The sequence below is a fragment of the Podarcis erhardii genome, assembly GCF_964252035.2.
Source record: "Podarcis erhardii genome assembly, chromosome: 5".
In the NCBI taxonomy this organism is placed as follows: domain Eukaryota; kingdom Metazoa; phylum Chordata; class Lepidosauria; order Squamata; family Lacertidae; genus Podarcis; species Podarcis erhardii.
This window is the reverse complement of record NC_138509.1, coordinates 18,719,542-18,787,714: the sequence shown is the minus strand read 5'-3', so window position 1 is coordinate 18,787,714 and position 68,173 is coordinate 18,719,542. Positions and strand designations below refer to the sequence as shown.

The 68,173-nt window shown below is 43.2% G+C and overlaps 2 long non-coding RNA genes across 2 annotated transcripts; both read left to right on the top strand.

The window, feature by feature from the left end:
- The first annotated feature begins 37,612 nt into the window (after positions 1 to 37,612).
- On the top strand, positions 37,613 to 39,739 carry LOC309342872. Its single transcript, XR_014157029.1, has 2 exons — positions 37,613 to 38,018; positions 38,902 to 39,739. It is a non-coding gene; the product is annotated as an uncharacterized lncRNA (long non-coding RNA).
- Positions 39,740 to 54,065: 14,326 nt separating this feature from the next.
- LOC309342035 lies at positions 54,066 to 57,991 on the top strand. The gene is made up of 2 exons (XR_014156681.1): positions 54,066 to 54,851; positions 57,755 to 57,991. It is a non-coding gene; the product is annotated as an uncharacterized lncRNA (long non-coding RNA).
- The last annotated feature ends 10,182 nt before the right edge of the window (positions 57,992 to 68,173 follow it).

The window sequence follows — 68,173 nt, the reverse complement described above, 5'->3', positions numbered from 1 at the left end:
AATGTGCCTCCCAGTAAAATGAGCCAGATCTTCTTTCTAAGGTTGAAAGGCCAGGAGCAAATGGAAGGAAAAACATTTAGCTAGAAAGAAAGAGAGCATTTTTGGGGAAGTCTCTTCTAAAGCTGTTTCTTAAACTGAGAGAGTTAAAAAAGGTTAAAATGTGTTAAATGTTGGAAAGGCAACTGGCTTGGCAGAAGAAGCAGCTTCTTCCTATTTTATTTTGAGGCTGGAGAGGAGGGGGAAAGGGGGAGGTGCAAACTTAAGAGGCTTCTTTTAAAAGCTGTGTTTTATTGAGTTCCTTCCTTTTCACTTTGAGAAGCTTTATTCTTTTAAGAGGCTACCTATGATAAATGTATGAAATATATTAGCTTAAATATATTGGCTTAAATGTAATTATGCAAAGGATTTAAGGAATGCTAGATTCTTATTTCATATGGTTGTAAGAGTTGTATTTATCCTGAAATTAAGTCAGCCACCAGCCCCCCCCTTGCCAGACAGAAGACGCCATCCGGGCAGTCTTGATATATAGTTGTCAGGCATTTTGTTTAGAAACATTAAATGAAGGAAATCTTTCAATGTTTATGTGAAACTCAAGATCCTTGACATCTGTTGAACATAAAATGTAAGATTAAACCATTTGTTTTAGAAGGCAATAGGGCAAGAAGGGCAAGAGGTGAGCTGGTAATTAAGATTCCATGTAAGATATATTATTACTTATTTGTCATTTATATATAGCTCTTTGTCTCCCATATAAGGGCAAGGAAGTGGGTGTATCTTTTGTGGGTGTATCTTTTGTGATTGGCTCTAGCAAACAGCCAATAGGAATTTCAACCAGGCTGATTGGACAGAGGCAGCCACAGGAGGAGCAAAGGGGGCTGGATTAAGGGAATATAAGTGCTGGCCAGAATGGCAGGAGGCCAGGCCAGAGCTTGGTAACCATGTACCACTGTGCCTCTTATTTATTTGTCTGACAAATAAATTACTATTTTAATTTCTCTATTGCTGCGTTGAATATTTCATTCCAGCTAAGCGTTAACCACAAGCAGGGTGCTACATCACCAGCAACACAAACCAAATCTGCTTCGAGATGTTGTCTGCTGAATGTTTTAACACCTGAACAATTATAGTGTTCATTAACATTCCATACCAAAACATCTCAGAAACTTGATGAATCTCTCTCGGGGGGGGGGGGAGAAGGGGCTTATTTCAATAAAGAGCCCTTGCTGCCAATAACTAGGCAGAATTCAAAAACTGTGTTTTGCAGTCCTCCTTCCCTGCTCCCTCTATTTTGTTCTGATTGCACAACGGCAAATCCACTCCTTCCCCCTGAAACCATCTACATACATATTCAGCGTTTTAATTTGATAGTTCATTAATTTCTCCTATGGCCAGGGTGAACGCCATATCATCTCACCGAAAGGTGGCTTTTATTTTGCTGTTTATTTATTATAACCGATAAAAAACAAAGAAAACTCGATTGTTGTCATGACTGTTGCCGTCGAATGAGGAGGGCCGCATTGAGTCGAAGGCAGACAGCTGGCTAGAAATGTGAATGAAAGGAAACAGCCTGCAGGAATGAGTGGGCTCAGTTGAGAGGCACGAGGACATCAACAGATCCCAAGGGCATCCTTCTCGACTCCCACTCCTCAGAGCACTGCAGGAGGAGGGGACAAACTTCTCCATTACACTCTCCCAACAGGTGCAGATCCTTTGCTAGCCCAAACTGTCTTTTCAGTGCATACAAGGACATGAAGGATTCTCTCGTCCTCTCCTGACTCCAGGCTTTCTTGGGAAACTGTCAACAAACTCCCTCATGGGGCTGTTTGCTTCTGACATTTTGCAGCGCAGTCTGGAGAGGAACAGAGGAGGCAGGCTGAGGACACAGTCTCCTTTTTTTGTCTCCCACTTCCTTGAATTCTTCGTTGAAGAGCTGAGTCACTGAGTGGCCCCCCAAATATGTGTGTGTGTGTATTCAATTGAAAACAGAAGTGATTAGCTGAGAGGATCATTCCAGAAAGGGATTTTCTCTCTCTTTTTCTAGCTGTTTTAGGAATGTGCCTAGACAAGCGACGATAATCTCTTTCAGATGCTCTTTAGTCACACTCTTCTCTTGTGTACATACTGCCGAGCTACGTGCTGCAGTGGATAAATTAGGTAGCCTTTTCCGAACACTTTAAAATGGAGTTGTTGGGAGGAGCAGAGCAGATAAACACATAGACACATTTAGGGATGGAAAGATCTGTTGGTTTTGGTTCTCTTCGTTTCTCATTTTCCCAATCTTAAACCCGGGTCTCCACATTTTGCAGCAATTTGTTGGGATATGAGGGGGGAATCCTTCGGAAAATTCATCAGCATTTTAGTGCAAACTTCTCATAATAAAAGTGCATTTTGTATGCAGTTCTGATGAATGTACACATTTCTGCAAGCATTTTCTCCTAATACAATGCATTTTAGTATGTTATATTCATTAGTATACTCCTTGTATGCACATTTCCTTCTAATATATGAATTTTTGCAAATGTTGTTAGGTTGGAGAACGGCATTGTACAATTCAGAGAAGTGCAAATTTCAAAGGATGCCTGCATTTTAGAACATCCAAACCTGGTGGATTCGGCTTTAAACGTGAACCGAATCAAATTTCTCCTCCATCCCCACACATGATATAAACCTAGTTCTCTCACAGTGGTGTGGCTGGAATACCTAGCTATTAAGGGAGCAATCTTACAGCAAGAGGCATTGAGGTGTGTGGGGTTAGGATGCAGGAAGTCTCCAGCTGAGAAAGGAAGAAAGAGAGAAGCAGAGAGAGACAGATCCAGAAAGGTAGAGTGCTGTTGGGAAATCGTGTCCTCCCTAAAAGAGGGCATGTGTTGCGGTGAGACCTGGAGACCCACCTCCTGTGTTGTGGGTGGGTAAGATTGGATAGCCACAACACCCGATTGGTAGGTCCCTCGATGTTGGGTTTAATCTGGCCAATGGGCCGCAGTCCAAACAGATCGAGGGACCTATATATACCCATATATATATATGTGTGTGACCCAGAGCTTCCTCTTTTGGCTCGTGCATTCAGAACACCCGCCCACCTCTCCCTATTTTTAGGGCAATTTTTGCGATTCACCTTACTATGCCATTGTGTGTTGTCTGTTGTTGGGACAGGGGCACGGCAGGAATTTTCCCCACTTGGCTGATGCCATTTGAGTTTCGCCTGCTGTGTAGCAAATTGTCACAACTTGTAAGGTTGCAGATAGGCTCTGGTTCAGGTGATAGGGATGGGAGAATGGTCTCATCATCTCTATGTGGAGGGTATTCTGTTAAAGGAATCCAGGGACTCAACTGGTTTGGTCAACCCCCAAGAGGGGGTTGTGCCTGTGCCTGAGTCCAGGGGAGCATCGGGGGGGTGTGTGAACATAGTCTGTTCCCGGCTTTTCGCCTACCCAGGTGTTCACCCTAGGTTGACCTCTGCTGGTGCCCTAGGTCAGCGCTGCCTGCAAGGTTGCAGGGAGCTAGTTGAACCAGAGCCCATACAGCCACTCACTTTCTGTAATCAATAAAGTTGTGGCCTAAATTCTGCCAAAAACCAAAACTAAAATTTGAGTCAAATGTGTCGTTATTTGGGGGGGGGTGTCTGGGTCTGAACACAAAAGAGCTTTTAGAAGTGGTAAGGACAGGTGGAAATGGGGGAAAGCTGGCAGCTCTTCTGTGGATTAGATTTTCTTTTGTCAAATTCAGGGGCTTCTGAACCTTGCCTCTCATGTGCGGTGATCTTTTAAGAGTTTGTATCTGAGCCTCTCTCAAAAGAACTTCACTAGCATAGGCCTGGACGAAAACAGACACCCCAAATTCATCGCCTCACTCACGGGTGGTGAATTAGGGGGTAACCACATTTGTCAGGGGACTTAAATGGTGGGAGGCTTCTGTGAAATAGTTGCTGTCAGCAAACAAGGGCTGTCAGCAAAAAAGGGCAAACAAATACCAAGATGAGGAGCAAAATATACCAAAAGCACAATGTACAGCAGGCAGGAAGAGCCTCCAGCAACATATAATTGGATGTGTGTGTAAAGCAGTGCACCTTGAAGGGTTAATGGGGGATGTTCTAGGTACATGAGGGTGTCCTTGTTTGCATCTGTGAAATGTTGGAAGGTCTTTGTTTACTGATGTGATTGATGACTCATGAAGGCCACTTTCAGATTCATAAAATGGCTGCAGTCTGCTTAAAAACACACACCTCTGGTAGATACCTTGGTCAGTTAAATAATTTTATAATATAATAATTTTGAAATGCTGAGAGACTGGGAAGAGTCCAGTGGCACTTTAACTACAAACAACTGTATTGTGGCATTAGCCTTTGTGTGCTAGAGAGCACTTTGTCAGAGGCAAGGAGAGTCTGGACTATTCAGAGCTAAGCTGCTTTCAAATTCCAGTGCTTACATATGGAAAATTACTTACAATGCTCAAATAGCTCTACTTGGAATATTATTTCTAACCTGCTGTCCCTGACATATCACCTTTCAAAATGCAGCTTTCTTGGCTACTGAAATTTCACACATGCCTAAACACACACCAAGATTCTGAACTGACTTCTCTCCCCAACCTCAAAAATACTCAGTTAAGATTGCAAACGAAAGTAAACGCAAATCATAATATGCATTTTCCAATTTAAAAATTAAAATAATAGAATATAAATGAAATGAAATCAAGGCTACGATTCTATACACAGTTTTCTTGCAGTAGCTCCCACTTTGGGAGATGACAACTAATGACATAGACTCCCCATCACCACACCCCTGAATACGCCTGTCGATCCCTTCCAATCATAAAAATATCCAGGCTGGAGGTGTGAAACATTTAGATCTCTCACTTCACTTAAAACCATGATTTGCTGGGGAACAAAGATGAAGGCACAGATTGTAGTTTGCTTATACAATATCCATTATAGGGCTGATTGAACAAAGCCTAGAGCAATGACAGGCTTTGCTTATACTCTTGATCAACAAATGAAATTAGTCAAAACTTTTTATAAAAAAACAACAACCCCACAGCCTTTGGTTTATTAGGGGCACTGCAAAACCTATAAAGCACAGATGCCGTAACAACAAGCATGTGGAGGCAGATCTCACCCCATATGCCTGAGCTTCCTCCAATTTGCACATTACCTTGTTTGTTTGGTGTCAGAATCAGCTAGCCATGTGAAGAAAATTATTGCAGGACTGATTATTGAACCACAATGTTGCACACAATCCTATGCCTAATTTTCTGGGAGGAAGTCCTATTGATATCAGTGGAACTGAAGCTGCTACTCTAACCCCACTTACCTAAGAGTACTTACTTCTGAGTGGGCATGGTTAGTGTTGCAACCTTTGTTCTGTGTAATAGCATCTAGGCTCCTTTCCTTACTGAGAGAAGTTTAACTATGAGCAAATGTCCTTTCAAACAATAAATCCCAGTCCGTGGTGAAATCTGTTGGGATCAGGTTGCCCTTGGGAAAGAACATCAGAGCTAGACTTGTACGCTACAGAGCAGAGAAGCAGTGGGAAAAGCTTACACTTTGTGTAGCTTCTGCTCAGGCTCTGAGCATCAGCAATTATCTTTTGGGAAGTTCATATCTTGCTTTTACTGAACATGGAGGGAACAAGTTGTGGAGGAGTTAGAGATGCCCGCACAAGGTCATCTAAGCCCAGCCTGGTGGAACTCAGGGTTCTCTAGAGAACAAATTGTCCTAGTCTGAACATGCTTGGGAGGGGGGAATCTGCAAACAGCTTGCTGGAGGAGTAACATCAGGCCAGCTGAATTTAGCAACACTACTCAGAGCCCAGCAGGTGCCAATGCATTATGAAACAAAAAACTTTCGCTGTACTGATGGCTTCTCCTGTCCCCGTTATATCTGTCAACCCGGGTCATCTTAGCATCAACATTATCCTCGGCCATTGCACGACAGTCCTGACCTCCTTTTAGTTTCTTCAGCCAAAGAAGAATACTAAAATATGAAGCTTAACTTATTCATGAGAAGCAACATTTGCACAGTTCACAAAGTAGAGGGCTGTGACACGAATTCCATCCATTTATTTGGACATAAGAAAAGAGGCCAAAGTTGGTGAAGTCTAACAAGCCATTGTTAGAGGGATGGGAAACATTTGGTGGTGGATGTTGCAGTGCAAAGGTAAAAAGGTAAAGGACCCACGAATGGTTAAGTCCGGTCAAAGGCGACTATGGGGTTGTGGCGCTCATTTCACTTTCAGGCTGAGGGAGCCAGCATTTGTCCACAGACAGCTTGCTGGGTCATGTGGCCAGCATGACTAAGCCACTTCTGGTGCAACGGAACACCATGATGGAAACCAGAGCGCATGGAAACACCGTTTCCTCCCTGCCAGAGCGGTACCTATTTTTCTACTTGCACCAGCGTGATTTCAAACTGCTAGGTTGGCAGGAGCTGGGACAGAGAAGTGGGAGCTCATCCCATTGTGGGGATTTGAACTGCCGACCTTCCGATCAGCAAGCCCAAGAAGCTCAGTGGTTTAGACCACAGCGCCACCCACTCCCATATGTATGTTGCAACCCTATACCTGTTGACTAAGAAGGAAGTTCCGCTGACTTCAAAGGGGATCTCTCTCAGGTGGGTGTCTAGGGTTGCAGCCTCAATGCACCGATTCAATATTAATTTAAAAGTGTCCATAGGCCACATCAAAAATGACATGTCTGCGCTTCTGCTCTTCATACTGCCCACACATTCCCTGTCTGATAGGCACCAATGAAATGGAGCAGAAATTTCTGCCCCTCTAACCATTTCAGGAATCATCTTCACACACCCTCCAACATTTCTTAGAGGAAAATAGTGTCTTCCTCTCCAACATTTCTCCAGTGAAAATTGGGATGTCCTTAGGAAAAGTGGTGCATTCTAGGATGAATTCAGGGGCATCCACTTCTGGGAGGCTCTGTCCTGCAAATATCTCTCAGAGACCCCACACTATTTAACACGACTGATAGAGAAGGTGCAGGATTGAAAAAGGGCCCATGCAAGAGGTGCCAAGGGCCTAGATGGCAACTGGGAGGGGGCTTAGGTAACCCAGTCAGATCTGTTAACAATATCTGGCATTGCCATGTGCTATAGCTCAGTTGTAGAGAATCTGCAGAAGGTCGCAGCTTCCATCCTCAGCATCTCTAGGTAGGGCTGGGGGCAACCTCTGTCTGAAACCTTGCAAGCGCCTCTGCCTGTCAATGTAGAAACACTGTTGAGATAGATGGAGCACTAAAAAGCAGCTTCTTTTGTTCCTGTGCTTCTAAGCATGATGCAAGCCTTCACAGGGATTTAGCTCAGAATCACAAAATTATGACGGAGAATGTTTCTCCACAGAGCACCAAAGAAGAGCTTTAGCCCCAGTTATTAGAATGGTGGAAAATAGGAATTTCTTTTGTCAGTCTCTCTTCCTTGCTCATCTGAACCGCAGGCCCAAGTTATTCCCCCCAGAATGCAGCAAAATCTTTCAAATAAAATATTTAAAGTGTCAATCTGGTGACTTCAATATCGTGAGTTATGAAACCTTTATCAGAGTCCCACCTTTTATTAAACTTCAGGGCTTCCCTTGCCGCCTCTAACGACATTATGCAGCATCAAAATAAGGCATCCTTATTTACGCAGGGTGGGGAAGCAGCCGCTCCTCCTCGTGACTCGGTAATGCCTCCCATTTTGGTTCCAGAGTCCTTTTCGACTGCCTCGATTAAACCTCTGAAGACTACAGCAAAATTTCCGCATGACTGCTGGTAAAGAAGCAAGCTAGCACAGTGCGCACCAGAGAGATCCCTTGAAGAATTGCACGTTGGAAAAGTTGCCGCATTTATGAATAAAGTAGGGCATTATCATTTTTAATAGGAATTAAAACAGCTAGAGGGAGAAGTCGGGCAGTGCTGCGATCAGTGCAAAAGAAAACATGCTAACCATTTTAATTAACTGTATTTTAATAGCTTTGGTTATAATTGAATAATTTAAATACCAAGGGGAAACACTTAAATCTCCTAAAAGCTTTCTTTTTATTTACATTTTAAATACCGGTCTTGGAGAAAGAATGATAGAGGAAGGGCTGGGAAGAAGATTGAGGGGGTGGGTGAGAGGAGAGGGCGCCTTATTCCTGCAGCTGCCAGGCTAACAGAAAGTATTTATGGGGTCTTAGTCACTGCTCTGCAGCAGCTCAAGACCAAGGCCTAATGAGTTCCCTCCCCCTCTTCCCATACAGGAAATATTACACAATCTCTTGGTGCTATTACCCTTGACTTGTAGTGTCATAAAAAGTGTAAAGGGGGGGGGGGAGAGGAAGGGACCAGGGAAAAGAAGGATAATCTACCATCCAGTTTCTCACTTATGCACCAAAAGTAGCCAGGCTGCACGAAATCAACACAGGAAATGAACGTATGGAATCGGTGCACATGGAATTCACTGAGCTTGGTAAAGCAAATCTGCAAAATCGCTGTGCTTCTCTCGCTCTGTTCCTAACATGTATTTCAACCCAGGCCAGATGTGTTTGAAAAGAGGTTTGCTCCATTCCCGTGGGCCGTGATACGAAGGACAAGCATAATGTGTCATTAAGCCGCATCACCAAAACCACACCTACAAGTAATTTAATCCAGAACAGTTTCTGAGGTTCTTGGTTCTTTCCCCTCTTGACAAACTTCCCTCCGTTCTAGACAGCCCATGGCTATTGCTGCTCATTCTTCATGTCTTATATTTCATTTTTAACCCCAGATTCCTACCCATCCCAATTATCTTCATAACTATGGTGGGTTCTATTTCTCGTGTGCTTTTTTTCTTGGGACAGGAACACATTTTCTGCCCCCCTTTGGTTCGTACCCTCAGGCTGTGTAGTGTTTATATTGTGTCAGTAGGTGCTGCTAGTACCACAGCTAGTACAAGTGACATAGCACAAGCGTTAGCCTTCATAAAAGAAAGGTGTGCAGAACGGGGAGTGGTAGAACACATGCTTTCCATGTGGAATTTCCCAATTTATCTTCCAAAAGAAAGGATGGGGCTGGGAATTCTGCTTGAATTCTTGGAGAGCAGCTGCTGCCCAAATAAACAGTAAATAGCCCAATGGACTCGCCCAGAAGGCAATTGCTGGATTTCAAAGTCAGCTTCCAAAAGAAGCAGTCCTTCTGTCATTCTTCACGAGAGGATATAATCAACTATTCTAGGTCTCTAGGAGCAGAACCAATGTATGTTCCCCAAGGGAAAATGATTTTTTTCTCCCCCCCCCCAGAGGAAAATGTGGGAGTCAAGTAAGATAATTTAAATAGCTCCTCCAAACTGTGGTAGAGAAGAAAAGGTTTCACTCCCATGTCTGTCTTGAAAAAGAAAGTCTTATGTGAGATTCAGATAATGAAAGTCTGGAACAAATGAGTCTCTGGGGCATGTTTGAAGGCCTGTAATAAAGGGGCCTTTCATAGTTCCATCAGAACTTCCATAAGAAAGGAGCTCCACAATGGTGTGGCCACCACTGAGAAGTGCCTGCCAACCTAAATGATTGTACTTGTGGCCACTTGAGTTGGGCCTCTGTAGTCAGGACCATATGGATAAAGGATAGGGTTGCCACCCGTCTTGTATAATGCACAGTTTGCTCTGTGTTTCTGCTCTCTCTCTCTCTCTCTCCCTCCCCCCCCCCGCCCAAGTTAGGGATCCTCTTCAAATGCCCACCCCCACTCCTACAGGAAAGGCATTGGTGGCTTGGCTGGAGAAACCGCCTGTCGCTTCTTTTCTTTTTCCTTCTCACTTCCTCCCCTCATCCTGTCCCCAAGAAGGAGCAAACCAGGGCAAGACTTTCATGTTGTCCCTTCCAGTTCTCTGAAGAAGAAGAAGAAGAAGAAGAAGAAGAAGGAGGAGGAGGAGGGGAGGAGGAGTTTGGATTTGATATCCCGCCTTTCACTCCCTTTAAGGAGTCTCAAAGCAGCTAACATTTTCCTTTCCCTTCCTCCCCCACAACAAACACTCTGTGGGGTGAGTGGGGCTGAGAGACTTCAAAGAAGTGTGACGAGCCCAAGGTCACCCAGCAGCTGCATGTGGAGGAGCGGAGACGCGAACCCGGTTCCCCAGATTACGAGGCTACCGCTCTTAACCACTACACCACACTGCAGAGCAGCACCCTGGAAGCAATGGGCCCTGTCCCTTAGAGAGCAACCGGTTCCGAGGCTCTAGAAACAAGTGATTTTGTGTCAGTGTCGTCCAGAAGCCCCAGTTCTGAACATAGTTATTGGCATGATATGTGAGAGAAGAGGGTGGGGAATAAGTAGCTCCCCACAAGGCTAATCCCCACCCCACCCCCAAATATTTTCTTTTTTTATATATATAATATTTATTAAAGTTTTTTAAACAATAAACAAAAAACAAAAAACATACATAATAACATAGTCTTTTCAAATTTCCACATTTCATTCTCCTCTTTGGACTTCCTCACATCTCTTGTTCCTGCATTCTGAACTCACAAATTTTGCTAGCAAATTATTTACTTGTTTCCATTGATATCATATAATTATCCAATACTAAATCTCAAATTTTAGAATTTAAATCAGACTTTTAAGATCTTAATTTGAAATATTGTTTATCCAAAATTTGTCTTTTCTTTCAATTACATTCAAATTTATTTCCTTATTACTAATTTGTTGGAGCCGTGTTATTACAAATCTTACATCTTTCTTAGCATTCATACAGTTTACAATGTTTTTGTAGATAATCCTTAAATTTCTTCCAGTCCTCCTCCACCAGTTCCTCTCCCAGGTCTCGGATTCTGCCAGTCATCTCAGCCAGTTCCATATAATCCATCAGTTGCATCTGCCATTCTTCCAGCGTGGGCAAATCTTGAGTTTTCCAGCATTTAGCAATGAGTATCCTTGCTGCTGTTGTAGCATACATAAAAAAAGTTCGATCCTTCTTTTGCACACTCTGGCCGACAATGCCTAAAAGAAAGGCCTCTGGTTTCTTAGGGAAGGTATACTTAAATACCTTTTTCAGCTCATTGTATATCATTTCCCAGAAAGCCTTCACTCTAGGGCAAGTCCACCAGAGGTGAAAGAATGTTCGTTCAGCTTCTTTACACTTCCAACATTTATTGTCAGACACCCCCAAATATTTTCTCTTTCTTTCAGAAATTTAATATGTGGAACAAAGCTTGTCCCCTTATCACAATATGCCCCTCTGTTTCTTTATTTTTTGCTCTACCCTGCATGTATTGCTGGGAAGTACTACATGTGTGTGAAAGCTCATGTATTTAAGCTCTGGGTAGGCACAGACAGTTACAAATGTTTGTGTGTGAGAAAGAGAGAGTGACAAATTTCTGAGGGGCCATCCTGATAGGCTGCAATGGATTGTAATGGATTGCTTTGAAGTCATTTCAAAACCAGGTGGAAAAAAATCCCCCTTCTGTCCTGTATTTTGCCAGAACAAAGGCTGCAACCCTAGTAAAGTAAGTCCTTTAGCATGCAAGAAACAAATATAATATTGATAATCAGGTCACCCAAACTGGCAGATCTGGTGGGGAAGGAAGAAGACATCCAGGCAAAGGTCTTGCAAAACCACAGAACTTCAAATATTGTGAGGTTTCAGCCTTTCCATGGCATAACATCTTTTAAAAATATATAAATACTCATTTTTAGTTCTCTGTAAAATCCAATGCATGAGAACCCCCATTTTGACTCCCATTTCAGCTCCTAAAGGAAACTCCTCCTACTCCCGCAAGCCATAGTTACAAGCTATTCCACTATTTCCTTCCTTCAAATAAGATAAAAAATACCTAGAGGAAACAAAAGCTACTAGCATTCATAAAATTGTATAAATCTGATAAAATTCCCATGCAGCTAGATGCATGTGATAATTGAAGTTAAAACTGTGTCTATCCAGGTACTCTCTCTCTCATGCACTGAGCATGTGAGGCAATCTATTTCTTTTCAATGAGTGACAGCGGGAATTAAACAATAGTAGTCAGAAACTGGCATAGCCTCCAATGACACAGCTGGTAGGTGTGGGTGGCATTCATTAGACGATGCCTTCTAACAAATGATATGCCAAAGCCCTGACAAAATAAACGCTTCAGTTCATTATCCATCATTTACTCTCTGCCAGTTGAAACTCATGTCCTCCAAGGAGTGCCTTCAATCCTGTTCTGACATCTGAATGAGAACGATGCCAGGTTCTGGATGGTGATGTGGAAAGTAGGCAGGAAAGTGGCAAAACAGGAACAACAATGAACCTCCTGGTGGAAACTACATTGTGATGCTTCCAAAGCAGCATTGTTGTTCCAATCAATTCCGTTTCACTCTTGTCTCGAACAAAACTAGGGAAAAACACAGGAACCATGCCGTATACTAAGTCAGACCAATTCAAAGTGTTGGTGCTGACCTTTAAAGCCCTAAACAGCCTTGGCCCAGTAGACCTGAAGGAGCATCTACATCTCCATCGTTCAGCCCAAACACTGAGGTCCAGCGCCGAGGGCCTTCTGGCAGTTTCCTCCCTGCGAGAAGTGAGGTTACAGGGAACCAGGCAGAGGGCCTTCTCGGTAGTGGCACCCGCCCTGTGGAACGCCCTCCCATCAGATGTCAAGGAAATAAACAACTATCTGACTTTTAGAAGACATCTGAAGGCAGCCCTGTTTAGGGAATTTTTTAATGTTTGATGTTTTATCGTGTTTTTAATATTCTGTTGAGAGCTGCCCAGAGTGGCTGGGGAAACCCAGCCAGATGGGCGGGGTATGAATAATAATAATAATAATAATAATAATAATCAGACCAGTGGTCCATGTAACTCAGTATTGACTACACTGCTTTCAGACAGGTGGTGTCAGGAGCTGGAGTCAGGGCAGGTCAGCAATAAAACACCTGGTGTCCGTGAAGATAACTCTTTATTCAAAGAAGCCAACACAGTGCAGGCCTAGTGATCCCAGCAACTGTTCCCAGTAGGTCTTCCCCCAATGAGGTAGTTATGAGGACTGAAGGGCCTCGCCTTCCCACCTCTCTCTACGGCTTCTCCACGGCTTCTCCTTCATCTTGTCTCTCTTTGCTCAGCCCTCGTCATTCCTCTCTGTGTTCTGGGAGACCGGGGGGGGGGGGGGGGGGATAGGAGCTGGTCACAGCAGGAGGTGGAGACACCCCATGACAGCCATTTTGTGCTATGCCACAGACCCTGGATGGCAGCCATTTTGTGACTGGTGCCCCCAGCACTCTCTCAAAATCCAAAATGGGCCCACTAGTCCACTTGCAGAAAGACATGAAGCAATACCAACAGAGCTGCCTTATCAGAATGTCTGTGAGTTAAGAACGCATGTGTTGATTTCTTAAGACTGTTTTGGCTCTTTTGTCATACTGGCAGTAGGTATTTTAAAATTAGTAGTAGTAGCAGTAGTAGTAGTAGTAACTTGCCATAATGGTAGGTTATCTTTTACCTTTCCTAAGTCTCTGAAAAGGGCATTTAGAGTGAGGTCTCAGTAATTTTTACATGCATTTATATAAATTTAATTAGTTAAACTGTGGATTACTGAAAAAAAATTGGGGAGCCACACCATATGTTTAAAGCACATCTAATGCACATTTAAAGAACACAATTATTGCCCCCCCCCGAGCTCCACTGGGGATTGTAGCTCTTTGAAAGGGAAACTGCAACTCCCAGGATTTGGGTGGAGAAGCATATGCTTTAAATGTGCATTGAATGTGGTTTAAATGTATGGTGTGAATCTGCCCAAAGTCAGACCTATTTCTCAGCCAAGGAGTGTCTAGCTTCGTTTAGCTTTGCCACCGACTTACTAGAAAGCCTCAAAATGATTCTAGATTTGTTCTTTGTAAAACATATCACGGTGGATACATGCATAACTATAAGCAGTTTTTGCATGAAGAATTAGGCTTGTTGCAGTAAGTTTATGATTCTTTTTGACATGAGCTATGAGGAATGAAAGGATGTTTACAGCATGGCTCCCTTTCTTCATCAGAAACGGGGGCGGGATGTGGATCTGATTTAAGATATATGACAGATGTCAAAGAAATTGATAGGCTGGAAGACGTTTTTAACAATGTGCTTGCAGCAGTTTGAAACAAGTTGGATTAATCGCCACCTCCCCTGCCCTGGATCAGCTACAGGAAGCGGGGAAACCTACAGGATACATTGAGACCATTGTTCAGTTCATTATACTCTTGACTAACCTTGTACTCTTGACTATAGCCATCACATAGCCAATCTGATTGGTCACACAACATCCATCATCTCACGCACTGTATTTACCTGTGATTGCACAGGTCAATCTGTGGGACTAAGAAGGAATCAGCCGTCAGACAAAATGATGCCAAAGCAGCAACAGCCTGGGGAAAACTCCCTGCAAGGGTGGGGTCTGATAAAATCCAAGCAGGGAGAAGTTTATTTATAATCTAAACCAGTGGATGGTCTGTTACATCCCTTGGAGGCCTCCTGTAACAGATACTGAGGTCCAGCGCCGAGGGCCTTCTGGCGGTCCCCTTGCTGCAAGAAGCCAAGTTACAGGGAACCAGGCAGAGGGCCTAGTTGGTAGTGGCACCTGCCCTGTGGAACGCCCTCCCACCAGATGTCAAAGAGAAAAATAACTACCAAACTTTTAGAAGACATCTGAAGGCAGCCCTGTTTAGGGAAGCTTTTAATGTTTAATAGGTAATTGCATTTTAGTGTTTTGTTGGAAGACGCCCAGAGTGGCTGGGGAAACCCAGCCAGATGGGTGGGGTATAAATAAATTATTATTATTATTATTATTATTATTATTATTATTATTATTATCACCATCATCATCATTATTATCATTATTATCATTATTATCATTATTATTAGTGAGGCGGTTTGAGGGTTTGAGGAGAACAGCACCCATTTCCACAATGGCTTAGATCCCATGTTATGACAGGACCCACTGAAGCAGCCAATGAACCAATGAGCCTGGGATTGATTCCAGCTTATGAAGACTGTGGACGAGTTGCTTGGAGCAGTTTGGCCAAATATTTGTCCTCTTGATCCCTCCCTGTCGTGGCTTGTTCAGACAAGCTAGCCGGGAACAGCAGACTTGGTGGGTCCAAGTTGTGGTTAAGTGCCTTATTGTATGAGTGGGTGATGTCTGTCACCTTAAAAGAGGTGATAGAGGAACCCACATTAATAAATGTCATGCCATTTGTCACAAAAGGGGCCTGAACCATGAAGAAGTATCATCCTCTCTAGTTGGGTGCTGAGTAAAGCGCACTGATTGACCCAGATTGTTCACATAGTTTAGGAACATTTGGGATATCATTAAAAAAAAGAAAGAAAGAAAAGAATGGAGTTGCCAGCTTAATTAAGGCAGCAGAAGATATTTGAGATAATTTTTCACAATGACCACAAGGCAGAGCTTGAAGACAATGTAACGGACTTCATTAAATAATTTAAGATGACAGGAGGTTATTATTAGGAGGTAACTACAGCCTGAAGTCTGCGCGAAACATACGAAAAAGCCAAGTGCTGTTTTGATCCTTCAGGACATGGTTATTTTACACACATATATGTAAGTTTCTAATGGCCTCGGAAAGAAAGCAACATTTTCCATTGTGGAGGAATAAAAGGTTGGGAGAAGAGAAGGTTTGGTTTCTTAGGGGTGGGGGGAGAAGTGGGACATTCAGCAAAATTTTGTGCTGCATCCATAGCCCTTAAGAGGGTTCCAACTCCTTGTCCATGTTGAGGTTATTATAGATTGTAAGGCACTCAAGCAGACCATGTCATGCTTTCCATCTCAGGGTGTGTGTTTTTTTCTAATTGACACTCGTCATTCTGTGCTTCCTGAGCATGCTCACTCCTCATTGGTCTGTCTTTCCCTCTCACACGCCTTTTTAATTTTCATACTTCCACATGCCTGCAGGGCTCACCTGACCATGCTGACACCTCCCCTCTTGTTTCTCAGAGGATCTGTTTTGAGTCCAATCCTTTTGGCACTGAACCACCTGAGTTCATTATTAGAATGAGTGATAGGAAACTGGCAGCATAACCTGCTGAATTGTTCTGGCTGATTCTTATATTGCACCACTCATTAGTACAATCAGACAGGCCACTATCTTACATATGTATGAAACCAAAATAGTGGCGGCGGCCCTTGTGTACGTATTATGTAGCCATTCCATCCCAACATTTAATCTATCAGAATACTTTTTCCTTGAACAAAAGCGTTAGATTCTCATATTTTGATGGCAAATTCCAATTTCAAAACCTGATTGCCCAGCAACAAAGCTGCCGCTGCCACTCTTTCATCCATGATTCAGATGCTGGGGTCACAGAAGGAATTTCAACACCAAAATCCAACACTCCAATTTCATGGGCTATCTACAGCAAACCCTGTGGGGGAGAGGGCAACTTATGAACTTAGCCTCTGAGGGCCTTCTGGCAGATCCCTCACTGCAAGAAGTGAGATTACAAGGAACCAGGCAGAGGGCCTTCTCGGTAGTGGCATCTGCCTTGTGGAACAGCTTCCCATCAGATGTCAAGGAGATAAACAACTAACTTGTTTTAGAAAGCATCTGAAGAGTTTTTAATGTTATACTGTGTTTTAATTTGTTGGAAGCCGCCCAGTGTCTGGGGCAACCGAGTCAGATGGGAATAACAACAACAACAACAACAACAACAACAACAACAACAACAACAACAACAACAACAACAACTAGATGTGAGGAGGGGAAAACAGCATGCTGTTATCATTTTAATTTCAATGTTGCTGAATGCCAAAATAGGCTTCCCGCAAACATAAGCATGATGTAAACAGTGTCAGCCTGAGAAGCCAAGAGATGTATTGGAACCCGACAAACGTTTATGAGCCTCTAGTATCTTTCCCATCTATGAAATGGTAAACTGGGGCAGGCTAAATATCAAGCCCAGACAGCCTCCTTTTACCCGTTTTCGTTCTGCCTGCAACAGAAGGTTAGTCCCCTTTACTAATGGGGTTGCATTTTTTCTGGCGCATAATCTCATGAAAAGAAAATGGGATGGAAATTCCCTTATGATTATCATACTTGCCAGGAGGCCAAGCCGAGTGCCTCTCCAGTAATGCCACCAATTGTGCTCTGTTAAGGAAGAGAGTGGGGCCTCTGCGGCTTTGCTCTCAGCCATTTGCATGGCGATCGACAAAATGAAAGTGAGATCCGCAGAGGGTGGTTCAACAAACTGCATTAAGAAATTGCTCTCGACAATGGCACGTCTTAAGCCTCAGCTGCAGACAGATTGTGGTATATTTCACCGGGGGAGGTCAACAGCAGAATTGGATTTATATCCTTGTGTTTCCTGAGCCATACACCGGCTAATAACGTAGGAGGCTGGGTCTTGAATGGCATTAAAGGCTGTGAGTATTTGATGTTAATCAATGGCTGGCTGTCACAGTGGGAGTTTGCCCATCTCTGCCTTAACAGAGTTAAATTGTTACATCCAGCTGCGCTGGACCGGATTGAAACAAGCAGTCGATACTCTCTCCCCAGAATCAATATATAAAAATAACTCAGTGATGCAAGCAACCTGAGGAAAGTGGCAGGAGGAGGATGCTACAGGGAAATGCTCTGGTCAGCCACATGTGCAGAATGCTGGAGAGAAAAAACATAGTTTTGGCAAATAAAATAATTGTGCACCCACATTCATAGGGCATGTGAGAAACTTGCTCCCCATTTAGCATGTTCTTCTATGCATGTTCAGCCTGCCACCAGTGACTTGTATTAAAGGCCTACAGGTGAACTCATTGCCTATGATGCATGGGGAGAAAACTGTCCCCAAGGAGAAAATGGCATGAATAACATGTGAACAAAACATCACTTTCTTCAGGGAATGCCAACGTGGTGGTTTTTAAAACCAACTTCCTCATAAGCAGCTGGACACATGTGCAGACAACCTGGACTGTATACACATCATAAATTTAAAGCAAACACACACACTAAGAATCCTGGGAAATGTAGTTTACCTATCACAGGACTGTAATTTCCAGCAGTCCTAAGACAGTACAGTTGCCAGGATTTTTTTGGGGGGGGGTGCTTCTTGAGATGTAGATACAAGACATTGGCTGAACATTCCTGCTGACTGGCTTCAAAAATTTGTGGCAACCTTGTCAAACTGAAGGAAAAAGCAGAGGTGGAAAACTGCATTGGGTCCACTGGGTCAGATCCTGCTCTCTGGTATCTTCTATTATTAATTAATTAACATTTGTTTGTTGCTTACTAAACACACACACACACACACACAACAAACACAAAAGCTCAAAGTGACTCACTTGCTGGTACTTGCAAATATTCTGCTTCTGAAGATAGAAGTTCTATTTATTTGTCATGATAACTACCTAGATAAAGCCTTCTAAGCCAGTGCCTCTCTTGTAATAATGAGTTAATCATGCATAATACTTCTGCAATACCACCTTTGCAATACCTGAATTGATTCTTACTTAGTTGGTTTGTTTATTTTGCAGAGTGGTTTCCACTCTGTTTTTTCCATTGATGCAGGGCACACTGGTCCCATCTCATTTTCTTTTTTCCCTTTCTTTCCCTTTCTTTCTTTCTTTTTTTTTAAAAGAAATTATTTATACTTTTCAGGTTTATAAATTTCACCGATTTTACAATCATTTCGATATTTTGAAACCTGACTTCCTTCCCCCTTTTCTGCGGTTCCTTAAATTTATTTTTAATACCTTCTGCATATCCAGATTAACTGAATTTGCTCATTTATTCATTTTAAAAAAATATATACTCTTATGAAATTGCAGGTTATTGCAATAATCCTGCCAATGTTCTTATCTGTTTACAATTCATCTGTAAATATTCAATAAACCATTTCCATTCTTTTATAAAAAAAAGTTTGCTATCTTGAACTCTCATTTTTCTGCTTCTATAGATGTGGAAACTTTTTTGTGTTATCCTACCAACGAAAGTGGCTGTCCAATGAAGCCTTACAAATAGCGGGGGAGAGAAGGCAAGCAAAATGCAAGGGAGACAGTGAAAGATACAGGAAATTGAATGCAGATTTCCAAAGAATAGCAAGGAGAAACAAGAAGGCCTTCTTAAACAAGCAATGCAAAGAAATAGAGGAAAACAACAGAATGGGAAGAACCAGAGATTTGTTCAAGAAAATTGGAAATATGAAAGGAACATTTCATACAAAGATTACCATAATAAAGGACAAAAGTGGTAAGGACCTAACAGAAGCAGAAGACATCAAGAAGAGGTGGCAAGAATACACAGAATACACAGAGGAATTATACCAGAAAGATATGGATGTCTCGCAAACCCCAGGTAGTGGGGTTGCTGACCTTGAGCCAGACATACTGGAGAGTGAAGTCAAATGGACCTTAGAAAGCACTGCTAATAACAAGGCCAGTGGAAGTGATGATATTCCAGCTGAGCTATTTAAAATTTTAAACGATGATGCTGTTAAGGTGCTACACTCAATATGCCAGCAAATTTGGAAAACTCAGCAGTGGCCAGAGGATTGGAGAGGATCAGTCTACATCCCAATCCCAAAGAAGGAGAGTGCCAAACAATGCTCCCAACTACCGCACAATTTCACTCATTTCACACGCTAGCAAGGTTATGCTTAAAATTCTACAAGGCAGGCTTAAGCAGTACGTGGACCGAGAACTTCCAGAAGTGCAAGCTGGATTTCGAAGGGGCAGAGGAACCAGAGACCAAATTGCAAACATGCGCTGGATTATGGAGAAAGCTAGAGAGTTCCAGAAAGACATCTACTTCTGCTTCATTGACTATGCAAAAGCCTCTGACTGTGTCGACCACAGCAAACTATGGCAAGTTCTTAAAGAAATGGGAGTGCCTGATCATCTCATCTGTCTCCTGAGAAATCTCTATGTGGGACAAGAAGCTACAGTTAGAACTGGATATGGAACAACTGATTGGTTCAAAATTGGGAAAGGAGTACGGCAAGGCTGTATATTGTCTCCCTGCTTATTTAACTTATATGCAGAGTTCATCATGCGAAAGGCTGGGCTGGATGAATCCCAAGCTGGAATTAAGATCGCCGGAAGAAATATCAACAACCTCAGATACGCAGATGACACAACCTTGATGGCGGAAAGTGAGGAGGAATTAAAGAACCTTTTAATGAGGGTGAAAGAGGAGAGCGCAAAATATGGTCTGAAGCTCAACATCAAAAAAATGAAGATCATGGCCACTGGTCCCATCACCTCCTGGCAAATAGAAGGGGAAGAATTGGAGGCAGTGAGAGATTTTACTTTCTTGGGCTCCTTGATCTCTGCAGATGGTGACAGCAGTCACGAAATTAAAAGACGCCTGCTCCTTGGGAGAAAGGCGATGGCAAACCTAGACAGCATCTTAAAAAGCAGAGACATCACCTTGCCAACAAAGGTCCATATAGTTAAAGCCATGGTTTTCCCAGTAGTAATGTATGGAAGTGAGAGCTGGACCATAAAGAAGTCTGATCGCCGAAGAATTGATGCTTTTGAATTATGGTGCTGGAGTAGACTCTTGAGAGTCCCATGGACTGCAAGTAGATCAAACCTCTCCATTCTGAAGGAAATCAGTCCTGAGTGCTCACTGGAAGGACAGATCGTGAAGCTGAGGCTCCAATACTTTGGCCACCTCATGAGAAGAGAAGACTCCCTGGAAAAGACCCTGATGTTGGGAAAGATTGAGGGCACAAGGAGAAGGGGATGACAGAGGACGAGATGGTTGGACAGTGTTCTTGAAGCGACAAACATGAGTCTGACCAAGCTGCGGGAGGCAGGGGAAGACAGGGGTGCCTGGTGTGCTCTGGTCCATGGGGTCACGAAGAGTCGGACACGACTAAACGACTAAACAACAACAACCAAAAAAACCCAGCCATTTCATTTTATGTCATGCTCCCATGGAAGCCATTTTTTGACTGGAGCCCATGGCACTTTCTAAAAATTCCAAATGTGCCCACCAACTCTAAAAGGTTGATGACCCCTGATTCGGAGAAGTCTTCAAACTCCATGCCACAGCCCCTTGGCTTGGAACCACAATATGGTGTTCCTACCCCCTCTCTTTGGTGTGAAGGCCATCTCATGACCTACTGCCCCAACTTGAAATGAAATAAGTTATGAACAACATCGCCCCCACAATATATTTCTCATTTGGCTCTCTGTACTGAACAAGTTGCCTTGCTTTGATCCAGCTTGAATCCTTTTTCAAAGACCTGATTAAGTAAAATGGCATGGCTGTATGAGAAACAAATTTTATTGTCTGGGAGGGAGGGGTGTCTATAATTGATATTACTTACCCTGCGGGGCACTTTATTACAGACCAAAATGTAATCAGCTGCAGGGCAAAGAAAAATCATGACAGAAGTTTCTTTAACATACTAGTGCTGCTGAAGGAACATAACCTGCAAGGTCCCACTGGCCATTAAAAACTGTTCTTACTTCTGCTAGGTCATGTTAGGTCAATGTAGCTGCATACATTACTGATTTTCGACATTAAAGTAAGCATTAGCTTAATGTTGGGACAGCCGTTAGCCTGCAGGAGAGAAGCCCTACAGAATGAAAATGCCATGATTTGCAGTAAAGATCCGGCGACGGAAGGAAATCGTGGAAACAGATCACTCACGGGGTTGACAAGCTGGCATTCAAAAATGCTGCAAAGTGACCCGAACATGGAAGCACAAAGGTTTTGCTGGACAGGTTTGGTGGACAGGTGCCTGAGCAGGTTTGGAGGCAGAAAATAGAAAAGGGCTCCAGTATGATATTTATGAAGGCTGGCATCCTCATTGTTGGGATTAGAGACGGGGCAGTGAGGGGGATCTGGGTCGCTTTGCATTTTAATGTGAATCTACCTAATTTGCACACCCTGAATCGCAATGCAAACTCAAACTGCTACCCACCCTTTGAAAGTTGCACTTGTCTGAATTTTGCAAAGCGACCCAACCCGAAATGTGCGCAAAAAATCATGTGTTGGGGAAAGTGTGCATACAAATGAAAATAGTAGTGGAAATAATATTTAAAAATGCACTGGGAAATGATATACAATGGAATGAAAAGGATGTTTCAAATAACCTTTGTAAAAAAACCCCAGAAGCCTTTCTCTTGGGAATTATAGGAACAGAACTACCTAAATTGTATAGAAACTTATTCATGCATGTGACTACAGTGGCAAGTATGCTACTTACCCAAAAATGGAAAGAAATTCAATGAACGATTGTATAATAATGCAAATTCTTGTTTCATATGTGTGTTTTCCCCCTCTTTCTTTTCTTGTCTTAATCCTTTCTTTTTTATCTTTATGTGTATATATATATTTGTATTTTAATTCAATGAAGACGATTTTAAAAATGGAACGAAGAAGTCTTAGCAAAGGAAGAATGGATACAAAAACTTATGGAATATGAAGAAATGGCGAAACTTACCGGGAGAATAAGAAATCAAGATAACAAACTTTTTATAAAAGAATGGAAATGGTTTGTTGAATATTTACAGATAAATCATAAACAGATAAAAACACTGGCAGGATTATTGTAATAACCTGCCGTTATATAAGAGTATATATTTAAAGAAGATAAATAAATGAGTGTTAATTTGGATATGGAGAAGATATTAAAAATAAATTTAAGGAACCGCAGAAAGCGGGGGAAGGAAGTCAAGTTTTAAAATGTCAAAATGATTGTAGAACCTGTGAAATGTATCTATCTGTAACGTGTGTGTGTGTGTGTGTGTGTGTGTGTATTGCACTGCATTGGAGGGAATTGCTTGCAGGAATGTGTATATTAGGCAAAATACTAGGGGAGGGACAAAAGCTCAGGGTTAGAGCATCTGCTTTCCTCATGGAAGATTCCAGGGTCAATCCCTATCAACTCCTGGTAGGGCTAGGAGAGAAAGTGTTAATAAAACACTTGACTATTTCCCAAATAATTCTTATAAAACATTGTTTGTCATAAAATATTTGCTATAAAATATCGGTTTGACACCCAGTGACATTTTATTCTCTCTCCTGGATATCTGACGACTGATCTTTTGCAGTGTTCAATAGTTGGCATGCTATATTTGTACTGAAGACTGATATTCAGTGGTACAGCGCAGTAATTTCCCAACTTCCTCTACTCAGTGAAGACATTTCATCTTGATGTCTGCAAAATAAGTTTTGCATATCTGCCCCAAGGCTGCTGTGTACCAAAGGAGAGGCCAGAAATAGGGTGTGTGTTGGGGTATGTTGAGGAAACTGTGGATTCTCAGGACCCTATGCCCCTTGTTCCCAGTAATTGAACTTGAAATGTACAGTTATGTTGTGAATGTGCGCACCAATTTCCATTCTGCTACAAGGCAGATTCCCAGCTAAACTGATTTAAATGAGAGAATTAAGCTTTTTTAAAAAAGCTCTCCCATCGAACTCAATTGGACTAGAAACTGCTTAACTTTAGACGATAATAATAATAATAATAATAATAATAATAATAATAATAATAATAAATTTTATTTATATCCCGCCCTCCCCAGCCGAAGCCGGGCTCAGGGCGGCTAACAACACTAAAACAGTACAACATTATAAAAACATTATAAAAATTAATTAAAATCAAAATTCCAAAATTGATCCTAAATCAATACCTAAGGCATTTTTCAGCTTCTCATCCTGCACCTGAATGATGCCCTTGAGGCCTCTCAGTTCTTCCTCAATTTACTTCTACAAATAATCTAGTTAAACAAACTTTATAACATCCATGTACAAAGCTGCAGAGAGTCAGTTGGGCTCACCTCTAAATCTGATAGAGGATGGAGGTGAATTTGGAGTCTTCTGAGACAGAACATCTGTAGGAATTTGAAGAGCATGCAAAACAATTTTGATGTGATTTGCCAAATTTCTCAGGGGGCTTCTTTGAGTAAGGATGCCCCTGGATGCCAGATTTAAAAGTCACGATTCCATGTGTTCGCTAAAAAAAGGTACATAGCACTATGCTGGGCACAAAATTCAGGTTCTTGGTAATTTCAGTATTCATCATTTAAAATAAGTTTCTATGTACGGGCAATATCTGCTGAAATCTCAGAACTTCCCGTAGATTTCCCATAGCTGTGGCAGGGCTTAAGTGACTCTCCTAATGCCTAGCAAAACTAGCATTAATTATGCAAAACAACAAGCATAGCAACTTTTGGGAAATGCATAATAAGCAGAATTTTGCAAGTTTCTCAACTGCACACCATCTATATACATCCCAGAATTCTGTTTCCTTGATACATAGGTGTTTTGTTGCTTTAGGCACAAACAACAATCTATTATTATTATTATTATTATTATTAGCCATAACACAAGCATTTAAGTCTTTGGAGTGAATCTGCATTTCTTTAACGTTTTAAAAGCATCCCTAAATATGACAGTTTAGGTAAATGCAAAGAGGACCATAGGTGGGTGTAATGGTTCTAGGGGTTGCTCGTGTGTAAATCGGCGCCACGCTTGGCTGAGTTACCTGGGTGAACCCTTTCTGTCCAGACAGCCACTCACCCGTGGCTGTCTCAATCGCTGGCAGTGTCCGGACAGCCACTCACCCGTGGCTGTCTCAATCACTGGCAGAATCCGTCAGTGGGCATTTCTTGAACTTCTTCCAGCAAAGAAGCTCTTTGACGCCTAGTCTCTGCCTACTCTCCCTGCGCGGAAGCCTTCTGCGCAGGGAGGGTGTGGGCAGCGGAGGACCCGTGCTCTCCCCGCTGGTCTCCAGCGAGGAGTCATGGAGCCACCTCGCCGATTCCCCCATCTGCCCCCCTTCTCCACTAGTGTTACGCTGATTTCCTTCCCCAGAAGATGGGCTGCTTCTCTCCCTCCCGGTACGCTCTCCGGAATCCCTCTGGAGCCCTCCCTCTCCCTCTGGATCCGATGGCAGTTCCCTGACATCCACCTCCCCCCCAGGACCCCCTCCACCCCCACTCCACTGGAACAACGACTGGTCAGACGACTGGGCCAATAACCGATGTCAGGATCGCCCTTGAGCCAGTGTCACCAACTGGACTCATGCACTTCAACCCCGACTGGGATAGGCGAGCTGGGTAGCACTTCCAGAGACCACCAGGTCAAAGTGCTGTGGACTCACAGCTTAGAGTTGTGAGCACCGGATTCACTTCCACAATACGGTCATCGCACAGCAGAGTATAGCAGAGTCTGGCAGTGTATAAACAACTCGGAAAGCAGCTCTGTAGAATATCTCCTTTTATTCTATAACTACAACTATAATACAAAACTATATACAGAGCTAAATAGGTCTAAGCATAAATGAATGCTGCACTGAGTGTCTGCAGCTGCTCTTAGCAGCAACCTTATCTCTACACACGATCTCTAACACTCAGTCTCTCTCTCTCTCCGACACACTGACTGACTGACTGACTTGGTGCTGGAGCTGAATAAGTAGAAAGCAGAACACTGCTCCTCCTCTCTGGAGAATCAGCAGACTTGTCAGGAGATTCTTGGATATGGGAGGGGTGAAATCTCCTCACCCTCTCCCTCTGGCTCCGATGGCAGTTCCCTCACAGTGGGTCATGTATGAGGAACTGATACACACAAACATTCTTCAGTTTCTAGGTCACTGGTTCAAATTCCTCACTATTTAGTCAGGGAGGTTTTCAGATGCTTACCACTACCATTTGATCTGCATCTATTCCCTGTCATTTATCAGCAGGCACAGCCACTGATGAACTAGCAGTGAGACCCCCAAACTGCAAAATGCTGTGTTCTGCACATGGAGACAGCTCTATGCTCAGAATGAAAATGTAGCAAAGAGAGGTCATCCTCACAGCCTGGCCCATGTTATTCCCCTCGCCTTTTGTTTTTGGAAGGCTGTTTTGAACACACCCTGAGAACCAGAAAACTTATTTACAGTCACTGGGTTGTTTACCTTGTAAGGCCTTGAACCATTTCTCTTTCTAGAGCATGTGATCAAAGCAGACCCTCCAGGTGTCCCTATTTTCCAGTCCCAGATTTACAGAAGCTGTCCTGGCTTCTGATTTCATCTCGGAATTTCCCTCTTTTCCTTAGGACGAAATGTTGGAGGGTATGGAGTTATGTGGCCCCTGAGCCAAGGAGACAAGTAACTATACAACCTTTAGAAGACATCTCACGGCAGCCTTGTATAGGGAAGTTTTGTGATGTTTAATGCTTAATGTTTTATTATGTTTTTATGTAAGTTGGAAGCTGCAATTTATAAATGATAAAATGATGATGATGATGACGACGATGATGATAGAATGGGATGTCCCTATTTTTATCAGAGAAATGTTGAAGGGTATGGAGTTATGTGACTCCCCAACCCAAAGAAATAAGTAACTATACAACCTTTAAAAGACACCTAAATACTTGCCAATCAGAAGGTTGGCAGTTCAAATCCCTGCAACGGGGTGAGCTCCCATTGCTCGGTCCCTGCTCCTGCTAACCTAGCAGTTTGAAAGCATGTCAAAGTGCAAGTAGATAAATAGCTCCCGCTCTGGCGGGAAGCTAAATGGTGTTTCCATGCCATAGCTGTCAACTTACAGATTTGAAAATAAGGGACCAGCAGCCTTGAAAATAAGGGACCAGCAGCCAAAATAAGGGACCTGCAGCCTCACCTGTTCCAGGCACTCCAGTCTTCCTGTCCTCCAGCAGTCTGGTCAAACTCATGCTGGTAGCTTCGAGAACACTTTCCAACCAACTTTGTAACCAGAGGTTCAACTGAATAGAATCTGAATCACATGCGCCACAAGGCCTATGCAGCCTCAACTTTTAAGATGGCTCCCCGGCCTGGCTTTGCACTGCAAAGTTTGCAGCAGCACATGCAACAAAATGGTGTCCAGCATTCAAAAACCTCCTCAGCTTGCATTAACTAGCCACACACAAGGCATGCAAGCTCCACCCCCCAGCCGTTCTTAGACTTCTTATTGGGTGAGCAACACAGCCAAGCAACACAGTTGGAGCCTCCCTCCTCCCTGGCCAGCAGGGAGGGAGGGAGAGGAGCTGCTTCTTTTGAAATTTATGGGACATCATTTAAGGGACATTTAAGGGACATCCATCAATAAGGGACAGCAGTGGGACATGGCGCTGGAATAAGGGACTGTCCCTTCAAATAAGGGATACTTGACAGCTATGTTCCGTGCGCTGCTCTGGTTTGCCAGAAGCAGCTTAGTCATGCTGGCCACATGACCCGGAAGCTGTTTGTGGACAAACGCCAGCACCCTCAGCCTATAGAGCGAGATGAGCGCCGCAACCCCAGAGTCGTCCCCGACTGGACCTAATGGTCAGGGGTACCTTTACCTTTACCTTTATATATGTTGGAAGCTGCCCAGAGTGGTTGAGCAACCCAGCCAGATGAGTGGGGTATAAATAAAATCATCACCACCACCACCACCACCACCATCATCATTATGGAATAGGACGTCCCTGTTTTCACCAGAGGGTATGTCATTGGGATACATGCATGAGCCCACTTCTTATCACTGCACTCAACTCTTAAAGGTATTCTAAGTAGGGGGTAAAGAGCGTATATTTCTAAAGGCACACCAGATGGCATTCAGCTACTCTTTAATAGCAATATGCATAAGGACACAGAACTGTAAACTGATTTGCAGCATTACTGCCGGCCAAATAGGAACGACAGTAGTCAATTCACTGGGAAAGGACCAAGGGTAGAGTTGACATGAAATTGTTCCTAACATACTTTTTTTGCGTATTCAAACCTAACATTCCCATCCATTTATTGCGGTACTCAGTGTATCCATTTGAATAACAGCAATTTCATTTTTATAGCCAAACTAAAGATGTCAGTAGGTGCCCTCACAAGCTTTAGCACAGATTGAGTGCAGTTTGGGTATGAATTTCTGCTTCTGTTTTTTTTAAAAAAAACCACTGTCTCTGTGTGTTTTTTAAAAAACAGAAATGAATGCTGCATGTTTTTGGAATGTGCAAAACTGTAAGAAGGAATGCCGTGGTATAGGTTTTGAAATCATGACTGCAATAATAAAATTTTATGGGTTCTCCAGGGTTGAGAGCAAATTAACAAATCAACCTTCACTGCAGTGAACACTTACGTTATTAGAGAGAGCAATTTGCATGGCTGTACAAATAAAACAACCCAGACCAGCTTGTTACATTTCTGCTGACTCAAAAGACTGCACTAAGCACATAATAGATCTAAGGAGACTACAACCTGCAGCTGAAAGAAACCAACTGCTGTCATGGTCCATGAAATGCCATTGATTGTTGCAGATGCCTTGCCTTCACACGGCTTATTTTCTAAGCAGGGTTATCCACAGATGGAGAGCCTGTTGCCTTCCAATATGTTGTTGGACCTCCCAAAAAACCAAATCAACATGGTCAGGGGTGGGTGGAGAGTTGTAGCACCATGACATCTGGAGATCTGTGTACACAGCTTTGTGAACACATTCCCTTTTTGAAAAAAAATATTTATTTGGTTTTTCAAATTAAAATTTTACAGTCACATGATCCGACATAATCATCCGACCATTAGACTACAAGTGATATTCCAATCCTACGAATGATTTTAACTGTTTACAATGGTTTTTAAGATGTGTTAGAAATTTTCCCCATTCCTTATTAAAATTTTGGTCTTCCTGATTTCTGATTCTTCTGGCCATTTTGGCCATTTTGGCATAATCCATCAACTTGATCTGCCATCCTTCTCTGGTAGGGATTTTATCTTCTTTTCAGTTTTATCTTCTGTGTCCAGTTCTGGGCACCACAGTTCAAGAAGGACACTGACAAACTGGAACGTGTCCAGAGGAGGGCAACCAAAATGGTCAAAGGCCTGGAAACGATGCCTTATGAGGAATGGCTAAGGGAGCTGGGCATGTTTAGCCTGGAGAAGAGGAGGTTAAGGGGTGATATGATAGCCATGTTCAAATATATAAAAGGATGTCACATAGAGGAGGGAGAAAGGTTGTTTTCTGCTGCTCCAGAGAAGCGGACATGGAGCAATGGTTCCAAACTACAAGAAAGAAGATTCCACCTAAACATTAGGAAGAACTTCCTGACAGTAAGAGCTGTTCGACAGTGGAATTTGCTGCCAAGGAGTGTGGTGGAGTCTCCTTCTTTGGAGGTCTTTAAGCAGAGGCTTGACAACCATATGTCAGGAGTGCTCTGATGGTGTTTCCTGCTTGGCAGGGGGTTGGACTCGATGGCCCTTGTGGTCTCTTCCAACTCTATGATTCTATGATTCTATTCTATGATTTCTGGGCCAATATACCTGCGCAGTCGTGATCACATACATAAATAGTCTTTTCTGCTTCCTTGGGATTTTGGCACCTAGAATTCCTAAAAGGAGGGCTTCAGGGGGTTTTTCAACTCATTATATATTATTTCCCAGAATTCTTTTACTACCTTACATTTCCACCACATATGATAAAGAGTGCCTTCTTTTTCCTTATATTTCCAGCATACATTTGACCCCATTTTAAACATTTTTGCTAATTTGCTAGGAGTTATATACCATCGGCACATCATTTTCATATAATTTTCTTTCAACTTGTAACATGCTGTGAACTTTAAATCTCAATTTCATAACTTCTCCCATGCTCTAAGTTGCATATTATACCCAAAGTCTCTCGCCCAGTGTATCATTACTGATCTGACCTGTTCATCTTTTGTATACCATTCTAGTATTAGTTTATACAATAATACCTCATGTTATGTTTGCTTCATGTTACGTTTTTTCAGATTGTACCCCATGGCAACCCGAAAGTACTGGAAAGGGTTACTTCCGGGTTTCACTGCTTGCGCATGTGCAGTAGCACTAAATCAGGCTCTGCTCATGCACACAAGCACCGTATTGCACCACGCACCTGTGCAGATACAGTGCTTCAGGTTGCGGGCTTTTCATGTTGCGAACAGACCTCCGGAATGGATCCCGTTCACAACCAGAGATACCACTGTACATTTTTGAAAGTAATTTTGTTTTATTCTCTAGCAGCTCTTTTTCAAATTTAGAGATTTCAGTACAAAAACCATTTTTTGTCCACCTTGAATATATCATTTAATCTGTGAACATATTATCTGCTACTTACCTGGTCAGGGATCACCAACCCAGCATCCCTGGGTACCACGTTGATGGCCCTCCTGTATTCAGGGTGGGGGGATATTTGAGGTGGCTGGCAGGCACCCCTTTTGTCCATGGAGGGGCTTTTGTTTGTGTTTGGGGTGTTCAAGTGTGATCTCTTTGTGTGTTACTACGAGGTGTGTACTTAGGCAGAGAGAAAGATGCATGCAGTGTGTGAGGTGGAGAAAGAAAAGGAGGAATGTGTGTGTTCTTAAATTAAATTACCGTATATGTTTCATTTAAGATTCATATACTGATGGTCACTGTATCCACAATGTGAACTGAGGGTGTTCTGCTATTGGTATCATTTGTATATATTCCCCACCCCCCACCCCCGATATTTTCTGCTTTCTGCTTTAATTTTATTTCATCCTTTTCTTCCTCTCGACATATTTTCACATTAAAATATAATTTTTAAAAAGGAAGGCTGGATCATAATAAAGTTAACAATGAAACCATTTGGCTGTCCAAAGATCGCTAAATGCATAGACTCTGTGTCTCCAATCCACAGACACAGGTTCTCTTTAGACAAAAATGGGTATCGCTTAGGTGTCAATTAAGAGGATGAGCAAAACAATGGAAGCCCAATTTAGGTATCCTGTCCAATCAGGAAATAATATGCAAAGCACTCTGTTCAAGGGGCTATCTCAAAGGGATAATCTTCTCTCTGTAGAGTTAACCACATACACATAGTCACGACTTTTCAGGTAAGAGCTATATTTTCCCGCAAACTCTTCTCTCCTCCTATGAAAGCTCATTCCCTTGGGTTTAAGAATTTGATTAGTCACATGTCTTAACAGGGTGTGGTTGTCTCCACACACAAGATTTTGTTACTCTCCTAAAAAAAAATGCACTAGGTTGCATATGTGTGTGGGGGGGGGGTGTCACTTGCTTGAGCTACTCTTATTGCTCGGCAGAAAGAGAATTATAATAATAGTTTGACCCCTTAAATGAACATAGATGAATGTAGTATATAGTGGTGGGATCTACTCTCCAGGCATTGCTTAGGTTTCAGAATTTTGTCTTTCAAAGAGTTTGCCAGCCTTATTGCTGGGGACATCTCAGAATGATGTTTTTTAAAAGCAGCTGTAAAAGCCATTAGCAGTTTCTGAAATGCAAAAATCTAATATTGTTAATCAAGAAGTTGCTTTCAGCTTGATCTGTGAACACTATTTTGAATATGTGCCCCTATAGGACAGCCACTTTTAAAACCACACAGCATCCCTGGAATAGGGCTTCCCAGGAGCCTTGCATGGAATTGGAATGCAAAACCTACAAGCACCGGCGGATGAAGGGGGGGCAGGGGGATCGGGTTGCCCCAGGTGCCATCGGGGGGGGGTTACATTGCAGCTGCCCCCACCCCGGGACATGCACTGCTTGCCATAACCCCCCGATGCATGCCACCCCCCCTGCGGGTGGCGCACCACACCCCCTGGGACACACGCCAGCCATGCCTCCAGATGTATGCCACTCCTAGTGCCAGAGCAGATTGACTCGCCGCTGCCTACAAATCAGGCAGGAAATGTTTTTGGTTTTCCACCCCCAATTTTTTTAATTGATTTTCCAAAATTTATAAACAAACAAACAAACATACATCTTAACTGTACTTGATCCAAACTTGGTAACATTGTTAAGTGACTTCCTCAAATCCCCCTGGCTGAATTTCAGTGTATATCATTGTAACATTTTTCCAAAACCAATTTTCTCATAAAATTAACTTGGTTACTTAACATCTTTCTTTGTTTTCATTTTGACTTTAAACATATTATTCTCTAACATCACATTTAAATCCTAAGCCTATCTGGTATTTGCAAGTTCTTCCAATTAAGTTATCTTAGCATATTTAACTAAATAGTCTTTGAATCTCATCGATTCCTCCTGGTACTCCTCCTCCTTCTGGTCACGGACTCTTCCAGTCAGGTCGGCTAGCTCTGAAAAGTCCATCATCTTCATCAAATCAGACAGGAAATGTAGATATGAAGTTTTAGGCTGGATGGAGCATAGAGAGAAGTGAGAGTGTGTGTAGAAGATAGTTTACAAATGTTCCTTTTTTGAGGCAAGCGTGGCCCCATTATTTAAGCGTAATAAAGCTTTTCATCTTGCAGCCAATGGTAATTTCTTTATTACATGTTAAATTTTCATACCAATATGTCAAAAAAGACTCTTGATTTTCTTTTTCAGTGATGTGCATATTTATTTAAATTTGATGAATTAACAGACCCTTTTAAACAATAAGCAATTAAATAAATTAATGGGCCATTTTAAAAGCAGGTGATTGATCTACCAAAATCCTTCATTCTGGCTTTTGGAGCAAGCTCCCAGAAGACGGCTTCCAGTGAAGGCAGTTTTTAAAGTTACTAATATGACAATTCAGTTGTTTAACTTTTTTTTTTTAAAAAAAAAAATGTCACCAGTGGAGTTCCCGGGAAAGTCAAGAAAAGGCTTGGAGAAGCAAAAAGGATTTTAAGGTATGTATGAAGGCCACAAGAGAGGAGTCCTGTAACAACAATAACAACAACAACAACAACAACATTATTTGCACCTCACGCATGATAAAGACCAACAGCACCACCTAGTGAATCTAGGGTTCTGAACCCCTGAGAAGAATGAAATAAGCAAACATTCTTAGTTTCATCTCCAGTCTACCTCCTGAGCCCCTTTCACGATGGTTCAGTTGGTCTGAACGTGACAGCTCTTTTAGAATGGAACTATCCCTTAAATAACTTTCCAATTAGCTACCTGGACTACTTTCATCAGAGGCAGACCATCTATACTCCATCTAAGGAAGGAAGGTGGCTTTTACCCAACTTAGTTCAAATATTCATTTGAGGAGTGCGAATTTGGTATTTTCTCATTAACGTGCAAAAATTGCATTTCTCTCCCATCCCTATTCAGAAGACTTCCTGGCTGTCTGAACTTCCTAATTTGAAAAGCCCCATAAGAGATGTTAACCACACAGTGTCTTCCCTGGAACTCAGATTGAAGCATAGGAGGTTGGTTACCAAGCATCCGAGATCAGAACACTCGTTGATTTTCTTTTTAAGACCACCCCGTTTACCTTTTTAAAAAATAAAATAAAAAATATCCATATTGGTTTCTTTAAAAGTAAAAAGACTTTATTTCCTCATGCTTCCAAGGAAGTCCAGTAGAGGATGGCATGGGATTTGGGGAAAATGTGGACACCGAGGGCAGATGTAGGATACAGACTGCTGGTGAGATTACTTGCAGAACACTCACCAACATGCTCTGGCAACAAAAATATGCACTTTAAAAATAAGAATTTCACTTCCTTTCTTCCCAAACATAATTTATTTTCTCATTAACTGTGAGTGAATGGTATAAAAATAAAAGATCAGTTTGGGGTGTGTGTGTGTGTGTGTGTGTGTGTGTGTAGGGGAGGAATTTTTGGAACAGCACTAGTTAGAATTGTCAATACCACTGTTGCCTTGTGGTTGCAGTGCAGGCAAGAGGAAATCTGGTCCCAGCCACCAACGAGGAAGTCAGGGGCTGCTGCAATGGGCCAGCAAGAGCATTAGCGAGGGGCCTGGCACCACAGCTGTCAGCTAAAGGACCATCAGCTTCATGGAGTTTCCTTCCCCTTCCACTGCAGCAAAGCTAGAAGTGAGAGAAAGAACACTTTGGTTAGAGAAACAAGAAAATCAATCAAAGGTCACAGACAGCTTCCTCCCAGCAAGAACACCCGCAAGGGGTTCCCCTAAGTGGATTGAAATGCCTGGTAAGAACTCACATTCTCAAGTTGTCCACCATTCCTCTACCTTTGTCCTCCATTCCCTTGTGCATCTGCTTTGTTTAGTGGGGAGGCAGTGATGGCCACCAACCTAGGTGGCTTTGAAAGACGATTAGACAAATTCCTGGAGGAGAGGGCTATCGATGGCTACTAGCCATGATTGCCTTGCTCTGCCATATCAACAAACTGGAGGCCAATAATGCTTCTGAAAACTACAGGAGGTCTGGGTCCTGCTTGCTGGTTTCTCACAGGCATCTGGATGCTGGACTAGGTGAGCCACTGGCCTGACCCCACAGGCTATTCTTATATTCTTATGCTCTTAATTTTTGTTTGTGCACAGATTCAGGTGCTGTTGCACTACAACTCTCATTGGTTCCCCAGACCATTGGCCACATTGGCTGGAGCTGATGGGAGTCCAAAAATATCTGGAGGACCACAGGTTAGCAGCCTCTGAGATGTTGCACCTAGTTACTTTCAGCACTCTAGAAACAGCAAAGTATGATGAGGAAGATGTGGGGATTGCGTCATCACTATGAAACCTTCACACTGGGGTGGTGGGAATGTCTTTGGAACCAAGCCTGGGATGAATGGTATATCAATAAAGTTAAAATACTGCTCTTCAGACTGTGCAATATTGCCAAGCAGAAAAAAGAATCTGCCCTCTTTCAAAAGAAAAACAAAGCAAAGCAAAGGAAGGCCTTCTGTAATGCAACTTATGCCATCAACAAAGGGACTTTTATTTTTTCAAAAGTTTACTCGTAGACTTAATTAGATCCACATGGTTATAAATGTGCATCCTTTGATTTAATACCTGTTTCTAACTGCCCCATCCAGGCCCAATAAAAACAACAGCATTGCTATTCTCCTATAAGCCAACTGGACCTCTATGCACAAGGTACATATGAGAAGCAAATTAGCAGGGTACATCATTAAATTGGTAATAAAAGGAGAGCTGGCATAATGTGACTATCTGGTTACATTAATATGCATCCTAGCATACTTTAGGAAATTAAAGGAAACATCACTCCATAGAAAAACATTACTGCAGTTTCAATATATCATATAGTGCTTTCCCTTGCCATATGTTCCCCTGTTTTATGGTTGCTTTAGACTTATCTTCAAACCACTTGTAATAGGGCAGAGAAGTCCTCAGTCAGTGTTAAGATGTGATCCTTACATTTTCCAAGTTTCAAAGCAGGTGTCTTTAATTTGAATGGGGCAAAGAAGGTTAAATCTTTGTAAATGTTCCTCACATATAGAAAGCTAATTCTACAAAACAATTTGGGAACTCTGAGATGAGACTTCCCGCAGCTTCCATTTTCCCTTAACCCTTAAGGTGTTGTCTCCCTGCAAAACGTTTGTAGACATTAAAAATGCAGCTCTGACCTAGTGATATATTGAGATCACTTCCTTATGGATCAAAGCGAGTCTCAAGAATCAAGAGCTTTGATGTTGGAAATGGAGCCAAGCCTGGCAATCAGCCTGTAACTAAGTCTAAGCATGTGCAAATGAACCAACCACGTATTGCTTCCTTAGTTAGCCCTGTCAATGGAAGGGTTGCTGGTTATGGCTACCTCAAGCTTGTGCTCACCAATGCTAATGTGTGGTGTGCTGGCAACATCCTGACCCAGGATGTTGGTCTTTGCCAGACTGATGGTGAGGTTGAAGTCCATGCAGGCTTGGGCAAAACAATTGATGAGTTTCTGCAGACCTTCCTCAGAGTGCGCTGTCAAGGCTGCGTCATTTGCAAACAACATCTCTCAGATAAGAACCTGCCACGCTTTTGTCTTGACGTGGAGACAAGACTGGTTGAACAGACCCCCGTGACTCCATGTATGCATGTACACACCATCTTCAGTTGAGCTGTAGGCATATGAGAGCAACGGGGAGAAGAATTTGCCAAAGAGAGCTGGGGTGCGAACACAGCCCAGTTTCACACTGCTGGACATGATGTTGATGATGATGATGATGATGATGATGACAACAATAACAACAACAACAGAAATAGAAATTTATTATTTATACCTCGCCCATCTTCTGGGTTTCCCAGCCACTATGGGCGGCTCCCAACAGAAAATTAAAAACACGACAGAACATCAACATTAAAAACTTCCCTAAAAAGGGCTGCCTTCAGATGTCTTCTAAAAGTCAGATAGTTGTTCATTTCCTTGGCATCTGAAGGGAGGGCATTCCACAGGGCGGGCGCCGCTACTGAGAAGGCCATCTGCCTGGTTCCCTGTAACCTCACTTCTCACAGTGAGGGAACCGCCAGAAGGCCCTCGGAGCTGGACCTCGGTGTCCGGGCTGAACGATGGGGGTGGAGACGCTCCTTCAGGTATACTGGGCCGAGGCCGAGGCATCAAATGGCAGGAAAGAGTTGCCTTTTAACAAACTTTTCTGCGTTGAGTCCCAAAATCTAATCTCTGCTTTCCCTTCCCAGGGCTCTTACAGGAATGTGCTAATATATGCGTATTGCTAGTTTCTGGGCCAGCTGCATCAGATTGACAGTAGCCTGTCAGACTGTCCTCTGGGAGGAATCGAGCCAGCAGCTGTCAAGGGAGCTTCTGAGACTGGCTTGTTTGGAAGGCAATCGACCAGAGTCCCTTGTTTGGAACTAACAGGAAGCTATGGCTAATTGTGGGCTTCCTAGTTTATTTCCTTGCTCACATGAAGCGAAGTGGGAGCAAATGTGTTGCATGTGAGCACACAAAGCCTATGCATACCTTGGCTTATTAAACTAATCAGTGATAGCAACTTTCAATTTACCAGCTAGTTGAAAAGTACTCTTGCATTTCTGAAGCTGTTTCAGACCCTCTAAGTGTCTCCATTTCCCAGGGACAGTCCCAGATTTACATTTTTTTAAAAAAATAATTTTTATTAATTTTACAACATAAACAAAAAACAAACAAACATAACACGACTTCCCCAAACCTCCCCTTCACTGCATTCTTGTTTTAAAATTTTTTAGCAATCCTTCATCCCTTTTTATATTTAATTCTCTTTAAAGTTTTTTAAGTTTCAATTTTTACAGCTGTAATTCTTTATATCCAATCCCTTGACATCTTAACATTCCGAAATTTTACAACAATTTTTAAGATAGATTTTGAATTTTTTCCAGTCTTCTTCCACTGTCTCTCTCCTCTGGTCACGGATTCTGCCGGTCATCTCTGCCAGTCCCATAAATTCAGTCACCTTGGTCTGCCATTCTTCCAGAGTAGGTAATTCTTTAGTCTTCCAATACTTTGCCAAAAGAATTCTTGCTGCTGTTGTTGCGTACATAAAAAATGTTCTATCTTTCTTTGGAACCATTTGGCCTACCATGCCCAAGAGAAAAGCCTCGGTTTCGACAGTCCCAGATTTACAGAAGCTGTCCTGGTTTCTGATTTGATCCCAGAATGTCCCACTTTTCCTTTGGACGCCCCTATTTTAATCGGAGAAATGTTGGAGGGTATGGAGTTATCTGACCCCCAAGCCATCTGAAGGCAATCCTGTATAGGGAAGATTTTTTATGGTTTTATATATGTTGGAAGCTGCCCTGAGTTGCCAGTCAGTTGGATGGGGTATATTAAAATAATAATAATAATAATAATAATAATAATAATAATAATAATAATAATACCGGTAATAATAATAATAGGATGCTCAGAGAAATGTTGGAGGGTGTATACTGTTTTGGTTCTGGTGTGTTACTGTACCAGGGAATTAAATATATAATATTAAAGATGGCCTTTCCTTTCAGCAATAAGTGGTAGCTATCATCTGTTAAATTACAAAAGGGCACACATTATTGTAGTGCAAATTCCTTTCAATACAATCATCAATTTATCAGCTAAACAGCAGGTGAGTAGCCAAGTAAAAACACCTTGATCCACATGGCTCTGCTCTCAGTGGATTTATTTTCCCCTGTGATGATCTCTTTTGAAACGCTTCCTCATTTCTTAGCAAAACAATGTAAAGTTTCTGCAGGGTATAAAGAGATGTGAGATTATGAAATCAAATGAGCCCATGCTGTCTCAGTGGATTTGACTGTTATTAACTGCCCAAGAGATTCAAATCCAGGTTCTAAATTAATCCCGTTGCTGATACAGGCATATCTTTCTAGGGCTCTCGGAAGGCAGCTAGCAAAAGCTGTCTTCTCTACAAGTTAAAAGCTAACCATTCAGAAGGGTCATTTCTGGTGGGATGAAGCTGGGTCATCAGTTATCCCCCACTCCAACAGGGAAGGAAATAATAACCCCCTTCAAGATAATTTTCATAAGACATCCCACAACAGTAAGTAAAACACAAGGTGTACAAAAATTAAGAAGAAGCTGGATCGTGATGTCGTAAATGGAGTTCATGCAGTGGGGTTTGAAAATCTGGGGCCCTTGAAAGCTTATCAGAGGCTAATGATACACTGGGTGAGGGATTTGGGGCATGACACTCAACTTTTAGATTGGGAAACGTTATGGAAAACAGATTTGAAATTATCTGCATGGTGTACGCTGAAAGAAAACTATATGAAAATTATGTACAAGTGGTAATTGACTCCTAGTAAGTTAGCAAAGGGCCGCGGGTGGCGCTGTGGGTTAAACCACAGAGCCTAGGACTTGCCAATCAGAAGGTCGGCAGTTTGAATCCCTGTGACGGGGTGAGCTCCCATTGCTCAGTCCCTGCTCCTGCCAACCTAGCAGTTCGAAAGCACATCAAAGTGCAAGTAGACAAATAGGTACTGCTCTGGCAGGAAGGTAAACAGCATTTACGTGGACTGCTCTGGTTTGCCAGAAGCGGCTTAGTCATGCTGGCCACATGACCCAGAAGCTGTACGCCGGCTCCCTCGGCCAATAAAGCGAGATGAGCACCGCAACCCCTGAGTTGGCCACGGCTGGACCTAATGATCAAGGGTCCCTTTACCTTTACTTTAAGTTAGCAAAAAATGTATAAGACAAGTACAAATACCTGCTGGAAATGTAGAGAAAAAGAAGGTACCTTTTATCATATGTGGTGGTTATGTTAGGTAATAAAAGCATTCTGGGAAATGATATATAATGAATTGAAAAAAATGTTTAACATAACTTTTATTAAAAACAAACAAACAAACAAACAAACCAGAAGCTTTCTTATTAGGAATTGTAGGTGCTGCCACCCCAAAGATGACTTTTTATGTATAAAACAGCAGCCACACGGATGCTACCAACCTGGAGATGGAAAGAAGACAAAGACCCTACCAGAGAAGAATGGCAAATTAAACCGTTGGACTATGTGGAATTGGAAAACTGACTGGAAAGCTCAGGAACCAAGAAGACAAAAACTTCAAGAAAGAATGAGGGGGGGGGATTATAATTTATTTAGGAAACCACTGCAAGCAGATGAAAACATTGGCAGGGTTTTAACAACACTTGTAATGTAACAATTACTATGGACAATATGGAGAGATACAAAATATGAATCATGAAATAATATGCAGCTGAAAATGTTGACAATAAGACCCATGGAGTGGGTGGTGGGAAGTCTGGAGATTCAGAGAAAACCCTAAAGGTGGATATGCATTGTTATAACTTTATGCCTGCAAAATCAAATAAATACTATTTTCAAAAAAAGAAGAAAAGGAAGTGTATAGGAGGCTTTTCACTTTCCCAGCATGCTGTTGTGTTTGGTCCGATTCTCTCAGACAGCACCTGAAGTGATAAGCTTGTTTCTAGATTGTACCACTTTATGCCGCAAGAGTGGGTGCACACATGACTTGGAGAGGGCATCCCGTAAGTTGTGGAACTACTTTCTCACAGAGATGTGTGCTTCATTATACAGCTTTGGGCGATTGCTGAAGATGCATCTCTTTAACCTGGCTTTTGACACGGGAGATGAATATTGTTAGCACCCACTTTGTTTTTGAAATTAAACTGTTTGATATTAAAACACAATATGATGCAATATTAATGTTGCGTTTTAATTGCTGAAACCTTCCCTGGGACTTTAGGGTGAAGGGCAGGCAATAAATTATTGCAATAACAATGGTTATTATTATTAATCCTTGTGCACAGAAAATTGCAAGGTTAGAAGCCTCCTTAACAATGTGATTTTTTCCCTTTAGTCTCAGCAGAGATTTTTTTTTTTTTTTTGCTTGTTTATGGCACAGGGGAGCACTCAGTCATGGGAACCTCCACCTGAAGTACAAAAGGTACAGCCGTACCATTTTCTTTGTAGCAAACCAATCCTAAAGAACTAATAATAATAATATTTTAATTTATACCCCACCCTTCCTGGTTTAAAAACTGGGCTCAGGGCGGCTAACAGCAAATATAAAACATTGATTAAAATGCGACTTAAAAACAGCATAAAAACAGCATGAAATACAACATAAATACAGCATCAATGTCAATAAAATTCAAAAATTCAGGGATCATATTTTTGGGGGGTGGGGGGACCACAGTCAGTAAACATCAAATGATCACCAGGGCTAACTGGCCAAATTGGTCCTACTAGGGCCAGCAAGGAGACCAGGGAAGAGTTTAAATATGGGGTCCCAGAAGGGTTTCTTCATAGAAAAGGAAAGGGAAAAGGGAATAGAGGATCAGGCTAATTCAAATTGAAGGCCAGGTGGAATAGCTCTGTCTTACAGGCCCTGCAGAAGGAGATCAAGTCTGGCTTCTTTAGGGCCCGGGACCTTTAAGCTGTTATTATTCATGGACCTTGGGTCCTCTGCGGGACATACCAGGAGAGGTGGTCCCGTAAGTACGATAGGACTCAAGATGGGGCTGTGCAGCTGAAGAAGTGATGTTCTGTAGAGAGGAGTTAGCTCTGATCATAGCCCTGTCAATGAGTTTTATGGGATTCAGGAAAGTATCTGGGGCATTCCTTAAAGGGGTCTCAAGTCAAAGTGAAAAATTAAGGGGTGGGTTGTATAAGGGTCTTGGATTCTGTCTCTCCTCCCTTTCATCAAACCCAAAAGGCCTTCAACTAGGACATCTGTCTTTCATTTGCCCCCAGGCTTCTGCCATTTCTCCTGGGATAGGGGGGTGTTAAGCTAATATTCCACCGGAGATAAAAAGAACTGTTTTATTTCCTGCTTCGTTTTGGATATTACAGAGTTTTGCAAAGCACCTCAGCTCCATCTTCCAGCCATTGTCAGCGAAGGAGGATGGATTTTGGTCCTTCATCATCAGGCATGAACTAAATCCTCTTGCTCCCTTATAGTTGCTAGCTGCAACAGCTGCAAGAGGGAAAATCCTGCTTCCTAGTTTTCAAAACAACAGCCTGTCTTAGTGCCGAAAAGACTATTAGTACTATGGAGACTTAACCTTCATTGGCAGAGGAGTTGTCTTTTGTTCATCAGCCCTCCTCTTTTCATTTTGATTTCTGCCAATCACTTTATGCCAGACGAAGAAAGATATGTATTGACGGTTTAGTCTCCAAATCCTGCACTTAACATGACATCATAAATGCTAGTTAGAATCCATTATTGTACATTACAATACTGGCAAAATGCCTATCATAATGATGAACGGGATGTGTGTGTGGAGAATGGGGGTTTGTCTATCGAAAGGACTGCTGGAGACGGGTGCAAGCCACCACAGGGACATTGTCAGTAAGGCCTATTCTGCTAGAATGGGACACAAAAGATGAGGAGGTCAAATCAGTCATAATCAAACGGGCACAGTATATAGGACATAATATACAATTTGAGGACTGGAAAAAAATGTGGAAAATAAATTTGAAATTTACAGTTTTTTCTCTTTTGAAAGAAAATTATATGAAAATGATGTATAGATGGTATATTACACCAGTACAGATAGCAAAAATGTACAAAACTGGGTCAAACACATGTTGGAAATGTAAAGAAAAAGAAGGGACTTTTTATCAGATGTGGTGGGAATGTAGAGAAGTTAAAAAAAATTGGGAAATGATATATAATGAATTGAAAAAAATGTTTAAAATGACATTTGTAAAAAAACCCAGAAGCATTTCTGTTAGGGATTGTAGGACAAGACCTGCCAAGAAAAACAAAGAACTTATTTATGTATGCTACAACAGCGGCAAGAGTCTTGATAGCACAAGGATGGAAGAATGAGGAAACCCCAACGAAAGAACAGTGGCAAGAAAAATTGATGAGCTACGCAGAGCTGGCTAAATTGACATACAAATTGCGGGATAAGGACAACTGTGACTTTAAGGAAGAATGGGAGCTTTTTACAACTTATCTAAAAGACAACAGGTTTTGAATAAACATACACAAATTTACTAGTTGATAACATTGTAGATAGATACTGCAAGGATATGTATAATTTTACAACATGCAGAGAATAATATGTTCTGAGAAAATCAGAGAGAGGAGCTGAGGGAAGTCTCGGGGGGAGGGAAGGTTTGAAGGGGTGGGGGGAGGGGGAATAATGAATACGATATGTTTTGATAATCTGTTATGTTGAAATTGTTAATAAAAACTTTTAAAAAAAGAAGACATTGCCAGTAAGGCCCAACCACCCACTGTTGGCATGGAGGGCGAATTTTGCTTCTGCTTTATTCTGAAGTACAACACACAAGTTCTCTCAGCAGAGTGAAGGACATTATTATATAGCAGAAAATAAAGGGAGCCACATATGTAGAATAGAAAGTAAAGAGGCACACTCAGACATCAGTGTGTTGGTGGTTAAACATATTCTCTGCTCCCTAGTAACCCTGCCCCCTTGGGATCCTGACCACTGAGTATACCCTGTAATTCTAGTCTGAAGCTATTTGCAGAGCACTTATTGGGTTCAGTTTCTTAATCACACTTGAGCCCTTTTCAGGCATTCATCTCTCATGCTCTTAGACTCATGTGAGAGGAAAAACAGGGCCACAGTTTCTGGCCTAGCCCCCTCCAACCATACCCCTGTTTGTCCATTTGAGGATGCAGTCAGAAGTGGGGAGCCTGCTGTACATGTGTGACCCCCCCCCCGCTGCCCAATTTAGGGATTGGCCCAGGTGCATATGGGCAAAATGGAGGAAGAAAAGTCAGAGACTATTATCTGAAGATATGTAAGCCTTCAGACATTATAGAAAACCAAGAGAAACCGATGAATGGCTTGGATTTCCTCTTCCTACATTGATGCTCTAATATCCTTTACTGGATATTAGATCCTTTACTGGATATTAGATATCATAAATCTCCTAACCCTGGATATCATAAATCTCCTAACCCTCTGGTGAGAAATATAAGCTGTTTCTGTTTCTCAGGTTTTCTGTTGAATAAGGTACAAACATTTCACTTTGGGAATTATATAGGAAGTGCAAAACAGGAAGTGGAATCCCTCCCACTTCCTGCCTCACCCTCCTTTTTTTTTTTTAATCATTCAAAGCTGCTTTCAGGTTGGAAGCACACAAGAAAGTCCCTCACATAAAATTATTGTAAAGCAGAAAATGTCTGAAAATTTCACTGGGAAAACTGAATTTTCAAGAAAGCAAGCCAAAGGACAATAAAACCCAACCTCCAAAACAATATAATAGAATGTCAAAGTGTATTAAAATTAACCATAACTTAGGAAACGTAACCTATAAATATTTTAAAATAAATATGTACTGAAACCCAATACAGCCATCCACACTCGGGGGTGTGTGTTAAAAATGATATGCCAATACTCATATTTTGATAGAAGTGCTATGGGTGCCAGCACAAAATGTATTCCATAGGTAGCAGGAAAAAAAGAGAGGTGATGGTACTCCGTATTGGTGGATAGTTACACAAAAACACTGTAGCCAAGCAAAATCATGAATAATTCCCATTAACTACTGGAGTCTCTGGTGCAAATCTGGTTCAAGAGCACAGAAACATCAGACATTGTCTTGGAAGCTCTTCTTCACTGCCATTACTACAAATGCACAGAACAATTTTCATATCCCTCCACATTTCCATTGATTACACTACATTGAAACAGTACGACTCACTCTCACGACATTTTCCCTTCCGCTTTTACCTCAAATCTTTTCTCCTGTTTAGATCCTTTACTAGTTGTCCACTTCTCCGTTACTTCCCATTGTCACTGTCAAAGGCCAGAGCTGGTAACCTTATCCTCTGTCTCTCGGAATGTGGGGTGACTTCACTGTTTGTGTCATAACTGCTGAGATGGATGACATCATAGTGCACAGTGACAACAACTGACATGCATTAGCACATTATGTGTTGTAACCGAAGGGCACTGCTGCTAGCTTATCAGTGCCTAGACTGCTCCTTCTGAGAAACTTACCCCTTCTTGCTCGCTGCTGCTGGTGGTTATGTGATGTCTCCAACTTCCTTCAAATCCCACAACATTGTTCTGTAGATGGATGCGCTTTTCTGTCTTAGGCTGCAGGCATAGAGCCAGTCAGAAGCTGCAACAATGCTACTCCCCTTGGCTTACTATCTGGCTTTTTATTCAGTGTTTTGAAAACATGTTTACTTTTTCAATACCAGAAAAGAAACATCGTATAATTAAATGTCATTTTAGTGACTGACAATTTCTGGCATGTTTGTCCCTGTTCAAGTTACACCCAGTGCAGGTGCCCTAATCTAAACAGAGATGTGATTACAAGTTTACATTGGCATGCCAAACACTTGTACTGTACTAGCTGATGCATCACTTGGGGAGCACTAAGTAAGTTTTAAGCTAGCTCGGCTGAAGCTGGAGTCACCTGACAAATTTCAGAAGGAACTGGGAAACAGTGGGTTCCAGGGAGCTGGATCTAGACAGCAAGCTTTTGCAGGAAGAGATCCAAGCAGGGCAGGAGCTACTTTGACAATGTTCGGAGGTGAGCCCTTAAATAGCAAACCAGGCCCCAGTCTTACCCCCCATACCCAAGAACTGACAGGAATTAAAAGTGATGGTGTCTGGAATCAGCGCTTTGGAAAAGAGCATTATCTGGTGCCGACAAAGTTTCCTCAGGGTCTGAATCTTGATTCAGAAGAAATGAGGCTTCATGCCTGCTAAACTGCAGAAATATAGGTCTGAGAGTTTTGCACTAATAATTTATTTGCAGGATTGCATGAAATTTGCAGACATGTCAGATCCTTTTAAAGGGATTTGATCCTGGCAGATTTCAGAAGGACAGATACAGTGTATTTCCTAAACAAAAACACCCACCAACTTTTACAACTTTGGCTTATTTACATATTCATAAAATTTATAAACCACCCTTCATCCATAGATCTCAGGGTGGATCACAAAAAAAATCCTAGATAAAAACACAAAAAGATTCACTTATTCTTACCTCTTGTTTTGTGGGCAATTTGTATGAAAACAGCAAACGAGAGAGAGGTATCCCTGGGTAAGAAACCTGCCAAACTGAGGACAAATGTGTGCACAGGTCTTCTGTGGCAGGCCTCCTTTAAATTTTATTTTGTAGTGGAGGATTTAAAGGGGTTTCCTTTCCTCCCGATGATTTTGTGGTCAATAACTTTATTACCAAAATGACGCCTATCATTAAGATGTCCAACAGGAAAATAAGCTGCAAAAATTAAGAAGAATGGGTGGATGGCTTTTAGGTGATGATGAATGCTTTAAAAACAAGCATGTATTCTGCTCAACTGCTACCCAAAGTCACAGAAACGTAAATGCACAGCTGATTTGGCAGGGAGTGGATATGTGGGCATGTGGCAGAGACAGAAGGACTTGAGCTATTGCGTGTTCCAAGCAATCTCCACTAGCAGAAACAGCAAAGAACCAAGAACAGGCTAGGAGGAGGTGATGCATCACTTCAGCTTCACTTCCCTAAAGCACTGTGATTGGAGATCCCTTGTAATAAGCATCCCCTCTGATTAAAAGTCAGACTTGTCAATCGCAGAAGAGCTCTCCCTCCTTGATCTCACCACACTGGCAGTTACCTGATACGGGGATAAGTGTTTTAGTTATTTTCAGACACAATGCCTGTATCTTTTTACCACCCGAATCTGCCCTGAATCTGCTCTGAAGCAGATCCAAAGTGCCCTGAAAATGCAGCAAAGGTCCATGCTTCAACCCTGAATTTATTCATGGTAGCTTTAGGATTTGTGATATGTCCAAATCTGATGCACACGTGTGTGTGTGTGTGTGTGTGTGTGTGTGTGTGTGTGTTTCGTTTTGGAGCAGTGGAATGTGTTGCAACATTCAGAGAAGTGGGAGATCCAATGTATTACTGCGTTCCAATCCACACATCTGTATGCGAGGATTGCAGATCAGGTCAGCTGGGCATTCCGTACTACTGACCCTTCTTTGTAGAACACACCTCTGCCTCGGATTCCATGGAACTGTGAGATGACACTGTTTGAAGGGAAATGATTTTTCCTATCTTTTTAATTTTCACTTGAGGTCCACCCGAGAGACTGTGCAGGGAGCGGATTACAGTTTCAGTGACTTGATTTGTAAATTTAATTCCTTATTCCTCGGTTCAGTATCCCTTCTGAAATGTGATGTCATTGCCCTTTGTGTCAGGGAGGTTAATTTCAGATACACCGCACATCCCCAAAGTGCCGCATGAAACAAAAAAAAAAAACCAGAAAAATTTGCTTAGCTGTGTTAAATGTCCTCATTATACAGAGGCATGGAAACAGGCCATCAGCCCTGTTCCAATTACCGGCCAACCATTCCATCCATCTGCAGAAAGGTAGATATTATAACACTTGAAAAGGTGCAGAGAAAAGTGACTCGTAAGTTGATCCCAGGAGCAAAAGGCATGACGGTAAAGACAGCCTACATTTGTTAATCCATATAATCTGAAGAAAAAGAAGGGATTAGGAGGAGCATTAATTGAAACATACCTGATTTTTAACATCTTGATATTATTGGCCAAATAATGAAAGTGGGAATAATTCCCACATCTAATGCTAGAATTTGTGAGCCTTTGAAGAATAACCGCTCAAGTGCAGTTCTAGGCAGAAGGTTCTTTCTGAAACAGAGAACTGAGCGTTTTGCTAGGCAAGGGTGCTGGATCACAGGCAACCCAGCAAATCAGCAAAGTGGGCTGCTGGAACCAGGGGCTGAGCAGATGTCATGGACTGGCTGGATGCAGAAGAGTGGCAGGAGGCACCAGTTGGGAAACCCCAATAGAAGAAGGCTTAGAGCTAGTGGATCAGAGGTGGGACAACGGTGAGTGGTCAGAGGGACAAGAGGGAGAAGACTGGGAGGAGGAGGTGTTGGAAGCTGAAAAGGTAACAGGGTTTAGTGAGCAGGAAGAGGCTGTGGCAGAGAGCAGTTCAGAATCAGAGGCTGGAGAGGAGTGGGCTCAAGAGGTAGAGATGAGTCAAGCTGCTGAAGAAGCCAGGAAGTCTCCCTCTCCTGCTGCGACCAACTCCTCCCCCTCCCCCCGCTCTCATCTCCCAGAACCAGACACGGTATGAAGAGGTGAGAGCAAAACCGACAAGATATCTGAGTCTCATTTTGTTTGGGAAGGACCCATGAGAGGAGGAGACCTAGAGAGCTGTGGGAATGTGGGGACCTTCTGTCCTCACAACTTCCTCATTGGGGCAAGATCTACTGGGAAGTGTTGCTGTGCTTACTAGGCTGGAGCTGTTTAGTTTCTTTGAATAAAGAGTCAACTTCACTGAAGCATGTGAGTTATTGCTGACCTGCTCCCTGGCAGCAGAATAGGAACTCATGAGTGGCAAATGTAGTAAAGGTTGACTATTGGGCAGGCAAAGATGGTCCTAGAAACCTTTATGGTGCTACTGAGTCAGGGGAAATAAGTGGGATACATCAGCACATATTCTCCAGATGTTCTGGACTACAACTACCATTAGCAAAACACAAAACATCTGGAGGTGCAAGTTTAGCCAAGTGTAGATCGAGGGGAGACTGGTTCTAGCCCCAGTGAAAAGGATGGTGCCATTGAAGAGACATTGACCACCATTTTGTGGGAGACGATGGCCTGAATAAACAAGTATCAGTGGGCCAACATGTTTTCCTTCTATACTTGATCTTCATCATAATACGGCCTTTCATTAAACATTGCATCTCTCCATTAGTTTGTAATTGCTGTCCTTGCCATACAACTTATGCATTATTGGATTCAAATTTAGAGTTCCCCCCTCCCATGGCTCTGAACAAATTGCAGACAATTGCAGGACCTAGAATAATTGCAAAAGTAATCCTAAAGGATCAGGCAGAAAATGAGCTAGGGTTGCCATATTTCAAAAAGTGAAAATCTGGACACAAAACTTGTTGACTTTTTTGGTAAGAAATTTGGGAGCTATGGGGGGGGGGAATTCGCCCAAAAATCAACACTGCCGGAGTTTCTCCTGGACATTTTAACCGATTCCTGAAAATTCCTCCCTATTTTTGTCAGTTGAATCCTAGATATGTCTGGGAAATTCCAGGTGTATGGCAGCCCTATATGAGCACTATCTGGAGATTTTGCTTATGTCCCCTGCATTGCATAGACTACCAAGGAGGTATGTGATAATGCCATGATGGTAATTTGAAGTTAGAGGTTTACTTTATGCGGGTCTCTCTATGACGCTAAAGAAAACGCAGCAGTGGACATCAGTGGAGGTTGTGGCCGCTGCTAATTAATCTTCATTGTGTCCAATGTTATCCTCAATAAAGGCACATTGCTTGAAATGGTTTTGTTTAATGACACTGACTTGAGAATATGACTGATAAACACCAGGAAAATCCTTCCTGCATAATGCCGTGTTCTGAATTATTTAAAAGGTGGAATAGCTTTGGAGCATGTAAGCCATGTGAGATATTCTTCGCCATCTGTGCATAACAAGATGTCGGCACACAAAAGAGGGATCTGAAATATCCAGAAGATCTCATACGTTAAGAAGCTCCTGCAATGCTGAGGTCTTAAAATAAACTCTAGTCCCAGTTCATATATAGGGTGCGTTCACATTAGAGCACAGTGAAGTTGTTCTCCTCCTGCATTTCAACAACTCTATGTGGGGCTGCCCCTGAAACTGACCCAGAAACTCCAGCGGGTGCAGAATGCCGTGGTGAGACTCCTCACAGGGTCCTCATCACCAGAGCACATTCATCTGGTGCTATACCAGCTGCACTGGCTCCTGGTGGAGTACAGGAACAGGTTTAAGGTGCTGGTTTTAACCTTTAAAACCCTATACGCCCTAGGACCCTCGTACCTACGGAACCGCCTCTCCTGGTATGCCCCACGGAGGACCTTAAGGTCTGCAAATAATAACACCCTGAAGATCCCAGGCCCCAGGGAGATTAGACTGGCCTTGACCAGAACCAGGGCCTTTTCAGCTGTGGCGCTGGCCTGGTGGAACGCTCTCTCACAAGAGACTAGGGCCCTGTGGGATTTGACATCTTTCTGCAGGGCCTGCAAGACGGAGCTGTTCCACCAGGCCTTTGGTCGGGGTTCGGACTGATTCTTTTCTTTCTGTAGAAGAACAAGCATTAAAGAGGCCTCCTAGCCCGCTCTCAGGTCCTTTATAAGACCAGTGATAACAATTGGCCCTGGAGAACATTAACCACTCTCAATTTTACCCATGGACTGCCATCTGTCCAGATTTCAATTTGCTCTGAATTAATTTTAAGATGTATTTTAACTAATTGATTGCCTGTTTTTATGTTCTTATGTTCTTTGTATACTGTCTTAGTTTCATGATGTTAGCCGCCCTGAGCGCAGCTCCAGCTGGGGAGGGCAGGGTACAAATGTTGTTGTTGTTGTTGTTGTTACGTGGCTTCAATTCCTTACTGTTTGTGTACACACCCATGGATGGGGCAGAGATGTCATTACTCTGGGCAAAGATGTGCTCTCGCCATGGCAAGAGAAGAATTGGGAACGGCTTAAAGACCCCAGCTGGTGTGACACCAGTTTGAGAAACAACACATCAAACTTTAGTTTCTTATAATGGGGTATATGGGACACAGATGCATTTTGGATAGCAGCGGAAATGCAGTGAGGGCCCAGTAAATGGGAGGGACAGACATAGATATATGGGAAAAAATTGGGTGTGCACCCTGCCACCTGCATAGTTGCTGCATAGAGCAAATGGGAACGCTGTTAAATGTTTCCAGTCCAACATCATGCTGCATTCACTTTATGTCGGGACGTATGGCAGGTGTATTTTTGTTGTGTTTATCCGTGGGTAAAGCAGATGCAGACTCTTGAGAGTCCCATGGACTGCAAGGAGATCAAACCTCTCCATTCTGAAGGAAATCAGCCCTGAGTGCTCACTGGAAGGACAGATTGTGAAGCTGAGGCTCCAATACTTTGGCCACCTCAGGAGAAGAGAAGACTCCCTGGAAAAGACCCTGATGTTGGGAAAGATGGAGGGCACAAGGAGAAGGGGACGACAGAGGACGAGATGGTTGGACAGTGTTCTCGAAGCTACCAGCATGAGTTTGACCAAACTGTGGGAGGCAGTGGAAGACAGGAGTGCCTGGCGTGCTCTGGTTTATGGGGTTACGAAGAGTCAGACACGACTAAACGACTGAACAACAACAACAACAAAACAAACGCTTGTGTACAGAAGACAGGTATAAGAACTCAGAGTGAAACCTCACCTTTGTGTGATTCTATTTATTTATTTATTACATTTCTATGCCCCCTTTTTCCTCCAAAGAGCTAAAATGTGGCATACATGGTTCCCTGTTCCCCGCTCATTTAATCCTGACCACCACCCTGTGAGGTAGGTTTAGGCTGAGAGGCAGCGATTGGCCCCCCAAGGTCACCCAATGAGTTCCAGAACCAAGTCAGGGCTGTATTCAAACTGTGGTCTCCCAGGTCCTAGCCCAACACTCTAACCAACTACTCCACGCTGGGAGAATTGTAAGTGGAACTCCAAACGCCTACATATCTGCTGAGACGACTTCTTTGCATCCCTTCATGCCCTGATATCTCCTTCAAGAAAACACCCATCTGCGTCCTGAAGCGCATTTGTTTAACACCAGCCATCTGATCTTGTTCTTCTCTTCCTCCTCCTCCTCTTCTTTTTTTTAAAAAAGAAGCCACCAACAAAAACCTGACCCCTTTACACGCACACGCACAATACAGTCACTCATGCATTTGCAGCCGTAAACCCCCCAAAGGTCGTTTCCATGACAACCCAGCGTCCTTAATGACCCTGACAGTTCAATGATTTTGTTTTGTTTGAGAGGGAAGGAATAATAAGTCTTCTCTCTCCCCCACTGCCGTTCCCACCTCCAGCCATCCCCCTCCACTACACACCCGATGCTGCTGTTCATTATCTGATTCTGGGATCAGCCCTGGAGACAGAACAGCAGCAGCAGCAGCAGCAAGCAAAGGTAGCGGAGGCAGCAGTGGCGGCCAGCTCTGAAAGACAAGAGCTTTGCCGCAGACAAAGAACAGTAAAGGAGCCGGGCGTGCTCAGCATACAGTTACTGCGGCGGCCTCATTAATTCCATCACTAGCCCAATGAGTTTAAGCATGCGCCAGGGGTATTACGATGGTTTGTAGCAATATGTTGCATAAGTGAGCCCCAAATCGCTGCGCAGTTATTTAGAAAGTACATCTCGCATACCACTAACAGGGATGCTTTTTATTAATGATGTATACCAGAAATGCTGCAAAGACGCTGGCCGCTCCTCTGCAGCAAGGCCTATAATTTTAATGATGTGATGAATAAGGCAATTAATGTACTTCACTCTATTTCCCACATGCATCATATTTAACGTCGGAAAGCTAAAGAGATTTCTGAGAGGAGGAGCGGAGGGGGTGGGGAGCACATTGTTAAGCCGAATCGTTCCCTGCTTCCGAATGCAGACCGCCTGCATCTGCGTCGTGGAAGTGGCGTTCCTTGTTCTCCAGCTCGAAACTGGCTAGAGGCACCTGTGCGGAGTTGCTCCTTGTGTTAATATATAGGGCTGTCAACCGATTAAAGAATGTTTAGTTGATTAATTATCTGCCTTTCAGCCAGATAATTGATTACATTTAGAGACATTTGCATCTCGCCAAAACACAGGTGTCATTTTTTTTTTAATGGAAGGACACACACAATGTGATTTGCAAATGTAATAATTAAAAGCTACCACCCATTGTTAGATGGAAAGGACACCATTTATTGTGCCCCCCCATTCTATAATACAATAACTAACATATTGAAACCAAAATAATCTAAGCACGCACTCTCTCTCTCTCTCTCCCTCCTAAACAAAAACAGGCATGATCTTAACTTTCAGTTTCACATTGTGAAGTTTGTCATCTCTGGTTAAAGCCACTAATTAATCAACTAAAGCTTAAGTTGATTAATCTGCCAGTTAAAAGTCTTCTTCTTCTGCAATCCTGATAAACCCATGGACTAGTAAGAAAACGACCTCTTATAGACTCTAAACAATTCTGTATTTTATCCTAGCACACAATGACATTAAAGACCCACCCCTCCCAAAGATAAAGATAACATATTATTGTTTCATTAATGTACTTCACATGTGTACCAAATGGTGGTAGCAAACATTATACTGTATATGCTATTCTCTATCTATACCTCTGCAACCCCTCTCTTGGCTGCTTTCCCCAGATGTGTTTGTCTGTGTTGTGGGGAAAAGTGGAAGGGGTAGTGGAAAAAGTTCAAGCATCTGTCCAGTAATGCTTTGTGGCTACTTAGTGGTAACCACAGTTCTCAGAACCACTGGATGTCTAGTCCTGCTCAAAAATCCATGGTGGCAAGTCCTCTTTGTGGACTGTTGCCTACACTGGTCTCTTGGAATCAGAGGATCTTGAAAAGTTGTCCTTGTAACACCATCACTAGAAAAAACTATCACAGCACTTGGGAAATTACCAGAGTAAAAACACAACCAAGGTCGCACACAAAATTGACTACTACTACTACTACTACTAATAATAATAATAATAATTTGTTATTATTTATAGCCCGCCCATCTGGCTGGGTTTCCCCAGACTCTCTGGGTGGCTCCCAACAAAATATAAACTAAAATAAAACTTCAAACATTAAAAAAACTTCCCTAAACAGGACTGCCTTCAGATGTCTTATAAAAGTCAGGTAGTTGTTTATTTCCTTGACATCTGGTGGGAGGGCATTCCACAGGGTGGTTGCCACCAACGAGAAGGCCCTCTGCCTGACTCATAGTCTGCACATGCAAAAGACATCCACAGTACAAATCTTGCAGCTGTGGAATCAAGCTTCTGTGCTTGGGAAGCTCAAGTTCTCTGCTCAACATACAGTCTAGAGATATGTGCAAATGTGCTTATTTTGTATAAACTTCCTTGATGCAGGGAGCACACACCCCCTTGCAACATCTGGCTGTGCTACAGATATATGCAGCTGCTTTTGCTTCTAGCTTGGCTTTGAATACTATAGAAGGGGAATGCACTTTCTCTACAGGGCTCCATGGTGTGAGATGTTGTGTTCCTAGAGCTAATTGCGTGGACAGGCGGAGTCCCCAGATCCAGAGCGCCCCCCCCCCCGTCATGTGGAATAACAACTCAAGACAACGTGCTATGGGATTAAATTGGCCACAACTTTATTAAATTTCAAATGTGGGTAGACCTTGGCTCAAGCACTGGGCGTTTTCTCTCCCCAGTCCCCAGCCGGGGACCTAGGGAGCATCAGGCTTATCCAATGTGGGGGGGGGATGGGCCAGCTCTGGAGAACATATGTTCAAGCAGAGATAGCCGCCCCCGTTACGCCGCCGCCGCAGGGGAGAGCAATGACGACCTTTTGGCGTACGGTGAAAGCCTCCCTTCAGAAACCCCTTTAACGGGGATCCCTGGTATCGCCGCTGCAAAGAGGAAGATGGACAAAAGGATTCTGCCCAAGGCCTGATACCGCCACCCGAGACCGCAAAGATTGCGGTCTCGCCACCAAGACTACATACATCTGAAAAGCCCCTTCACCATCCTCCAACCAGTCCATCAGGCCATGCCTGATGTCGCTCAGCCAACGCTCGTTACCGAGGTCCGATAAGTGCACGCCATCGGGCCTAAATAGCTCCTTCATGTAAACTTTAATGTTGGGGTGTTTCACGACCCGACCTCCCATGCGTGTGGTTGCAGAGCGCACTGTCCTATTGACTGTTTCAACAGTGTAATTAAGTCTGGTGGGTTTGATGTTGCCACGCCATTGTAAGCGTGGCAGAAGTTCTGACCAGAAAATCGCGATATTGGGGTAAGTGGTATGTAGGCTTTCCAGGTCTGCAATCGCCTTTCAAAAGACCTTTGAATACTATAGAAGGGGAATGCACTATCTCTACAGGGCTCCATGGTGTGAGATGTTGTGTTCCTAGAGCTAATTCTCATGTTATTTTTTCCTCCAGATGCAGGATTGCTTAAGCCAGTGTTTCCCGACCTTATGCCTCCAGCTGTTTTTGGACTACAATTCCCATCATCCCTTGCCACTGGTCTTGCTAGTCAGGGATGATGGGAGTTGTAGTTCAAAAACAGCTGGAGGCACAAGGTTGGGAAACACTGGCTTAAGCAAGTCACCAATGGACTCCCTGTGGCAGCATTTATGAATGAGTGATACCCTTTACCAGGAGCCTGACAGAGTTATGAACCACAGCAGAATAACCAACCTGGCTTGGAATTTTGACTGGCTCCCTAACAAACTACCTGAACAACAACCTTTCCCAGGATCTTACCTTTCCCAGGATCTAGTTGCATGCTTTCCTCACCCCCACAAAATGTTTGTGCTTGGATGCAGACAAGGAAGTGCCTTGCAGGAATAAAACCAATACATAAATATGCCCTTCCAGAGCAGTCTGCTCCTGTGCTCCCTCGGAGGAATTGAGATCAAAGAAGCACACTTGTTAGTAGTCCCAGGAATGGGCAAAGCTCGCTAAGAAATTTCGCTTCTAGAAAGTCAATATCCCGTGTATGTTTTGCTGAAGCAAAAAAACCTTCGATTTCCCTTGAAATGTCAGTCAGTCAGATTTTTATTGTTCGTCATCAATGGGCATTGCAATACGAATCGCAAAAAGACGAAGAGGACAACCTGAGAAAAAGTTAAACACACTTATTTTCAGAACTGGAAATTCCCCAAATTTAAAGCTGTAAATTTCCCCAAATCATTTAGACTACGAGTAGGAAAGAGTTAGCAGCTTGTGGCCTGCATAGTCTTCTTCCTGGGGATATATGCCAATATTGGGCATGGCCAGAAATAAAAGTGGGTGGAGAACAACTGTTAATATAGTCACACACCCCTCTCTATCTTTCATCCAGGAAAACAAGAAGCATGACTGCAGTTGAGCCTGGTCCAATAGGGCAAGTGTTTGTTTGTTTGTTTGTTTGTTTGCTTGCTTGCTTCCTTACTTACAACCAGTCCAGCAAGTGTGATTTTGAGTTGCACTGGTTGCCTGCTTCCTCCCTTTCAGTGTTGCCTTTGTAGACCTCGGCATGGAGGAGAGTGGAGACGAAACTAGAATTAATTGGCTCCACCGGTCATTGACTCTGGTTCCAGCTACTGTTGGTCTCCTTGCCTTCTGCCTACTAGTCCCAAGGGACACCAGCCTCCACTGATGTTCAGGATTCAAGGACACATAGTACCCAAGCAAAAGCACTCAAGAAGGACACAAAGGAGGTCCAGTGGAGGGGATGGCCTGGGAAGAATGCTAAAGGCCAGGCAGAGAGATCTGGATGACTGCATTCAGACCCTGGTCCTGAGGTTCCTCATCCCTGATTTAGATTTTTAAAAATCCCCTCAGCAGTTGACACAGTTCTGGGTCCAAAAAGTAGTCTGCAAGTTTCTCACAGCTAACACGTATAAAGTTATTCTGTAGGTAACAAATGTCTACATCAGCCAGCAACCATCTAACTTTGAAATCATCTGATTGACCTTCTTGAAAATTCTCAAATGAATAGAGGAACATGTCCTTAGGTGAACTGAATAAAGGGCAGGGCAGGATATAGTGCATATTGAAATGCCACTTTAAGTAAAATGTAGTTACCCAATAGTCACATCCTAGGAAGGTGGTGGTCTACCTTAGTGTCTCTTGCCTGGTCTTCCTCCTTCCACCACCGGGATTGTAAAGTTTTCCCTCCCTCTCCAATGTGAAGTTTACCTTGGAAGTGCACCGGAGACAGATACACCTGCATGGTAAGAGTCGACAGAAAGGAATATCCAAGCATCTTAGACTGTCTTTCCTGGGGTGGCCTATTGATCTTTTTTCAGGGTTAGGCTGATATTCTTAGTGTTGCTGACCTGACCTCACCTCCTTTCTGCTCCATGACTCCCTTAGGAGAGGAGACATATTTTGTGTCTCTCCTCCTGAGATGAAAAAGCAAGCATGGCTCATTGCATTCTCCACCTTAGTTAGAACTAGAACATAAAGGTACTAAGGGTTACCTTCCTGAGTCATGTGGATGTGAAAATGGTTAAGGAATTCTCTCAGTAGTTAGAGGGCTGGAAACTAGGGGTGCTGGATATAGGGGCAGAAGGGACTTCAGCCCCCCAATATTTGGGGGCAAGGGGCTGTTCCCCCCAATATTGAGGGGGCTGCCACCTCCCACCACCAGACACCCTCTGTGTGCCCCAGCCTCCATCCAGCAGCTCAGGACCAGGAGCCAGGTGGGGGCTGGGAAAACCAAGGGGGCGATCTTTGCCTTTGCTCATCCCAGCTTCCGCCCAGCATACCGGGAGCCCAGGATATTGGTCCATCATACCGTTCATGTGAGGAGAACTACTTCACTTTCATTTTGCTCCCTGGCTTGATACTGCAACCTCTGCTTTCACACTTCCCCAAGCTTTTCTGTGAGATGTAACTTGGGTAAACTTGATTCCCTGATCAGCAGCTCGGAAAGCACCATTTCCCTCTCCACGTCTAGCTTTGATGTGGAACTTCTGTGTGGTGGCCTGATTGAATCAAAGGTGGTGGGAAGGGGCAAGAGACAGGTCTGTAGGATTAGAGACATAAATGAATGGTAATTACATCAGAGGCAGACAAATTGGCAAGTCGGCAGGGATACAAGCAAGGCTAAATAGCATTTAATTCTCCATATTAATTAATTTGGTTCATTCCTTTAAACAAGACTTGACACACTGGGTCATTGTTGAAACATTAAGGACTGGTAAAATCTACCGTGTTTATGGAGTTTGTGTCCAACAGAATCTAGTTCTCCACCCTTATTTGATTGCATATTCATCCTCTTGTCTCAACCAGATGTCCTCATTCCTGATCTTCATCTAGTCTTGCCCTACTTTGATTCCACCATCACCCTGCTCGCCTGCCCAACCATGGATGACCTCCCGGTTTTTGATCCTTCATCTGTCAATGGGCCATTGCACATTCCCACCACTTTACCATGGCTGCCGGTACCCATTTATGCCACACGAACCTGAGTGCCGAAGACTGCTGCTGCTGTTCACGTTTCAGTTCGGAGGGGAGCCATGAATGAAGAAGAAGAAGAGGAGTTTGGATTTGATATCCTGCTTTATCACTACCCTAAGGAGTCTCAAAGCGGCTAACATTCTCCTTTCCCTTCCTCCTCCACAACAAACACTCTGTGAGGTGAGTGGGGCTGAGAGACTTCAAAGAAGTGTGACTGGCCCAAGGTCACCCAGCAGCTGCATGTGGAGGAGCGGAGACGCGAACCCAGTTCCCCAGATTACAAGTCCACCGCTCTTAATGACTACACCACACTGGGTGCATGAAAGCATGCAAAGAGGCACCTGGAAAGTAATGCTGCTCTCCAGAATTTAGTTGATGGGGACAAAAGTAGAACAATAGCATCTCATTCTATGATACTATTTGTACCCTTCAAATAGGTTTTTAAGGCAAACATCATGGGGTGCATTACAGCAGCCAAACCTTGAACACGTTGACGGTCATCTCACCTGGCTCACCAGGAAATTCCCCTATGCAGAATTAACACGGGATTCACTGCCAGTAAAATGTGAAGGCCACTGGTTTAATTGACTTTAAAAGGGTACTCAGCAAAATAAAAAAATAAAAAAATGGAGAATGGAAATATTAGATGGAACCTTCAGATTTAGAGGCAGCAAACCTCTGGCTACCAGTTGTTGGGTGGACAAACAACTGGCAGGAACTGTTGCCTTCATGCCTTGGTTGTGAATTTCCTAGAAGCGTTTGGCTTGTGCCCCTGGTAGAAACAAAATGCTGAACTAAATGGAGTTTTAATTTTGATTCATTGATGCTCTTCTTTCACAGGCACAACTTATGGCTGACTAATTTGTGACCACCAAGTCAAAAACAGTTTCTCACTTTGTGGCCTAGTCTTTTTGTCCCAACCCTAGGCAGGCAGCAACAAAAGGAAGCTGAATTATAGTTAAAAGTTTAATGTGCATAAGAATGTAATGGAAGGAGACAATATTGCCATGTATTTTTGTGTTTTTATATTGTAAACCACTCTGTCATCTTAGAATGAAGGACATTATAGAAATTTAATCAATCGTTGTCATCTTTGTATGCATGCCTTAAAACATCTGTAAAAGTTTGCATTCACGAATCTGAGAAGTTTACATTAAGCAAGAAATTCCACTCTAGGTGAAAGTGGAAAGCTGGTGTTATTTCATTTCACAGGGTTATGCTACCTGAGGTCTCATCGCAGGAAACCCAAGCAGCAGATCTCTCACAGCAGGAGATGAAACATGAGAATTCAGTGATTGCTAGCAGTCACAGTGGCAGAAGGAGCAATGATGAACGAGCTTAGGATCTCTCCCTGGGACTAGAGAGAGGAAACTTTACTGAACTGCATAAAGGACCTAAAGGACTGAGGCACATTGACTGCTACTTGAGTGCAATATTTTATTTAGTCATTTGTTCTTGAAACATTTATCTTTATGTAACTAGTTTTAAGACTGTTTCACAGTAAATCTTTGAAACTCATTCTTGGAGTGGAAACCTGGAGGATTACCACACAAGGTCCAGATCAGGGATTGAGCTGAACAACTCTAACATCTGCAATGTGGAGCCTTTGTTACTTGTGCAGGATCCTTGAACAATTTACAACCCTGATCTTCCTACAAGAGCAGACCAGGTTTCCCCCCGCTTCAGAGATTCAGCCTCCAACATGTGCAGAGGGCTGTAGAAACAGCAAGAGTGACGTAAGTGGTGGGTCAGGACCTGAGATGATTCCTGCAATTTTCTCCCCGCATGATGGTAATCATGGGACGGAGGCAAGTGGAGAATGCCCAAGCAGTGCTTGTGTTTGACTTGGTGGGTAACAAATCCTACATCCTACAAACTGTGTACATTTCACAAACACCAGCTGTCAAATCCAATGACGGCAAGTTGAAGGTTTTCCAAGAAGAAAGGATTGCCTAAGAGATGAGGAGATACCCACCAAAGGAAGGAAGGGCGAACCCTATAGAAAACAGAAGGATGGCACTTGCAGGTGACTCCTCAACCTACACAAGGTAGCTCCACGGGAGACAACTGTTTCCCAGCCCACTGAGGATGCTATTATAGGATATCCTTTCAATTATTTGAAACACGGGCTTCAGACAGAGAATGCCAGGAATAGCTTCCAGCTGTTATAGAGAGATAGAAATCTGTCATGGGAAGGCATTTTTGTTAAATTGGGAGAGAGGCTGTTTGTGTGTTAATTGTGCATGTACACCAACTTTTTTATATATAAAAAAATCAAAAACTCTTAATGGCATTTTACCATCAAGGAAAGTTGAATTGTTGGCTCTCAGGCAGTTTATAGAATACATCAAAGCTGTTCTTGGATGTGTGTGTGTGTGTGTGTGTGTGTGTGTGTATGTGTGTATGCAGACATCACCAGAGAGACCCTGAATAGACCCCTTTTATCAAGTGTCTTGAACAGTTACTTGATCTTAGAGGTTTGTATGCCTGCAGTCGGCAATGTAAACGTCCGAGACAAATTACAAGGCAGGACCAGTGCAACAGTGAATGATGAAAGTGCGCCCAGAAAGGCAAACAAGCAGAGCATTACAACAGCCGCTTAATGGAAAACACATTTATTAACATTGAGTGCAATGTCTGTAAGTTTTTCCCTGCTGCAACTGCCTGGGAGATGCCACTGGTTTTAAAAGATGAAACAGCCCAGTGAACGAAACTGAAGGTGGGTGTTCTTCCAAACGCACACACACACACACACACACACACAACCTCCCCACACCTTTCTGTTCCACTGTATTCTGCCTGTGTTCTTGGCAGTGCGACTGCCTCTTGGCTCTAGCGGAGATGGAACAAAAGCCACGCTGGCATGAAGAGAGCAACTTGATTTCACAGGGCCTCCTGGGAAATGTGTGCAGGAGCCAGACTCGGAGTTTGGCAGTCATGTCCTTGAATAAAAAGAGGAGGAGGAGGAGGGCAGGAAGGAAAGAGCAGGAAAGGTCTCCATGCCGCACATGAGAAGCTTTCCTACACAATGAAATGGCCCTGCCCGGGCACACTTAATGGGAAATGTATTCACGGCAAGCCAGTGCACAGTGCTCGTGCGCTACAGCAGCACACTTTGCTGTCTAATGCGCTTTTGCTGTCCACAGCCTGCATTTCACGGGCTTTTATTGACAGCTTGAGAGATCACCCGCTTGCAGAAGAAAAGAGCAAGGGAAGAGGGTTTCAATTAGAAAACAAAACTGCAGAAAGGTGCAGGATTTGGAACTGGCTTCTAATAGTGGTTTCAAACTCTAGTTAACTAGACTAACTCTAGTTAACAGGCACAACAACAGACTATGATCAAGGACAACAAGAGAATGTTGGGGGGCATTTGCATGTGAGAGGGGAGCGGCTGAGAGAGGGAGCAAGAAATCCTGTGGCCTGATCCGTTAAATATAGTGTTGGGATGGAAAGCGTCAAGAGAGCATATATTCAGTGCATAAACTATAGGGGTTGCCTTGTTGGGTGGAGGAATTCTCTTTGGGAAAGCACTCTGAACATTTGTTGACTGTTCAACAGGAGTGCTGAAAAAAGCCCAGATTAATGAACTGAGCAGTCTCGCTATTGCCATTCCATGCTTTCTTCATCAAAACAAATGCTTACCTATGGGAACAGGCAGTGGGGAGGACTCACTATCATACCAGAGAAGCTTCATTAACTACAAACCCAGAAATTAGGGGTTCCCTCCAAACCAGTGCCAAAGTAAACTGAAGATGAAATAAAGGTTCCAAACAACTTAAAAAGAAAAGAACTTGGTTTTCCTTTTCCTTTTTTAAGGATCATGTAATCCTTGGGTTAGCAAAGATGTAGGCTTCTGAAACCTCCCTTTTGGAGAGATTTGGTTCAGATGGAGGGAGTCATGGCTAGGTAGCTTCTTGCTTGTTCCAGGAAGCAAGAATGAGAAGTGGGGAGCAGAGGCTGCTGAGTAAGCCACACCCATTTACAGCATGAGCTCAGGGCTCAGGCTAACCCTTTCTATGCATGCAAGTGTGACCGTATATTACAACATCCCCTAGCTTCAAACATCTCCTTTGGCTAAGGCCAGACGTCCTTCTGGCCAAAACATTTATTTAGCATTGCATTTATATCCCATCTTTCCTTGCATAAATGGTTCTCCACCTCCCCATTTTATCCTCACAACGGTCCTGTCAAGTTGGTTTGGCTGAGGGACTTTGGCCCAAGATCGCCCAGGGAGCTTTGTGTCTGAGTGGGAGATCTGAAGCCTGGCCTCTCTGGTCCTATCCTGACACTCTAACCACAACACTACCCTGGCTTGCTCCAACACCCTTCAGAACCCCAGATGTCACCACTCCTCTTTGAACATGTCTAATTTCAGTCTAATTTGCCAAATCGCTTGCTAAAATGCCCGGTGCTGTGTCTCTCATGCGTGTAAGCTTCCACATTTTACTTAAAACAAACAAACAAACAAACAAACAAACAAACAAACAAACAAACAAAATCCAGCCAAACTTCTTGGTTACACAAAGCCAGATCCCTTGACGGGATGCTGTCTATTGACGCTGCTCCAATGCTCTGCTGCTTTAGTGTTGCAGATGTTTTTGTGTCTTGATAATTAGGTGCCTCAAAACAAAATCCAGACGACTTGAGACCATCCACAATGGTCACTTCATTTCTTTTTTGGCACATCATCATGGGTTAGTAGGTTAAGGAGCTTACCCTTAATTGAACCGGGTAATCCTCTCAAATCTCCCTGGACATCCATTCTCCTAAGTCCGGTGTTGTTCATCCTTAGCGCCGCTGATGTGAATGGTGATTTTGATTCCCTTTCTGTCTCACCTGGTTTCCCTGGGAGTTCATCTGCTCTCCATTTCATCGCAGCTGCTGTGTCAATAAAAATCCGGCTTTTTGTCTCTCTTGACAAGTGCTCACACAATGCATTCTGCAGACTCTCATTGTGAAGGGCCTCTCATTCTCTCACTAGCTTAAATTGATTAAGAATCATTTTATTCCAGATCTATGTGTCAATTGGCATATTTATTTCTAATCAGCTCTTTAAAATGGCATCATTCAGAGGTGCTTAACCACATTACTTAATTTTCAGACTCTTTTGCTATTGATTTCTAATACAGTTTCTTCTCAAGGTATGGCTGGACATACAATTCAGGAACAGATTTCCCTCTCTGGAATAAAAGGCAGTAATGGTGGTTATTTGGTGAGTTTGAACTGGAAAAATTCTGCATACAAACTTTCTGCCTATAAACCAGACGTTCTCATGTCATTTCCCACTATTCCACATTGTACAATTGTCATGCCTGCCTTCCTTCCTTCCTTCCTTCCTTCCTTCCTTCCTTCCTTCCTTCCGGTGCTATCATGCTGGTAAATTTGCCTTGCAAAAAGCTCTAAGGATGCACTGGCAATGTTCAAGGTTTCATGTGAATTTGGTGCATGGAAGAAGTTGAGAGTGTGGTCTGGAAAAATGATGAAGGTCTGTGGAATCTGAGAAATTTTTCTAGTCTTGTCAATTCTTTTCTTGCTTCCCTGGTGTTTGGCTCGAGGTGGAATCCCCAACTTTCTCTGAAATTTCACTTTAGACCAAATTGGATGGGGATGCCGTTCCCCTGCAGGGCTCTGAACTGAGGCTTCATCGCATGATGCCTGGAAGCAGGCTGGGTGCCATGATAGCCAAATAAAGGGTGGGGTCACTCCCTCACTCATGTCAATCAGAAGCTTGTTCCCTTGCTACACACATTGCCCTTTGCACCCATCCAGCAATGGACTGTCCTTTTAAAGCAAGATAGGAACTTTTTGAGACAAGAGGCTTTGAGTACATTCCCCATGGCAAAGGAATGTGCTCTCTTGGCAGCGGCATGGAAGATATCAGTGCCAATTCCCAAGAAAACCCCATTTTTGGACAACGTGCATCTTGTCAGAAACAGATGGACAAGATACGAGTCTGATGGTACATTCGTTAATTTGTTTATTAAAAATCTGTTTGTATTTGACAAAGATAAACTCAATGGGCTCAAGTCAATGCAGCACTCAGGAGATCCTTCTGCCAGTGCAAACATTTCAGCTTGTCCAATGGAACTGTCTCTCCCCCTGAGTATTGTTCCACAGGTTCTCTCTCCCATATACACCCTGAGTAGTAGTAGTAGTAGTAATAATAATAATAATAATAATATATTAAAAAAAAAATTATATCCTGCCCTCCACAGCTGAAGCCGGGCTCAGAGCGGCTAACAACAATAAAAGTAACACAGTTTACATAAAATCACAATCAATTAATTGACATTCATTCTAAAATCAATTCAAAATGAAATTAATGGCAACCATTGGTCTAGAGTTCTGTGAGGATTACCGAAGGAGGGGGTCAGACTGTGCCTTGGCCAAAGGCCTGGTGGAACAGCTCTGTCTTGCAGGCCTTGTGGAAAGATGTCAAGTCCTGCAGGGCTCTAGTCTCTTGTGACAGAGCGTTCCACCAGATCAGGGCCACGGCTGAAAAAGCCCTGGCTCTGGTGGAGGCCAGCCTAACCTCCCTGTGGCCCAGGATCTCAAAGATGTTTTTATTTGAAGACCGTAAGGTCCTCCATGGGTTACTTCTGGGTTTCACTGCTCACGCATGCGCAGACGTGCTAGATGACGTCTCGCGCATGCACAGAAGCGGTGAATCGCAACCCGCGCGTGCACAGATGCACTGCTGTGCTTGCGTTGTTTTCATGTTGCGAACGGGCCTCCGGAACGGATCCCGTTCACAACCAGAGGTACCACTGTAATCTCAATATATAGATATGTTTTTATTTCATTTTGTTTAATTTCTATACCGCTTTATATTTTTAATAAAGATCTTAAAGCGGTTTACAGCATATTAAACCAATAACTCAGCAAAACATTGTATGTTCCTCCGGCCTCATGAAGAGCCTCTTCAGCAGAAGTATTTGGATTGTTATAATTTTATATTTGTAAAATCAAATAAAAATGATTTTTTTAAAAGAAGAAGAAGAAGAAGAAGAAGTGTGCTTTAAATGTGGATTGAATTAAACTGCATGCTGTCGATCAGGTGCTGTCAATGGTGGCAAACAATGGCAGCCATGTAGCTTAAGCTCTGCTCCCCTAAAATGCAGATTTTTAGCAAAAAGGGATTCCGGGTGAGGGGGGGGGCGACAGTTGTTCTGCAGGGAGCTCTCCCCAGTCCACCAGGGGGGTTTGCTGCCACTCCTGGTGCTGCTGTGGCGAATGGTCCCAATGGCAGAAGAAAGAGATGGAGAGGCAGACATCTACTGCTTTACCTGTGAGGTCTGTGCCAGGACTATGCCTCCATAATCACAGTCTTAGTCACATCTCACTTTTCCTTAGACTGTCTCACACAAAATCGCCCTTGTAAACAATCAGAGAAGAGGGGCACCACCTTTCATGTCATGCACATAATTAAGAAATATCAAATCACCATTGAGTGGCCATCGAATTTCCTGAAAAGGGAAGAAACTTGGTCGAGAAAAGAAAGAAAAGAAAACTTTGAATGAAAGGCTCCCTTTGGCCTCCATCATAATAACACTGCATGCTTTCCATATTGTGGGTGGTGTTTTCTTTTGCTTTCTTTCTCTTCTGCAGCAAACTATTTGCTTGTAGTAACCCTGTCTGACTTGTCGTTTCATTAGTGGGATATTTTTGTATACAGTGCCATTTAACCTTGCTATGATAGCCCCAGAAATCCCAATTTGAAGTTTGATTGACATGCCGGGTCATGGCATTGCATCCTTAGCTCATGAATAAGGCAAGAGGAAAATCGCTCGCAAACAGAATAGGCTTTGTATTGCAGATATCTTGACACAGCTTTCCCCCAGACTGCAGCCAGTATATTACAAAAATAAGTTGGAAAATAATGAGTTGCCCTTAGTGCTCAGAGCACACCCCATTTGTGAATTGCACAGTGCTTGGGGGAGGGGGAAAAACCCCAAACCCAAGCCTTGATTTAGCTTCAGAACAAAAGGAAATGACAAAGTATATTCATGAAAACCAAACAGCAACCATATTGGGTCAGGACAGTGGTTCACCTTCTAATACATTGTCCTGTCTCTGTAAGCAGTTAGTTGCAGGTGGCTGTTATTGACACCTGAGCCAGAAGAAAGGTAAAGACTTTCTCTCTCTAAGGGCTTATTCATACTTGTGCTTGAGCCCTGGGGAACAGATCCACCAATCAATTGGTGTGATTAAAAAATGAAAGGATGCTCTGTCTTCTGCAATAGTTTTAGTTCTTGTTAGAAAAAAGTTACATAGATTTTTATTTTTTTATTTTTTTTGGTACGGGCTTTTAATTTAGATTCTTTCAGATTTAATCTTTTTGTTATTGTCGCAAGCTGCATTGTGGAGCCCACTGAGGTCGGAAGACTGGGTAATTAAATTAATTGGCTTCCTGTTTTGTAGACACAGTCTGAATGTCTGTAACTGGCAGGTGGCACAGACAAAATGGGGCTTCTTTTTAACCAGAGAGCCCCTTCTGATTTTTAGCTCAGTGGTGTAAAAGGAGGCTGCTGCAGCCACTCAGGTAGCTTCAGATGCCCAATCTTGTAGGTGAGATGACTCCTTCTCGTGATGGTATCTCTCGTCTCGGATGCTAAGACAAAGCCAGTATAGGAAGGAACTATGCTGTGGACGCTGGCCATGTGAGATTGAGCTACCAAAGCTACAATCATTGGTGAACTGTTAGACATGGAAGAGGGTTGGAAGACAACATTCTGACACCTGGGCAGGTTCGGCCCACCCATAAGACAAGGTGAAGTGACTGCCTCAGGTGGCAGGATCCATAGGAGCAGCAGAATCTGATGTCAATCTTCCTTCCTTCCTTGTTCCTGATGTAGATCTTCCATCACCCTTCTTCCCTGGTGCGGAGGGGGCTTGCCATTTTGGGGTCTGCCTCAGGTGCCAAAATGTATTGGGCCGGCTCTATAGCTGGGCAGATCTCTATGGGCAATACCCTCAAAGGATCAGGCATTGGAACTTGTCTAGGTTAAAGGATGGGGTCTATTTGCCCAGTGATAAAATCTTAGAGCCCTGCACCCAGGGTTGGAGCCCATAGATCTTGGTAACAGAGTCTAGAAGTGTTGTTGTTGTTGTTTAGTCGTTTAGTCGTGTCCGACTCTTCGTGACCCCATGGACCAGAGCACGCCAGGCACTCCTGTCTTCCACAGCCTCCCACAGTTCGGTCAAACTCATGCTGGTAGCTTTGAGAACATTGTCCAACCATCTCGTCCTCTGTCGTCCCCTTCTCCCTGTACCCTCCATCTTTCCCAACATCAGGGTCTTTTCCAGGGAGTCTTCTCTTCTCATGAGGTGGCCAAAGTATTGGAGCCTCAGCTTCAGGATCTGTCCTTCCAGTGAGCACTCAGGGCTGATTTCCTTCAGAATGGATAGGTTTGATCTTCTTGCAGTCCATGGGACTCTCAAGAGTCTCCTCCAGCACCATAATTTAAAAGCATCAATTCTTCGGCGATCAGCCTTCTTTATGGTCCAGCTCTCCCTTCCATACATCACTACTGGGAAAACAAGGGGCAAAACAAGTGGGAAATGATTGGTGGCAATAGCGTTAGAAGACTCTGTGTTAGAGCATCTGCTTTGCATACAGATTGTCTCAGGTTCAGCCCATGCCATCTCCAGGCAGGGCTGGGAGAGTGCCCTGCCTGATACTCAGGAGAGCTGCTGCAATTAGGGTAGACAATACTGAGCTCAATGGACCAATGGCTTGACCTGGTGTAAGGCAACTTCCGGTACAAATATTGCAACAATTTATATTAATTTCCTTTCCGTGGCTGCATAGTTCTCACTTTAAGCCATGCACAGCAGGCCAGCCCTGGCATAGACTGGCATCAGTGGCATCTCCTGTGCCACCCCTAAGAATGGCATTGCATTTCAACATTGGGACAAGAGGGGATGTCGTGTCTGCCTGTCAGTTCTGAGAAGCTTATGCCCTGGGGCACTTATATCAAGATAGCTTAAACACTTACAACAAACAGAGACTACGCCAGCAATGTGCAGCAAACACTGGGTTTTCTTTCATCCTCTGTTCACACAAGCTTCAGCCCGGCACCCATCCTAGACAAAAGCTTGGGGTCTGGAGCGTGTGCAGGCTTGACTTTTCCAGTGCCTTTGGGCCACGAGGCAACAACATGAGCATATCTCTATCTTTTAGGTAAGCGCTAGCTACTAGAATCAGGCCTCACCTTTAAGACAAGTTTGCTTGCCATCCCATTGGCGAACCTAAGGAAGCCACAATCTCCTGTGGTGCAGTGGGTTGGCACGTCTAGCTGTTAATCAGAAGGTCAGTGGTTCAAACCCACCCAGGGATGGCTGTGGGCAGGATTCCTACACTGCAAGAAGTTAGCTTAGATGACCCTCAGGGACACGTCCAACTCCACAATACTATGATTCTATGAATGCAAAACCAGGGAACAGTTTTTGTTGTTTGTTGTTGTTTAGTCGTTTAGTCGTGTCCGTCTCTTCATGACCCCATGGACCAGAGCACGTCACTGCCTCCAACTAGGGCACGTTTACTCAGAAGTAAATCTGACTGTGCTCTGTGGGGACCTTTCCCTAGTAAGTGTGCTTGTTTGTGGAAATAAAAGTCCCAAATGGAGTGTGTTTCTGGAGAACCCCACCTCCCAAAAAAGCCCTTAGGCAGCAGAGATGGACAACAGCCTTTGATAAATTGGATAATTTAACTGGACATCTGAACAAACCGATGTTCCACTTCACATATCTGAAGTAACATACGCACCTTCTGCTGCTTAGAGGTTTCCTTAGACCCTGAGAACTGTTTTCCCAGATGGGTTTATGCCAAAATTGGGTAGCATTTCTCCCCGGCATTTCCCAGCCTGTGTCTTAGAAAAGGTTAATATGGCAAGTTAGAAACATAAGTTAATGTCATTCGCTACACAAAGAATGCCAGAGCTTCCTTTTAAGGGCCTGAAATAACTGTGAAGGGGAAAGGGGGGGGGGATTTCTGGTGCTTGCAATGTGTGTAATTGCAGGCTGTAGAGCCAAATGCAACGACTTAGCACTCTGTGAACTATGAATACATCATCATGATGGGGCTTGCCACTGTGGCTTAGCCCCTTGGCCACCTCTATCAGAAGAGTTGTTATATTTGTTCAAGATTAAGTGGTAGGAGGGAAATGCAGCGTGCGCCATCTTTAGTATTCCTCTCAGGTTGCAAAATAATAAAAAAATACAAAATAAATAAAATGAAACCCAACGATTCTGAAGAAA